Consider the following 72,089-nt stretch of genomic DNA (forward strand, 5'->3'; position numbering starts at 1 on the left):
CTCAAAGGATTTGGGCGCCGTCATAGGACAGTTAGCTAATGGCTCGCTAGAATGAAACCATGATGATGATTATCAACTGGTCCTTTGGGGCGACACCATAACAACAGTTATTAGCAAGCTTTATGGGGCGACATCGCCGTGATAGTATACAGGCTCTAAGAAGCAACACCTCAGAAAAGGTTTAAAGGCTCTCCAAGTTAGTAAAAATGGGGTAGTCCTCCAAGACATTAAACACGGAGTAGTCCACTGGGACAGTAAACATTGGTTCATACTGTGTAAGACCATAGTTGGGCTATAGTGGTAGATTAAGTTCGCCAAAATGTTGAGCTAGGAAAAATAATAGGGCAAGAAGAGGGAAGTCACTTTAAGACTCGTGCAGTGACTAGCATATTGGGATGAACCAACGCTCTTTAGAACGCAAATAAGTGGGCAAGTAAGAGAATCCACCAAACTATTACAAAAGGGGAAATTGGTCTATGTGTCCATAACAGGGCTGAAGTAATAGATGAGATACCCTCTTCGAGGTATATCGAAGCCATCATCTTTAGTTCCCCAATGGTTAGCAGGAGATATAACATTGGATATGATACATGGGTCTATGAAGTAAACTCTTTGCTAAACGGTCTAAGCAGTAAGGCCACCAATGATTATCGAAAAGGATGTCTATAACAGTCCGATTTTGGGCCTAGTCAGAATAGTGGTTTTGAGACCACAAATCTGACGTAAGAAAATTTATTTTTATTATAACTTCATGGTCTACGATTTCACAAAATAATTTTGTGAAAACTTCGTTTGAAATTTTGACGTTTGGGCACTCAATTTAGTCAAAAGGACTAAATCGTAAAAAGTGAAAAAGTTGAGTTCTACATGCTAGAGGTGTCCAATTGTTATGAAATTTTAAATTGGAGGTTCTTATATGGTAATTAGACCATTGGTTAATTTTTTTGGACAAAAATGGACATGAAATAGGTGAAATAGAATATTTTTAAGTTAGGAGCATTTTGGTCATTTAGTAATTAAAATGAATTAAAAACAAAATTAAAAGCCAATTTTTGTCCATCTTAAAGCTATGGCCGAAACTTGTATAGAGAAACCATGGCTAGGGTTTTTCAAGCTTCCAAGCTTGATTGTAAGTCTGTTCTAGCCCCGTTTTTAATGGTTTTTACGTTTTTGCAATCCCCTTAACAAGATCTATCTATTTCTACCATTTATTTGAGCTAAGGGTTGATGTTTAAAAATTTACCCATGTGCTACATGTTTGTATTTTGATGTTCAAGGGAGGAATATGAATATTTTTTGTGTGTTAAACGACTTTTACTAAGTAGTTTTCGGTGAAAACACTAAAAAAGACTAATTTGTAAAAGTTATAAATTTATCATAAAAGTGTGATTTAGTGGAAATTGTGGGCTGCTATAGCTATGAAAATGATTCAGCTAGGCTTAAAGTGCAAAGAAATTGAATGAAAATCATTTTACGAGCCTAGGGGCAAAAGTGTAAATATGTGGAACTTTAGGGGAAAAAACGTAATTTTTACATAATATGATTTTTGGATCTCATTGACTAGTGTGACTAATAAATAGACTAAATATGATATTATAGATCAAAGAAAATGAGGTTCAGACCCATAACAGGGGAAAATAAGAAATTGATGCTTAGGTCCCTTTTTGCCATTTTGGTGTCGAGGTAAGTTTCTATGAAAATAATGCAACATGTTATTATTATATGTTTAATGCTTAAATATTGCATGAAATGTATATGTATATGTATTTGTCTTTATGAAATTGATTCATGATGTCTCAATGACGACTCGACAAAAGTTGGTGTCTCAAAAAATCCCGGTTAAACCCTAGGAATAGCTAAGATATGGATATCACAACATGTGAGTATTGTGATCCCGTATAAGACCATATATAGGATATGGCATCAGCATCGAGATGAGATCCCGTACAAGACCATATCTGGGATATGGCATCGGCATCGATAAGAGATCACGTATAAGACCACGTCTGGGACATGGCATCGGCATCAGTATGAGATCCCATGTAAGACCATATCTGGGATATGGCATTGGCATCGATATGAGGTCCCGTATAAGACCATATTTGGGACATGGCATTGACATCGTTATGAGACTTCGTGTAAGACCACAGTTGGGCTATTGGCATCGATGTGTGATCCCATGTAAGACCACGTCTGGGACATGGCTTTGGCATCCTATTCTGTGTATGATGATTTAGAGTATCCTTTAGTATTCCAAGTGGTTCAACGGGTAATTCAAAGATAATATCAAAGTTGTGATAATGTATGATTACATTACGAAGTGGTACAGGTATGTATGCAAAACTCATTGGAAATGATTTCGGTTTATGATGCACCTTTGGTAAGGATGCAAATAAGTAAGTCATGCTTATGAGATTGAAATTGTGATGACCTTGTGATTATGGGTCTAGGCTTGTGATGTATAAAAAAAATATTTTTACCATGATAGTGGAAATGATTTGTAAAGGTGTTATAAACTTAGTATCATCACTTTACACTAACACAGTTTTGGACAGCAGTAGCAGTCCGAATTTGAAAATCCACCAAAAATTGTAGAAATTGAGTTGGAGGTTCAATAAAATATGAAATTAAAGCTTATTGAGTCTAGTTTCACATAGAGGAAACAGAGTAAGCAAAAAGAAATTCATATTGTGAGATATTTAAATTTTTTTGAGGTAGGGTCAGAGTGATTTTGGTCTCCCCTGTATTAAATTTGGAAGATCATTAAAAATTGTATGAAAAGGATCATGGGTCAGAATTCATATGAATAAATCCTTAATGAGTCTATTTTCAATAGAAATAGATAGGAACATTATCCGAATCCCGTACAGTGAGATAATTAATTTTTAATAAAGAAAAGGTCGAAGCTATCAAACAGCAAAATAGGGGTAACTTTGAAGAATAAAATGTACTTATTGGCTAATCCGTAAATTCTGAAATTCTATGGTAGAAAGATATATGAGTCTAGTTTCAAATTCTTTTAACAGATCTTAATTTAGATTTATGTAACTCAAGTTATCAATAATTTAGTAACTATGACCGCATAGACAACTTGGTTGGAATATGAATAAATAGTAGAATTAAGTGAAATTATGATTGTTTTACCTTGAGATCATGATGTGAGAATTGGTAGAAGTATGTTAAATAGATTTCTTATTATTTTCATATGGACTTACTAAGCTATATAGCTTACCCCCTCCTTTTCATTTCTTTAGTGTTGCCAGGTTAGCTCAGGGTTGGAGATCGTTGGAGGTAGCATCACACTATCAAATTATCAATTTTGGGGTATCGATAAACCTTAAATGTTTTCAAGTAAGTGGCATGTATAGAGACTTAGTCCTTTGTGTTATGTGTTTAATGGTTTGGCCAAATGTATTGGCTTATAATGATTTAAGTGTATATAGCCATGAGATGTGGCTTATATTGGTTATGGGTTTGTAAACCTATTTATCCATGTACAATGTACTAACACCTTGAAATGTGATCATGTGCTTATATGTACCGAGATCTTGTGAGATGTGGTTATACTTGTTTGCTATAATTAAGTTGAAGTTAATTAGTTTGATGATAACCGTGGTATAAAAGTATAAGTGGTATTATAATAGACAAGGCCAAATGAGTATGAGAAACACAAGTATGATGACATGAAAATATCATGTTGTAACTTAATTGAGGATGTTTAATATTTAATTGGATACCATGTTCTATGCCTTTGATGTTGTATAAGTGTGTGAGGGATTAAGGTTGACCAAGGCTTGGAAAATAGCCTAAGTGTTGGCTACGGCCTAGCTCACGGGAGTGTCTTGGCCGTGTGACCTTAAAATATTGCTGATGTCGTAAACAGAGAGTTACATAGACCGAGGACATTGGTGTGTCTGAGCCACACGAACTTGTGTAACCACACGGCCTACCCACACGGACGTGTGACTCTCCAAAACTAGAAAATTTTCTAAGTGTTGTAAAAAGTTCGTAAGTTATCGGTTTAGTCCTGAACCACCCTCGATGTATGGTTTGGGCATCGTAAGCCTATATAAGAGACATTATGAATATGAATGAATGTTTTTAATTTGAGTGAAATTTTATTATGGCCCGATTTTACATAGTTGTGTACATTTAAGTCCGGTAATGCCTCGTACCCTATCCTAGCCTCAGACTCGAGTAAAGGGTGTTACATTTAGTGGTATCAGAGCTATGGTTTAGTCAATTCTCAGACTAACCTAGCATAATGTGAGAGTCTATCTGTACATGCCGAATAATCTATGATAGCGTGATGTCTTCTGACGCGGATGAGATCTATCTCGCTTTGACAGAGATACTCTCCAACCAAGCTACATCCGACCATGTTGATATTGATACTAAAGTATCTGAGTAAAGTACATTTATGATGAATTGAGACTTATAAAGGTATGAATAAACGTTTATGATGTGTAAGCGATGATGTACGAGATGAAAGTTTATGTTATGACCAGCTCATCCATGTTTGTTTGGCATTCATATGATTCCATGTGCCTAACTTGTTTGATTACGTGAATATAATAAGTAAAGTTACTCAAAAATTGACGAAATGTGTGTTTATGTACACTTGTTTGAATAAATGCAACTGATAAGTTTGTGTAAGATAAATACGTATGTTAAATTTCCTAAGGTGAATTATATGATTAGGATGATGTTATGTTAATGATGAATGCAAAGTCATATGTGTGTATTTATGAGAGTCAAGTTAAAGGCTTTACGACCTCACCCCCTTACCAGTGTTGCTTTGTAACAGCCCAGTTTAGACCCTAGTCGGAATAGTGGTTTCGAAACCACAAATCTGAGTCAAAAAAATATTTTAATATTATTTTTCGTGCTTATAATATGTGAATTGACATGTGTGAAAGTTTCATGTGAAAATTTTATCATTTGTGTGTTTAATTTGATAAAAGGACCTAATCACAGAAAATGCAAAAGTTGCATGCTATTTTGTTAAAGGTGTTAAATTGGCTTTGGCTTTTAAAATAAGAGTCCTTGCATGGAAATTATACCATTTGAATGGTGAGTGGACATTAATGGACAACTATTATATGTTTATTATATGTTTTAATAAAGACTATTTTAGTAAATGAATTAATAAACATTATATGAATAAAACAAAATGAATTTTAAGTGTTCATCTTTCTTCTTGCCAAAATTACAAAGAAAAAGAAGAGAAAATAAGAGTTCTAGGGTTCGACACTCACATTGGTTAATTAAAGTATGTAATTTTATCAGTTTTTGATAATTTTTACATTTTTGTGATCGATGTTAAGTGTTCTAGCTAGACCATGCTTAAATTTGTGAAATTGCTGATGATTTGATGAGATGCCATTGATGAATTCATGAATTTTGTAATGTTAAATGGTGAATTATGAAAGCTTAGTGCTTGATATACATGTTTTGTAAAGTGATTTTGAGTAAAAGTGCATGTTAGGGATTAAATTGAGAAAGTGTAAATTGAGGGGTTGAAATATGAGATAAATGATAAATATGGGCTGATAGGGATCATAAGAAAATCCGACTAAGGCATGGTTTTGATGAATTTTGTATATTTGATGTTTTGTGTAATAAGGACTAAAATGTCAAAATGTGTAATTTTAGGGGCTAAAGTGCAAAAATGCCCAAAGATGTGTATATGTATTAAATTGAATGTGTTGGTGATTAAATGAGTTAATTTTGAATACATATAGATCAAGAAAGGAGAAATTCAGACCTAGATCGAGGCAAAAATAAAGTCCTCAATTGATCGACTAATATCATCGTTTTTACGCTCGAAGTAAGTCGTGTATAATACATTTTGTTTGTATAATGTTTGTTGTGATGAAATAAATAGAAATGAGATTGATAAGTTGGAGTATGTGAAATGTGAATCGAATTTGAGGCACTAAGTGTGCGAGAAATGAAATAGCTACTGCTATTAAATATGGCACTGAGTGTACGAGAATATAATAGCCATGGCTGAATAAATGGCACTATGTGTGCGATATCGATATAAGTTTGGTTTAATGAAATGGCACTAGTGTGCGATAATATTATAGCTTTGGATAAATAATTGGCACTAAGTGTGCGAGTTTAAAGAACATCTAAAGATGATTGAATGACATTATGCGTCGAGCATTGAAGTGATAAATGTGATAGGTAAGAATATGATGGTACAGGTATGTATGGAACCTATGTGGTTGATGATATTGTGGTATGATAGTAAGATATAACTTTGAATAATTATGAGTAATGTGCTGAGTAATATTAGGTGTTAGTTAAGAGATTGAATTAGTGGATTGATGAGCTAAATGTATTATATCATGAACTTACTAAGCTTTAAGTGTGAAATATTCTTTGTTTTACAGTGTTATAAATCTAGCTCGGATCTTAGGATCATCAGCGACTCACTCATACTATCAGACATCTATTTTTGGTGCCATTTTGAGAGTTTTATATACGATATATGGCATGTATAGGCTAAAAGTATTTAGTATGTTTTGTGATGTGAATATCTAGCCATGGGGTTTGACTTGTAAATGATGGTATGTATGGCCTTTTAAGTTGGCCTAAATGATTTGTTTTATAGGTAAGTCATATGATGTATATAATGTACATGTGATGGTTTGAGTATGGAATGTTGATTTGGCAAGTTTTGTGGTATGAAGTAGGTGATAAAATGATGAGTTTATGTAATTGAAACTTATGTAAGTTGTGATGATTTTGGTACATTGATTAGGTATGTTTTGGTTGTGAAATTGAGTAGTAAATTGGATGGTATTTGAATGACATGAAATATATATAAATTGGATGATTTGGTTGCCTACGAATGTATGAAAACAATGCTAAAATGTTGTGGTTTTGGAATGCTTGAGATAGGTGGGAAATGTGGCTTAAACCAAGCCTAATTTCACCCCACACGGTTGAGCACATGGGCGTTTGTCTCGACATTGTAATTTAGCTATTCAAGTCAGTCTCGAGCACAACCTAGACACACGGGCACGTCTGGTTGCCGTGGGAGTCACACAACCTTGGTACATGGGTGCGTGTGGCCATTTCGAAGGGTACCAGGCTAGACACATGGGCGTGTGGTCGGCCGTGTGACCTAAGTCAGTTTCGACCACGGCTAAGGCACACGGGAGTGTCTTGTGGCTGTGTGGTGAAGTCAGTACGTATGCCCTGTTTTGCTACGGTCTTGACACACGGGTGTGTCCTCACACGGCTTGTTCACACGGGCGTGTGATCTTTATAACTTAGAAAAATTTTTAAGTTTTGAAAAAAAATTGGTATGTGCTCGGTTTAGTCCCAAATCCTTTCTAAAGTATGTTTAAGGTCTCGTTAACCTAAGTAAGGAACTTATTGTTGATATTTGATTATGATTTGAGAATGAAGTATATGAATTGTTTGTAAAATATTTTGATTTGTCCGGTAATGCCTTTAACCCTAATCCAGCGACAGATACGGGTTAGGGGTGTTACATGCTCTATGACAAAAATTCATGAGAATTATATTGAATAAGTTCACAAGTATGAAACTAAAGAGTTTAGTGGTGAAATAATTGGTAATGCATATAGAGATTATAATAGTTTGGAAAGTGAATACAGTTTTGGAAGAAATATCGGAATGTTTTAAATATTCTACAGATCATGTAAGGTCATGGATAACGAAAAAAATTTGCCTTGGCTATTTGATTCAATTGGGTATGAAGTCTAAAGGTATGTTGCTGAAATTCCTCCCGAATTGGTTTTCGTTAATGAATGGAATACTATGGGGTTCATGATAATAGAATTAGTCAGAGAAATGAAAATTGAGTTGTAAAGATGTTTGTGTGTAATAGTTGTGATTGAGTAAATTATGATGACTTTTCTGGGTGTTCCATATATTCAATTATCCTCAGGAGTTTATATGATCATTTTCTTTTTGATGAAAATCTTATTTTATGAGTATGTTGACTAACTCTAGTGTCAAATGAAAGCACTGTGAATCTGTTTGAATTACAATCGACATTTTCTTATCTCTTTGGGATTTTATTCTATTATGTCAGGGAAAAGACGATGGTAAAAAATTATGTTAGGTTATTCTTCTATTTCTACTGGATGATGCTTTGTCTTATGTGTATATACGGAAATTATATTATCTCTGTTACAAAGGAAGTCCAGAGCTGATAAATAGTGTTTTTCTTCTGATTTTCTCTGAGGGATCATCCTGATCTTTATAATTATTTCCTTATGCATTATGTTCTCGAAATTTCTGTTATGATAGCATATTTGGGTTTTATTATTATCTTTATTGTGTAAATTATCGGACATGGCTCATCTTTAAAGTATGTTCTTTAGTTTGTGATGACTATGTTTATTATGATTATATTTATGGATTTGACAATAGGAATGGGGTGATTCTGGTGTCTGGATTTCTCTGATTTTTGTGAAAGGAATTGACTTTTGCAAAGGTATAAATAATGAAAGCACAAGCTCAAAATTATATGATGGATCTCTTCCCTCAGGTAAGCCTGACTAAAGTTAATGAGTTAAATCGGATATTCTGTTTCCTTGAGTTAATATGGTTGCAAGACCTTCGATTAACATGTTAAGACAAAATTGAAAGACTATGTGCATAAGTTGCTTTATCAGCATGAAGAAAAGAGTATTTTGATATGTTATTATTCGACAGTTGAAATCAACTTAGTTGTTTTTGTCAAAGTGAACTAGTCAATGGAAATATGAATTAAGTTACGTGTATTTAAAGTATCTTCGAGTACGGTAATAAATTTTGTGTATTCACGAGTATGTAAACGGGTAGTCTGAATAAAGAAATGGTATTCTAGAAAGTATGATACAGAGATATGTCTATTGGATTATCCTAATCGAGTAATATTATCATGATTAAAGTTGTTCTGCTTGATAAATTTATAGTATGTAAAAATTTGAATGGTCTGTTGCATGTTGCCAAAGCTGAAACAGTTGAAGGTATTATTAACCGAAGCTCTAGTTCCAAGTTTAGTTTGAATTAAGTAATGAATTTATGAATTTCAGTGATGCATTATCGAACAGATTGGTATGTGTTTTATTACTAGAATGTAAAGTAATGGTTTCGTTTTTCAGACGGTTAATGTCACATTAAAAAGAACAGTTTGACTAGTGATTTAGAGACGATCACTATTATGTTGGTATTGAGAATTTGATGACATTGTTTGTTCGACGAAGATTGTCACATGTTCCCAGATCTCAAGAGTTTAATGTATCTAATGGCATAGAAAGATCTAAGTTTAAGACAGTGGAAATGATTTGAGATATCGAAAGATTTTGAGTAGTTATCGATTAATCATGGAGAAAGCAGTTATAGTTACAGATACCTGGATGGAAAATCTTTGTTTAATTTTTGTGAGTACAGGTTACTTGATTGATCTTATTTGATGATGGTCTAATTATAACTATATTACCTGCTAAAGCAAGGTTTTCTTTGCGAGACTGAGAAGCTCAGAAAATATGACAGCGTGGGGTAATCTAAATGAGTTCAGAATGAGATCACTTCTAATGTCAGATTTCAAGTCAGACCTGATTCCTGTTATTATTATTGTCCTGAGAATGAAAGTTATGAACAGATGAACCCGGAGCTTGTATAGAAGTTTTTATACAAGACTCAGTAGTAACACGTTTGTTTATTCCAAAAGTAATAAGATGTGCAGCTATGTAAAGTGGATGCATTAGTGATTGCGTACGTTACATGATATTTTGGATCTGTATTTAGATGCCGATTTGCTAACAGATAAAAGTCGATAACCAAGTATACTCAGGACTAATAGTCAGTGATGGTACGAGAGTGATTAAGAATTAGAATTGCTATAGACTTCGTATCAAGATTATTTTATCTCTAAAAAGGAAGATATTATCTGGATTGTAGTTGATATGATTTGTGATTCTGAGAAATTTGTGAAAGTAATTCATAAGAGTTGAAAGCAACTTCTTCTGGTAAGATTTTCGGGAACGAAAATCCCTAAAGGGGGAAGAGTTGTAATCGCCTCATTTTGGGCCTAGTCGGAATAGAGGTTTAGATACTATAAATTTTATGTAAGAAAATTTATTCTTATTATATTTTTATGGTCTACGATTTCACAAAATGATTTTGAGAAAATTTCGTTTAAAAATTTTGACGTTTGGGCACTCAATTTAGTCAAAAGGACTAAACCGTAAAAAGTACAAAAGCTGAGTTCTACATGCTATAGGTGTCCAATTGTTATGAAATTTTAAATTGGAGGTCCATATATGGTAATTAGACCATTGGTTAATTTTTTGGACAAAAACGGACATGAAATAGGTGAAATAGAAATTTTTTAAACTAGGGGCATTTTGGTTATTTAGTAATTAAAATGAATTAAAAACAAAATTAAAAGCCAATTTTTGTCCATCTTCAAGCTATGGCCGAAACTTGCATGGATAAAACATGGCTAGGGTTTTTCAAGCTTCCAAGCTCGATTGTAAGTCCATTCTAGCCCCGTTTTTAATGATTTTTACGTTTTTGCAATCCCCGTAACAAGATCTATCTATTTCTACCATTTATTTGAGCTAGGGTTGATGTTTAAAAATCTACCTATGTGCTACATGTGTGTATTTTGATGTTTAATGGAGGAATATGAATGTTTTTTGCATGTTAAACAACTTTTACTAAGTAGTTTTCGGTGAAAACGCTAAAAAAGACTAATTTATAAAAGTTATAAATTTGTCATAAAAGTGTGATTTAGTGGAAATTGTAGGCTGATATAGTTATGAAAATGATTTGGCTAGGCTTAAAGTGCAAAGAAATCGAATGAAAATCATTTTACTAGCCTAGGGGCAAAAGTGTAAATATATGGAACTTTAGGGGAAAAAATGTAATTTTTTCATAGTATGATTTTTGGATCACATTGACTAATGTGACTAATAAATAGACTAGATGTGATATTATAGATCAAAGAAAACGAGGTTCAGACCTAGAACGGGAGAAAAACGAGAAATTAACGGTTAGGTCCCTTTTTGCCATTTTGGTGTCGAGGTAAGTTTGTATGAAAATAATGCACCTGTTATTATTATTATATGTTTAATGCTTAAATATTGCATGAAATGTATATGTATTTGAATTTATCTTTATGAAATTGATTCATGATGTCTCAATGACGACTCGACAAAAGTTGGTGTTTCAGAAATCCCAGTTGAACCTTAAGAATATCTAAGACACAGATATCATGACATATGAGTATCAAGATCCCGTATAAGACCATATCTGGGATATGGCATTAGCATCAATATGAGATCCCGTGTAAGACCATATATAGGATATGACATCGGTATCAATAAGAGATCCCATATAAGACCACATTTGGGACATGGCATCGACATCAGTATGAGATCCCATGTAAGACCATATCTGGGATATGGCATTGGCATCGATATGAGGTCCCGTATAAGACCATGTTTGGGACATGGCATCGGCACCGTTATGAAACTTCGTGTAAGACTGTAGCTGCGCTATTGGCATCGATGTGTGATCCCATGTAAGACCATGTTTGGGACATGGCTTTGGCATCCTATTATGTGTATGTTGATTTTGAGTATCCTTTAGTATTCCAAGTGGTTCGACGGGTAATTCAAAGATAATATCAAAGTTGTGATAATGTATGATTACGTTACGAAGTGGTACAGGTATGTACACAAAACTCATGAGAAATGATTTTGGTTTATGATGCACCTTTGGTAAGGATGCAAATAAGTAAGTCATGCTTATGATATTAAAATTTTGATGACCTTGTGATTATGGGTCTAGGCTTGTGATGTATAAAAAAATGTATTTTTACCATGATGGTGGAAATGATTTGTAAAGGTGTTATAAACTTAGTATCATAACTTTACACTAAAACAGTTTTGGATAGCAGCAGCAGTCCGACTTTGAAAATCTGCCAAAAATTGTAGAAATTGAGTTGAAGGTTAAATAAAATATGATATTAACGCTTATTGAGTCTAGTTTCACATAGAGGAAACAGTGTAAGCAAAAGATTTTTATATTATGAGATATTTGAATTTTTGTGAGACAGGGTCAGAGTGATTATGGGCTCCCCTATCTTAACTGTGGAAAATCATTAAAAATTGTATGAAAATGATTATGGGATAGAATTCATATTACTAAATCTTTAATGAGTCTATTTTCATGAGAAATAGAGGGGACTTTATCTGAATCCCGTACTGTGAGATAATTAATTTTTAGTAAAGAAAGGTAACTTTGAAGAATAAAATGTACTTAGTGGCTAATCCATAAATTCTGAAATTTTATGGTAGAAATTGTGACAGTCCTAAATTGACCCTAGTCGAAAAGTGGTTTCGGGACCGCTAAACCGAGTCACCGAAGTATTTGAGTATAATATTTATTGTCTAAAATATGTGAATATGAGTGTGTGAAAGTTTTAAGCTTCGATTTAGTTAATTGCATGTGAATTTAGTTAATAGGACTTATGTGTGACACTTTTGAAATGTGATAGGTTAATCTATAAGGACCTATTAATGCATGTTATAAAAAATGAGGGGTTTGCATGTCAAATTTCCATTTATAATAGGTAGTGGCCGGCCATGGTATGGGTCATGGATGAAAATATGTATTTTCTATTAGCATTATTAGTTTACAAAATAAAATAAGGAATTAAGAATAATAAAACATGTGGTAATGGAGGAGAAACCAAAGTTGTCATCTTTGCTCCTCATTGCCGTGACTAGAAGAGAAAAAGCTTGGAAAAAAATTCAGCTATGGTGGTTAGCTAAATCAAGGTAAGTTCAAGGATGGTTCTTAGATTTCTAGCATTTTTTTTTTGAGTTAGTCATTAAGCTCTTTGCTTAACCCATGACCAAATTTGAAATGGTATGGTGTCTTGAGCATTCGGCCATGGTAGGAAGTAGAAGAGAAATATGGTTGTTGTTCATGTTATTTGGATGAGAAATGGTAGTTAGGTGAAGTAGAGTCTAACAAATGAGCACATATGTGCATTAGTTGCTAAATGGAGAAAAATCGGCTAACAAGTGTGTACTAAGGTCGAATATGATTTTGAATATTATTGAGTAATGTATGTGTTTTGAATTGATGGAATGGAGAGGATGCTTTAATTGTGTTATGAACAATTATATGTTAAATTAAGGTTTGTTAAGCTAGCTATTAAGGTGAAGTGCAAATGTTAGTATTTGATTACTAGTGTATATAGGTGTATTAGCCGAGTTTTGAACTTGAAACAAAATGGTATTTAGTCAATACAAGTAACCATATTTGTAGAATGTATTAAGTATATAATCGGCCACATGAGTAAATGAGTACTTGATGTTATATTATAATTATTAAGCTACAAAACATTGTACATGTTCGGCCAAGGTAAATTATTTGAGTAAAGCATATCTTGATGGTACATTTCGGCTAGTATAAAATGTATCAAAGCTATATGTATAATGGTCTAATGTGACTTACCAAATATACAAATTTGAAAATGAAATGATGAGAGACTTAAGTGGGCAATTAATTCAAGTGAATTGGTTCTAAAATGTACATGGATGCCGTATGACTATGTTTGATTTGGGAAGTAAATTGTTTGATTTAGCTCAAGAGTTTAGAGGATCAAAGTCGGATGGGGGAAAGGAAAAAGTGATCGAATAGCCGTTGAAATCGTTCGACAACATCCGAGGTAAGTTCTTAAGTAATTAAGTTTGATTCCTTTGTAAATTTTAAGCTTTAAAACGGGGTGAATATGAATTATGTATATACGTTAAGGTCAATGACTTTTCTAAATGACGGCATATATGATATTATGTTTTAAATATGTGAATGAGAACTTTACAGAGTAAATTGTATAAATCTGCTACAGACAGTAGTAGTAGCGTGTTTTGGAAAAATTACCATAAATTGTGGGAGTTGAGATAAAGGCTGAATAAATTATGTAATTAAAGCTTGATGCGTCTAGTTTCGTATACAAGAAATCGTGTAAGTAAAGGGGTTGCCGATAATGAGATTTTCAAAGTTGTGTGAGACAGAGTCAGAATGGCTCCGAAATCCCCTGTTCAGTATTCGGAAATCATTATAAATCGTATAAAATTGATTATAAGATAAAATTTTACGCTTAGACTCCTTAATGAGTCTAATTTCAAACAACATAAACGAAAACACATTTTGAATTCTGTACAATGAGAAATTAAATTCTTAGTGAAGAGTAGTCAGAGTAGTCAAGCAGTAAAATAGGGGAAACTTTGAGAAAAATCTGGTATTGATTGGCCAAACCAAAAATTCTGAAAATTTTTTGGATAGAGGATATACGAGTCTATTTTCATGGAAAATTTGTGGCACATAATTTGGAATTTCGTAACCCCAGTTACAAATAATTTAACGACTGTTGCTCAGGAAAAAAGCTTGTAGAGAATTTGTGGTTATGTTGTAAACATGGATAAAACTTGTTTTAGTTGCTCATAAGCTATTGATTAAACCCATACGTGAATTCTAAATTGTGATATTATAAAATGATATATGAGTGTTAGATGGATCTTTGATATTAAAATTTGTGAAATTGTAAGTTTATAAGTATTCGAATATGAAATGATAGTATGGCTTGAAATTGAATTATTCATTGGAAAATGATAGATGTAGATTCAGCCAAGACAAAGTGAAAGTATATGTGGTATGTGAAGTATATTTGGATAATTGTGATGTGAATACATGAAAATTTATATTTTGATTTAGGATTTTATGTGATGGATGTGAATGTGTATATATGAGCTAAGGCCGAATGGCAAATGTGATGAATGTGAACATGCATTTGTGTGCTAAGGCCGAATGGCAAATGTGATGAATGTGAACATGCATTTGTGTGCTAAGGCCGAATGGCCAATGTGATGAGTGTAAACATGCATTTGTGTGATAAGACCGAATGGCCAATGTGATGAATGTGAACATGTATATATGTGATAAGGCCGAATGGCCAATGTGATGAATGTGAACATGCATATGTGTGATAAGGCCGAATGGCCAATGTGATGAACGTGAAAGTGTATATATGTGGGGAAGCCGAATGGTTAATGCGAAATGTGTATGAGATGGATATGTGGTAAAGCCAAATGGCTAATGTGAGAAATGTATGAGATGTGTATATATATTGTGGCCAAATGACAAACGGCGGAAGGTGTGTTTTATTAGATATTTGATGAGGTAAATGAATTACAAATATGATAGTCAATGTGAATGTTGTAACATGTGAATAAATATGTATGAAACTCTATGATGTAAACCCGGGATTAAAGACCAGATGACCATATGTGGTGACTATGTCTGGGTTAAGACCCGCTGACTTCGTGTGGAGACTTCATCTGAGCTAAAGGTCTCGCCGATAATCCAAGTAGAGTTTAAAGCTATAAGACTTCGCAATAAGAATTGCTTATAAATATATTCAATGCAAAAGGTTAAACAGGTATGTACTCCAAGTTTATATGTGAGCTTGATTTAAACTAAATCATAAGGCAGTTATGTGATGCATACGTGAGCAATCTATGAGACTATTCTTATGATTATGTGACATCGGATCAGTGTGAGAGGTTATGTGAAGTTATACAATATATCTATGTCACATGAGCTCACTTTTATGTGAAAGTTTATCTGCCTATTGTATATGATTAGATGTGCATATTCGGTAAAGGGATAGTATGCCCGAAGGAAGAGTGAAATAAAAATACGAATAACTATGTTATAATTTGATTATTATCTGTTGACACTGCTTAAAACTTACTAAGCATTGTAATGCTTACTCTGTTTACTTTGTTTCCTCTGTTTTATAGATCTCATTTGGAAGCTACAGGCTCGGGGATCGTCAGCAACTAGTCACATTATTACTATCCACTGCTTGTTACTGTTATGTTTTGAATTATTTTATGGCATGTACAGAATAGACTAGTGGCGGAAGAATATTTTGGTTAATGTATATAAGCCATGCGAAAATGGCATCTTTTGAATGTTTACTTAGAGAAATTTAAATTTTATCCCTGGCTGTGCTTAGTACTTATTTAAATGAATGATCTTTATTTCAAGAAAAAGTTCAAAATTTTACGGTTCTGACATGAGTTACAAGTCCGGTAATGCCCTTTACCTATTCCGGCGACGGTTACGGGATAGGGGTGTTACAGAAATATATATTACTCTAGTTTTAAATTCTTTTAATGGATCTTAATTTAGAATTCTGTAGCTCAAGTTATCAATAATTTAGTGACTATGACTCACGTAGACAACTTGGCTGGAATATGAATAAATAGTGGAATTAAGTGCAATTATGATTGTTTTACCTTGAGATCATGATGTGAGAATTGGTAGACGCATGTTAATAGATTGCTTATTATTTTCATACGGACTTACTAAGCTATATAGCTTACCCCCTCCTTTTCATTTCTTTAGTGTTGACAGGTTAGCTCGGGGTTGAAGATCGTTGGAGGCAGCATGACACTATTAAGTTATCAATTTTGGGAATGTTTTTAAGTGAGTGGCATCTATAGAGACTTAGTCCTTTGTGTTATGTGTTTAATGGTTTGGCCAAATGTATTGTCTTATAATGATTCAAGTGTATATAGCCATGAGATGTGGCTTATATTGGTTATGGATTTGTAAACCTATTTATCCATGTGCAATGTGCTAACACCTTGAAATGTGATCATGTGCTTATATGTACCGAGATCTTGTGTGATGTGTTTATACTTGTTTTCTATAATTACGTTGAAGTTAATTAGTATGATGATAACCGTGGTGTAGAAATATAAGTGGTATTATAATAGGCAAGGCCAAATGAGTATGAGAAACACAAGTATGATGACATGCAAATGTTATTTTTGTAATAATTGAGGATGTTTAATATTTAATTGGATACCATGTTCTATGCATTTGATGTTGTATAAGTGTGTGAGGGATTAAGGTTGACCAAGCCTTGGTAAATAGCCTAAGTGTTGGCCACACGGATAGAGACACCGCTGTGTGTTTCAGCCGTGTGGTAGACACGACCTAGCACACTGGCGTGTGTCTTAGCCGTGGACCTTAAAATATTGCTGACGTCATAAACAGAGAGTTACATGAGCTACAAACACGGGCGTGTCCGAGCCACAAGGGCGTGGGTGACCACACGGCCTACCCACACGGGCGTGTGACTCTCCAAAACTAGAAAATTTTCTAAGTGTTGTAAAAAGTTCGTCTGTTTAGTCCAGAACCAACCTCAATGTATGTTTTGGGCCTCGTAAGCCCATATAAGGGACATTATGAATATGAATGAATGTTTTTAATTTGAACGAAACTTTTTATGGCCCGGTGTATGTTTAAGTCCGATAATCCCTCGTACCCTGTCCCTGCCTCGAACTCGGGTAAGGGGTGTTACAATGTCTGTTTGAGATCTTGTAACACGAGGAAAAATGCAAGGACTAATGAGCAAGGAAGGCGGAAGGGTATTATTATTTTAAGTAGGGGTTTGTCAGGACTATATAGCATTAGAAAGACCATGTGGTTCTATCGAGAGTGTAACCAGTCAAGGGATATAAAGTCAGAAAATAGTCTGCTAGGAACCATCAATTAAATTGGAATACCTTTATGAGGGAACTAATGTGAATTAGTGCTTGAAGGTTGCATGGCGTGTGGAAGCCCGCGAGAAAATAGATGTTTGTTTAGTCAACCAAGCATCATAATTAAGTTCTACAAGGGAGGATACTAGGAAGAGACCTTAAGCAAGGAAGGGGATCAACATTGGCTACAAAAAAGGCAAGCAATCATCAGAATGGCACAGCCAACCCATACAGGCTTCAATGTGACCTAAAGGGATCAAGGTAAAGATCTGCAGTTATGGTGAATAGAGGTAATAGTGAAAAGGTCTATCATGATTAACATAAGGAGTGTTTGGAACAACGGTGAACATGGTCAAGACCCATGAGAGAGTATTTTTAGATGGACCTTGGCTGTAATTAGATCTATGGTTATGTTCACCAAAGATTGGCTAAGAGAAAAAAAGCAAGGCATGAGCTTCACCAATGAAATTTGCGAATTTTCCTACAAAATTCAGGGAATTTTAACTCTGTGCAAAGGATCTCATCTTCTTGTAATTTAAGCAATCATCTCTGAATAATTATGTACGAATCTCACTAAGTTCTTCCGAACTTATAAAGATTTATCGCTTGTATGCAGGATAGACAATAACTCGGAGAATAGAGTGGAGGAACCAAGTCATACACCACTAGATTCTAGTAACGGGTGCGATAGTTGTTCATGTATATAGAGGGGCACCCTTAGAGGCTATGCCTCAAGGTTTAAGTTGACTCCATTGGTAGTTTAGTCTTACTTAAAGTTTGTAATTTTTTATTGGTATTAAAGTTGTAAGAACGTACCATTGGCACGGTATGAGATTTATTAATGATTAGTTTTTTAAATTTCAGTTGTTAAAATTATAAAATTGAATCTAAATCAGAGTTTCCATTCAGTTATTTGAGTTATTGTTTCATTCAATTTATTTCTTAAAACTATAATATTCTTTTTAGAGCAAAAAAGAAGGTATAATTAAAATTTTCAATTAGATAGCATAATTATATAAAATTTAGCTTACAAAGAGACTCAAGCATTTCAAAACCAAATAAATCTAGTTATTTTCATTGTGAATAAATATATTTATTCAACTCGCATTAAGAAAAATGTAAATTGGTGTCATTTAACTAATGATGTTAATACTACGTGAAAACAGAACAAAATTCAAATTTTTATGTGTACAAGTACATTAGATTATCATATTTGATTAGCTTTTGAGATTTATCCTAAAATAAGAAAACATTTCTACCTATTAAATACTAAATAGGTTAAGTTCTATTACTGGTCCATGTGTTTTGTGAAAGTTGTGGATTTAGTATTGCACTTTAATTTGATTAATTTTCGTCCTTGTACTTTTCGAAGTGGTCAACTTTAGTCCTCATACTTTTCGAATTTTAAAATTTTAGTCTTGACGCAAACATTAAAAAATAGATATGTTTGTTTAAATTCAATTACTTGTCCTATACTATGCGTACAATTGTAGATTTGGTCCATATTCCCCAATTCAGTCATTCTAAGTCCTTATACTTTTTTTATTTTGAAATTTCAACCTTAGACGCAATTGGTAATCATTAATTTGTTAATTGATTTTTTAATGAATAATATATGGAAATAACAAACTCACATGACATTATATATATAATAATATATTTATTGCATCAAATTTTGAAAATAATTGAACTTAATTGAACGCATTTAACAATTATCGTTTGCTCAGAACAGAAATTTTAAAAATTAAAAAAAAATACAAGGACTAAAAATGACCAAATTATAGTATTTGACCAAATTCACAACTTTCGTGAAGTACCAGGACTAATAGCAACATTTAAGCAATTAAATAATTAAAAATCATTTTTATTCATTCAAAGCTTCAAAATATTGAGCATTTATCACAAGAGAAGAATAAGAAAGATTTTGTTATTGTTTTAAATTGGTACGAATGAAGACTTAATGGGACTATAAATTTAGTTAATAAACTATGACAATTGAAGTAATAGTGAAAATCATTCCTAAAAAGATTTGGAAATTGGTCGCTAATAAAGTTGAAGCAGCGCTAGGAGCTGGGGCAATACCGTCTGGCACTGTGATCTTAAGCTTCATCCCACCATCACAATGGCCGTTGACGCCGCAAATGTACCATTTATTGCCGGTGGTTGCCAACTTAATTGTATCATTTCCAGTGAATGAGCCCAAGCTATTGTTGGATGGAACAGTGCAACTTTTGAAATCATCTCCCTTCACTTTTACACATTGTGAACTGTAGCGTTGTACTTAAAAACTGCAACGAAAATAAGTAAAAGTGAGTGTTTGATCCATAAGTATATTTATAGCCCAAGAAGAATTACAAAAGAAACAAAAGGCTTTGGATGGTAAAGTTTACCAAGAGTGTCCCCAACAAAGAACTGCTTGCCTTTAGCCCAGTCTTCGTAATCAATTCCTAATTTCCACCCATCATCATGACCAACTACGAAATTCGTAGCAAGTGAGATTGCCGGAGTCATCAAAACAACTATTGCAAAAATAACTAACGAACGATGAATAGCCATTTGATTTAATAAAAAATTAATTTGTTGCTCTAATTTTTTTTATTTTCGAAGCATGGAAGGCCTGTCAAAACCCAAGGGTGGAAGTAAGTATTTATAGTGTTAAAATTAATTTTTGGGCTCAAAAGCGTAAACATCCAAGTTAAGAACAATATATACCCATCTATTTGTCTTTTGAAAGATAGCTAAGCCTTTGTATCCAAGGACGGTACTGTCGAAGTAGTATTAAATTTCATTGGATCATCTGAGGATTTGGAGATGATTATGATATCATTACAACCAACTAATAATCAATATGGTTTTCATGATTAATTATTTGCTTATTCCAAATTATAAATTAAATTTGAAGGTTAAAATATGCTCCAAGTTTCTATACACTTCGTTACCGCCGTTAAAATGTAAGTACAAATCACGGTTAAAACAATATTTAAGCAACGGAAAATCAAACAAAATGTCAAATGTAGACAATGTAACTCTACTTGTCGAGCGCGTTAATCAGCCGACGATGACGTCATATCTAGCAGTATGAAAACACAAAACTTGAAAAACACAAAATCGCTAAAGCCTTCTAAACACTCGAAAACTTCACTAGATGGAATTGTTTTTAGAAAATATTTTTGGTGATCAAGGACCTCAGGCTTGGAAGGTATTTATAGTGGTAGTTCCCAATTAAAAACCACCCATCACATACTCCACTAACACACAAAGTGAAAGTAGTGGGCAAAATGTGGGAATGAAAACGTGGGGGTTATTCCCATGAACCACGTTTAACATTCTCCCACTTGGTTTGTATTGCCCATGAATATTTAAAGTCAAAACATAATGCATGAATCATGGCGATATTTTCTCTTAGAATTTGAGTAGTATCTTCCACGTATCACAATGCATCATGCCTCAACGCTTTAGCCCAAATTTCTTAATGAATAAACCCAATGTTGATTTCAGGTCTAAACTTTAGTGGCATTTCTCGAAACAATCAAATTAATGTGCGCAAAAAATATGAGAAACATCAAACTTAATAGAGTTTCATTATAATTGTTCTTATAACAAAAATTTACAAGGTGGGAACAAGTCCCATAGTGACAATATGATCCTTAAATTTGTATGGTGGCATGTTTTTAGTCAAAGGATCAGCTAACATCTGCTCAGTGTTAATGTGCTCAATGACAACTTTCTTTTCTTTAACACGTTCCCTTATGGCTAAATACTTAATGTCGATATTTTTACTTTGAATTCCACTTTTTTTGTTTTTAGCCATGACGACAACAGTTAAATTGTCGTAATATATCATCAATGGCCTAGAAATAGAATCGACAAGTTTAAGTCCCTATATGAAACTCTTCAACCATACTCCATGTAACACCCCTTACCCTTATTCGATGCCAGAACAGGGTTAGAGGCATTATCAGATTTAAACGTAAATAAAAATACAAAACCGAGCCATAAAATTTCATCCAAATTTAAAACTTTTCAATCACATGCAAATTGTCCCTTATAAGGGCCCATGAGGCCCAAAACATGTGTTGGGAGTGGTTCGGGACTAAACCAAAAACTTTCGGAACCTTTTCGACACTTCAAAAATTTTCCTGTTTTGGAGAGTCACACGCCTCTGTGGCTTGGGACACGCCCGTGACCTCATCTCGTATAACTCTCTGTTTATGACATCATTATACAATTAGGGTCACTTAGCCAAGTCACATGCCCGTGTGACGAATTAGATTCCAAAAATTAAGTGCAGACTTCACACTGCCTAGGCACATGCCCATTACCTAAGGACATGTCCTCCACACGGCTGAGACACACAGCCTTGTCTTTTCCCGTGTGTTTACTACTAGATATTTTGTTTTGCATTAATTAGGGTGCAGGGAACACATGGCCAGACCACACGCCCATGGGGTGGACCGTGTTCACACACGACCTAGACACATGCCCGTGTGTCTAATCGTGTGGACAATTTCTAGGCTATTTTCCAAGCCATTTGCCACCCTTGAACTCTCACCTACCTACACTAGCTCCATGGCATGCAACATGGGCACCTTTAGTTACTCAAGCATTCACATACATGGTTAATTTATAACTTAGTAGTATCAAAAGATCACATACTTAAACCATTAGGTTTTCATATGACATTCCACGCCAATTTCATATCTATTCATCACTATACCACATTTATTGTCATGCTCATTAATCATATTTCATACATTAAATATACATGCCATCCATCACACTCATTAGCATAATCAACCACAGGCCTGATTACACGTACCTTTAGCATGTAACCCACATCTCATCACACATCCATCAAACAACCACAACAAGCATAAACACATTTGCATGCATGCACAAATGATTAGGGTTACAACCCAAATAAATATAGGCCACCTCTCATGGCCATATACAAAATGAATCATAACATCATCATGAGCCAACATATTTGGCTAATCAATATGACACATAACAAAAAGACCTAGTCCCTATACATGCCATCTTCAAAATGTTGAAACTAACTATACCCAATAATCAATTGATAGTGTGATCGAAAACTCCGACGTCCTGTGATCCCTAAGCTAGCTTGGCGACACTACAAGGAAAAGAAAGGAAATATGGGGTAAGCTTTAAAGCTTAGTAAGTTTGCATGCAATAGTAAGCAACATAAATCATACAATTAACATAAGGCAAAGTTTCATAAATGTTATCAAGTCTCATAAGCATAACTTTCTAATATGCATTCTTACCACATGTTCATAACCTACCAAAATCTTTAAACATGAGTTTATGTACATAGCTGTACCAACTTGCACATAATACTTACTTTCTCGTCTTTGACGTGTTCATTAAGATTTCTCGCGGAACTTCTCTTTGAATTACCCATTGAACACTTGGAGTACTATCGGATACATCGAAATCTCGCACTTAAGTGCCCCATATGTAGCCAACGCTACCTTATATCACATATCACATGTTGCTCACTTTTGAGCTACTCACAGGTCTGCTCTCACAAGCTGACGGTCAGGATGTAGCTATACGGGCTACTCACACAAGCTTTCAGGTATTCGTAACACATGCCGGACTACTAGCCACCGGTAGAACATACAAGACCAATACCCGGAACGCCAAAACATATGTAACATATATCATGAACTCAGACCACAACTCATGAGCTCAAATCACATAGTTCCTAGTAACATGTCACTTGTATCCTAAACTATTCCCAAGGTTCAAACGGGATTCTTCGATACCACATTTCTGTTGAGCTTGCCCGTAATTTTGATTTCAATATCCATAGCACCAATCACATACTCATGGAATAATCAAAGCATAATTCATAATAAAATTTAAGCATTAACACATGATACAACATCACATTAATTATATATATACTTACCATACATGCAATATTAAAGCATTTAAAGTATGGTATATGTTGCATAATTTGCAAATGAACTTACCTCGGTACAAAATGATAGAAATGAGCCTAATCCTCGTAAACTTTATTTTTCCCGCGATCAAGACCCAAATCACGTTTTTCTTGATCTATAATGCCAAATTTAACTTGTTCAATACACACATTGTTGTTCAAATTGACCCATAAAACAAACTTTGATAAAATTAACTTTTTACCCCTAACTTTTTTACTTATTTACACTTTAGTCCCTAGGCTCATAAAATGAAATGCATGCATTTTCTTGGTTACCCAAGCCTAGCTTAACCTATACCATGCTCATATTGGCCCACATTTTTCTTTATGTAACATTTATACTACTCATTTTTACACCTTTTACAAACAAGTTCTTTTTAGGTGTTTTCACTAAAAATCACTTAGTAAAAGATGTTCATCACACACCAAACTTTCATAATCTTCCATCAAACATCAAAATACATGCATGTCACACATAGGTAAGTTTTTTAACATGAACCCTAGTTTAAAATAATGGTAGAAATAGCTAGATCATGCTTCAAGGATCTCAAAAATATAAAGAGCATTAAAAACGAGGCTAGGGAGCACTTACAATCAAGCTTGAAATGCTCAAAACCCTAGCTATAGAGAGTATGAAATTTTCTGCACCCCTTAGAGAAGATGGACACCATTTTGAATTTATTTTCCCATTTTATTCTTTTATTAACCAAATAACAAAAAATGCCCTTGAGGCATTTCTTTCCAATTTTTCTTATTCATGTCCATTTTTGTCCAAAATTTTATAACTTGGTCAAATTGCTATTTAAGGACCTCTAATTAATGATCCAATGCAATTTCATGCTTGAAGCTTCTAGAACACAAGTTTTACAACTTATTCAATTTAGTCTCTAAAGTCAAATTGGACACGTTTGGCATAGAATTTCTTCATGAAAATTTCACACAAACATGCAATCATATCATGGACCATCAAATAATCATAAAATAATTATTTTTATTTTAGATTTGTGGTCTCGAAACCACTATTTTGACTAGACCCTAATTCAAGATGTTACACTCCATGTAAGCTAGCCTCAAAACATGAAACGAACTCAGCCTCCATAGTGGAAGTAGTAGTTAAGGACTGCTTGACGCTCCTCTAAGATATAGCTCTGCTAGTGAATATAAATATGTAACCTTATGTTGGTTTACGTGAATCAACATAGCCAACAAAGTCTAAATTAGAGTAGCCAATCACCTCCAAATTGTCTGATCATTTGTATGTAAGCATGTAGTCTTTTGTCCCTTTAAGATATCTTAAAACTTTCTTTACAGCTCTCCAATGGTCAATACCTGGATTACTCTGATATCTTCCCAACATTCTGACTGCAAATATAATGTCAGATCTTGTGCAGACTTGAGCATACATCAAGCTTCTAACAAAAGAAGCATATGGAATGTTTTTCATTTTCTCCCTCTCAAATTCATTCTCTGGGCATTGGTTCAATTTGAACTTATCACCCTTCACGAGGGGAGCAACACTTAGTGAACAATCTTTCATCCAAAATATTTCTAAAACTTTGTTGATATAGGTTTCTTGAAATAGACCTAAGATATCACAATGTCTATCACAATAAATTTTAGTGCCAATGACATAAGACGCATCACCCATATCTTTCATATCCAAATTTTTAGAAAGAAATTGTTTCACCTCATGTAGCATACCCATGTCATTTGTTGCAAGTAAAATGTCATCCACATATAAAATAAGGAAAAAAAATTTTACTCCCACTGACCTTTTGGTATATGCATTGATCCATGACATTCTCGAAAAAGCCAAACGAAGAGACAATTCATGGAACTTTAAATACCACTGCCGGGAGGCTTGTTTAAATCCATATATGGATGTCTTTAGCTTGCATACGAAGTGTTCACCATCACTAGAGGAGAATCCTTCGAGTTGTTTTATGTATACCTCTTTCTTTAGGTCACCATTAAGAAAAACAGTTTTCACATCCATTTGTTGCAACTCAAAGTCAAAATGAACTACTACTGGTAACACAATATGCAAGGAATTTTTCTTATATACAGGACTAAAAGTCTTAGTATAATCGATTCCTTCTCGTTAAGTGAATCTTTTGCAACGAGTCTAGCTTTATATCTTTCTATGTTGCCCATTGAGTCTCTTTTTGTTTTGAAGTCGCATTTACATCCAATGGCTTTTACGCTTACAGGCAACGAAAAAAGATTCCAAACATCATTACTTTTTATGGAATTCATCTCTTCTTTCATAGCATTGTACCAAAATTCTAACTCTTTGCATCTCATGGATTGTGAAAATGACTTAGGATCATTTTTAGCTCTAATATTATAGTCATATCTTGTAGATACACAATATAGTTACTAAAAACTGTCGATTTCCTTTCTCTAATAGATCTCATCAATGTTGAACCAACAGTTTCCTGTGGATCACACTACTCAACTGATTGTTATATAATTTCTAGATTTTCTTGAACAACTTGATCTACGGGAGTTTTTTCAATAGTTTATGAATTTTCATTAATTGGTTGTTCAACACCCAATTGAGCTTGAGGAGTGTTTTGTATGATAACAAATCTATCACCTGAGGTGGAAGGTTGACCTACAAAAATCATTTCCTGAGATAGGTCACTCCCACTAATTGAGCCATCTAAATTTTTTTTTGTATTTCTTGATTCCACAATTCTAGTGTTATGTGATGACAATAGAATTTGTATCCTTTGGACCTTTCGGCATATCCAATGAAATACCCATTAATGGTCCTTAGGTCTAGTTTCTTTTCTTGTAGGTTATAAACTCTTACTTCAGAAGGGCATCCTTATACGTGTATATGTCGTAAACTCGATTTCTAACCTTTAAACATCTCAAAAGGTGTCTTTACGACAGTCTTGGTTGGAACTTGATTTAATATATACACTACCGTTTTGAGAGCTTCAACCTATAAGAACTTAGGCAGCTTAGAGCTACTAAGCATACTTCGGACCATGTCCATTAAAGTTTATTTTCTTCTATCCACAACACTATTCTAATCAGGTGAGCCTCGCATGGTGTATTGGGCAACTATACCTTTACCTTAAAGAAACTTCATAAATGGACTAGGTGTTTGTCCATCCTCAGTTTATCTACCATAATACTCACCACCTCTATCGATTCTCACAATCTTAATTTGCTTATCGCATTGTTTCTATACTTTAGCCTTGAAAAATTTAAAGGCTTCTAATGCTCCACTTTTTTTATGAAGCATTGATAACTCTTGAAAAGAGTTATATTTCATTCATTTAGACCTAGGTAATTGCTTGCACTTGGGTACATTTAATGGCATTTTAGGACATTTTATTAGAATTTTTATCATTTGCATTAAGAGCTTGGATTGTTTTACATGTTAGATACTTTTAATTGCGTGTGGAAGGGATGTACTTGGTGGTTTGTTAGGTGCAGGATATGGAGAAAGAAATAAATGGGTGAATGTTTGAAGAGGAAAAAGGTTGGACAGTTTTCCACCTTGTATGCCGTGGTAAGTTTAGGAAGATAACCGAGTCAACATTCAGCACATACCAATTTTAACCCAAGTCTACTTGTACCAAAAAATCTGCAAAAAGGAAAGGAGAAGATATCATGGGCTATTGGAGTTACCCTAACAAGAAATGCTTATAAAAATTCGAAAGAGGAAGCCCTAAGTGTGGAGATCCAGAGGCAACAACAAGAGGTTAGTGGTTGAGTAAAGATGGGAAAAGAAAGTTAAAGGCAGTCTTTTTCAGCCACCACAGGACATTGTGCTGCTGGATTGTGGATTGGTTTGGTGACAACCATATTCCTAAGTTCTTCAATTATTTCTTATTATGTTCTCCCATAAATTGACTTAATTAAAATGATATTGGGTGTTCTTTTGAACTTGAATTTCAATGTCCAATCCATGAATTAAATCTCATAGAGTTGGATTACATGATGAAACTTTTATTTTCTTTAATGGTTGAAGCATATATTTGATTTAATCTACTGTTTCATTCAATTACTTCTATTTCCTAACTGTATGCATACATTCTCTAGACATAGATGAGTGTGTAGTATGCCCATAAACTGAATCTAATTCTAAAAATGTTGGATTAGTTAGACTGAAATTGAATGATACAAATGGGTATTTGACCGAATACCTACAGCAGACTTTAGATATAGAGTAGTGTTTGTATAGAATGAAGAAAAAACATGCAGGGTGTCATGCTAGGGCCTATAGACATAGGCCAGGTAACTTGAAATCTTGCTCTCAAAAGAAGTAGGTCACTTTAGGTCTCTTCTAAGTAGTAGGTTTTGTACGGTTTAGTTCGTATTAAAATTAAATGTTCTATTAATTATGAATTAAAATGTTGAAAATTCTAATTTAATTCAATTAAATAAATTGATGTAAGTCAAGAAAATAATTGATTTGAACATTGTTATTCGATATTATTGAACCAATGAACGTAGGATAAGAGACAATTAGTATGCCAATAAGTTTTTAATGCGCATAATACGGATTTGATTGTGTTGAGAGAATGATTATTGATTCACTACTATTCACTGAATATGCTGAAGTCCAACATATGTTGTGGACTTTTGAGTTATATTATAGTGATTCTGGTATGTTACTGGGATGGATGTAAAGCCTTTGGGCATGGTACTTGGTACCCAAGTGTGTTTTGGAAGGATGTTAGCCTACTGGCTAGGCACTTGGTGCCCAAGTGTGTTCTTGGTTGGTTAATCTCACTCAAGCATTCTAGTGTGTTTTGGATGGTTAACCATGTATCCAGACCCTTCATATCCTTCATCAGGAAAAATTTTAAATGGTTATATGATTTCTTGATAGATTAAACTGAGTTGTTATAGAATGGTTTAGTATTTTTAAATAGATAATTCATTAAGAGTATGGCTGTTAAGACTTACTTGTTGAATGGTTGTGACTAATAGGATCCTAGTTTGATAAAGGTTAATGTGTGAATTATTGATGCATCGTTGAAAGCACCAAAAATAACCTATCCCTATGAAATAATGAAAAGAATAGTATAAGGGAAGTAGGGTCAAATCCTTAGGGACTGGACTTGCACAACTTCTTGTTCCTCGAGATCCCAGGCACAGTCGTGTAACACCCCTCACCTGTATTCAACGCCGACATAGGGTTATGGAGTATTACCAGACTTACAACACATTTAAACATACATTTTACAAACATTTAGTTAATTCATTCACAACCAAACATTTTGTCCCTAATATGAGCCTACGAGGCCTTAAACATGCACTGGGAGTGGTTCAGGACTAAACTGTTAAATTTGGAAACTTTAAGAACACTTAGAAAATTTTCTCAAAAATAGGGGATACACACCCGTGTGGCCCGACCATTTGTCTCACACGGCCAACGGACACGCCTGTGTCACAGGCCGTGTGGACATTCGAAATAGGAGTACATGGCCGTGTCTCAGCCCGTGTCTAACCCCATGTAAATCTTTGACTTGGGTCACACGGCCAATGCACTCACCCCTGTGGCTAGCCCTTGTGCCCTAAAAATGGTCGTACATGCCCGTGTTCCAGGCTGTGTGCTAGGCCGTACCAATCCTATAGGGTATACTGACTTATACCATAAGGCCAAGTCACAAGCCCGTGTGTGGTGCCATGTGGAGCATACTGACTTGATTTTATTTTGAACACCAAAGGTCACACGGCTGTGTAACATGACTGTGTGTCACACATGGCTAAGACACACGCCCGTGTCTCTGCCCGTATGGACAAAAATAGGCTATTTACCAAGCCAGTTTGCCACCTAACTTGTGCACACCTACACCAAAATCAAACGGCACAAAACATAGCATATAGTAGGCATTCAATCAACCTCACTCAAGCATAGTTCGTACCATTTCCAACACGAACCACTACAAAACATAAATATCACAATATGTTATCAAAATTCATACCAAACTTTACTTTCGTAATACATCAATAATAACCAATCTTAACCATACATTATTTAGCCTAATCTCACAAGTAAACCATTTTTCAATATCAACCATTTAATATTTACCATATCTATATGCACAAGCTTCAGAATATAAGCCATACACATATCCATTATAAACTTACAATACAAACCATATATGCACATATATATACATAGTCAAAACAACCAAATTAAGCCAACTCTCATAGCTATATTTACAAACCAAAACATATACATTTACAAGTCATTTCAAATTACCAAAATCACCCATATTCAAAATGACTCAAAATACCTATACATGCCATATACTCAAGAAATAAACTTAAAAGTACCAAATTGATAGCTTGATAATGTGATGTAGTCTCCGACAATCCTCAAATTCGAGCTAGCTTAGAAATCACTATAAAACACGAAAAAATAAACAATGTAAGCTATAAAGCTTAGTAAGCTCGTATAAAATAAACTCAATTCAATCTCAAGATTATAACTCAACAATTTCAATATATCAACATTTAGCATATATTAACTAACAAGCCTTTCATATACACAATAATGATATTAATCACATTCTTTATAAGTTTCTTCACACCAAAGCTTATACATGTCATGTACGTACCTGTAACATCTCATATCATTCTCATACTCAATCACTTTTTTCCTTTACCCGTTGAACCATTCAGAATAGAAGTCGAATACTCAAGGGTCTCACACACTAAGTACCTATACAATGGCTCGAACCCAAATCAAGATAACTTATATCTGAAGTACTGATATCATGGCTAGAAGCTAAATCAGCCAATATTCATGGCCTAAAGCCAAATCGGTATAACTCGCACCCGAAGTGCTATAATGGCCCGAAGCCAACTCAATGTATCCTCTAATGAGATGTCACTAGTATCCTAAACTATTCTTAAGGTTTAACCAGGATTTCAAATGTCGAATCATTGTCAAATCACTATCGATCATATTCATAGATTCGTATTCACAAATTATGCAATATCAAAGCATATGAAATAAAATTGTATCAAAACTTATACGAATTTACCTCGGGTTCAAAAATAATGAAATTGGTCGATTAATCGAGTACTGTCTTTTCCCCGATCTAATTCCAGATTCTGCTTTTCTTGATCTATATAATATCAAATTCAGCTCATCTAATTATCCCGTTATTCAATTTAGTCCAAAACACACTTTAAAGAGTATTTACATTTTTGCCCTAATATTTCAACATTTTTAGAATTTAGTCCTTATTTCACAAAAACAGAAATTCATGCAATTTAATCACAACCCATGCTAGCCGAATTGCTATTATACCCCTAGTATCCATATTTTTCATTTATTTCACATTTTAACCACTAAATTTACACATTCCACAATTTAGCCCCTAATTTGCATTTTCACTAAAAATCACTTAACAAAACTTTTATATTTATTGACAAGCATTCATAATCTATCATTAAACATCAAAACACACCAACATTCATCAATGGAAACATTTAAAATCTTTAACAATTTTGCAAAATAGTCCCTGGGCTAGCTAGACCTAGTTGCAAAGATCTCAAAAACGTAGAAATCATTAAAAACGAGATAAAATCACTTACCAAATCAAGCTTCAAAGTGACCGAACCTTTAAGCTATTTTCATGGCTTTTCTAAGCCCTAATTGTTTTCTAGAAAGATGATAATGAATTAAAAATTGTTTTGTTTTATTTATTATAACATTATTAACTAATTTCAAATTTAACCTTAATTATAAAACATTATACTCACTTAATGCATGACCATAGTAGTCCACTCACAATTAAAATGGTCTAATTCCCACTTAAGGACCTTAACTTTAAGGTTCTATAGCTATTATACACCTTTAGATAATAGAACACAACTTTTACACTTTACGCGATTTAGTCCTTTTTATCAAATTGACTAAACAAATGATAAAATTTCTTAATGAAATTTTCATTAGAACATATTATTATGTTGTAGACATTAAAATAATAATAAAATAAATATTTTGACTTCAAAATTGAGGTCCCAAATCCTATTTTACTAAAAACAGGCTGTTACAACTCTCCCCCATTAGGTATTTTTGTCCCGAAAATCTTACCAGTGAATAGGTCAGGGTACTGTTTTCTCATAACTTCCTTGCATTTCCACATAGCCTCTTCAACTCCGTGACACTGCCACAAGACTTTCACTAAAGCTACTCGTTTAATCCTCAACTCTTTAACTTCCCGAGTTAAAATTCTGATTGATTCTTCGTTGTACATTATATCGGATTGAATTTCAATCTCTGCCGGAGAAATTACATGTGAAGGATCTGATCTATACCAACGCAACATCGATACATGAAACACATTGTGTATCTTTTCTAATTGTGACGGTAAAGCTAGTCGATATGCCACTGGACCTATTCTTTCAATGATCTCATACGGCCCGATGAAACGCGGACTTAATTTACCTTTAAGACCAAAACGAAGGATTTTCTTCCACGGATATACTTTCAAAAATACTTTATCACTGATCTAAAATTCAATGTCTTTTCGTTTTAAATCCGCGTACAATTTTCGTCGATCTGAAGCTACTTTCAAACAGTCGCGAATTACTTTCACTTTCTCTTCGGTTTCTCTAACCAAATCAACCCTGTAAATCTGTCTCTCGGTCAACTCGGTCCAATATAATGGAGTTCGACACTTACGACCATACAATGCTTCATACGGTGCCATTTTTATGCTTGATAGAAAACTGTTATTATACGTGAATTCAACCAATGGCAAATATCTCTCTCAGTTGCTTCCGAACTCTAAAACACAACAGCGAAGCATATCTTCGAGAATTTAAATTACTCTTTCAGACTGACCATCGGTTTGCGGATGAAATCTAGTACTAAAATTCAATCTCGTACCCAGAGTTACTTGATATTTCTTCCAAACCGTGGTGTAAACCTCGGATCTCTATCTGAAATAATCGAAACTGGCACCCTGTGCAATCTAACGATCTCAGAAACGTACAACTCAGCTATTTTTTCAAGCAAATAATCAATACTACCGAAGTGAAATGTGCAGACTTTGCCAGTCGATCTACGACAACCCAAATAACTTATTTTTCGGAGACAGGGGTAATCCCGATACGAAATCTATAGTAACTCTATCCCATTTCCATTTTGGTATCATCACAGGCTGTAGTAGTCCCAAAGGCACTTGATGTTCATCTTTGACTTGTTGACAAATCAAATACTTCGATACAAACTCAGAAATGTCTCATTCCATACCCGACCACCAATACAGTTGTTTCAAATCATTAAACAACCACTGTGTACTTCGTGCAAAATTTTCTGAATGAGTTCAGAATTCTTTGGTACACAAATTCTATTTCGAAACATTAAACAATCATCTACTCCGATCTGATAATCTGAATCACTAGTCAACTCACATTGCATTCTTTTAGCTTGCAACTCGATATCACACTTTTGAGCTTCACAAATTTGCTGAAGAAAAACGGGTTTAGCTTTCAACTCGGCTAATATCAAACCATCATAAGACAAAGTCAGTCTTGTATTCATCGCTCTCAAAGCAAATAGAGATTTTCTACTCAAAGCATATGCGACCACATTTGCTTTTTCCGGATGATAATCGATTAGTAACTTATAATCTTTTCCATCTCCGTTATCGTAAATTCAAATCTTTCTGAGTTATAATCTACTTTAAGTTTTTTTTATAGGTAAAGATATGCATTTTTCACCGTACAAATGATGTCGCCAAATTTTCAATGCAAAAACAATAGCAGCCAACTTTACATCGTGCGCCAGATAGTTCTTTTCATGCAACTTCAACTGCCTCGAGGCATAAGCTATCACTTTTCCCTCTTGCATCAACGCGCAACTCAAACCGTTCAATGATGCGTCACTTTAAATCACAAATTATTTACCAGACTCAGGTTGAACCAAAACTGGTGCCTCAGCTAACAAGGCTTTCAATTGATCAAAACTCTATTGACACTTCTCGGACCACTCAAACTTCACATCTTTCTGTAAGAATCTAGTCATCGGTGTAGAAATCTTCGCGAATCCTTTTACAAAACGTCAATAATAACCAGATGCATTCCTTGGTGGTTTCCAATCAACAACTACTGAAATTTTGCTTGGATCAACTCTAATACCTTCTGGTGAAACAATATGTCCCAAAAATCTGACTTCTCTGAGCCAAAACTTACATTTACTGAGTTTAGCATATAGTTGCTTATCTCTCAAGGTTTGTAACACAATTCTCAAGTGTTCAGCATGCTCAGACTCGCCTCGTGAATAGATCATAATGTCATCAATGAACACAACAACGAATCTGTCTAAATACAGTCTAAATATTCAGTTCATCAAATCCATAAAGACTGCAGGAGCATTAGCCAGTCCAAAAAGCATAACAAGAAAATCATAATGTCTATACCTCGTTCTAAACGCAATTCTCGGCACCTCTGAGTCTTTAACTAGCAACTGATAATAGTCGAATCTCAAATCTATCTTCCAGAACACTGTTGCCCCTTTCAACTGATCAAATGAATCATCTATTCTCGGCAACAAATACTTGTTCTTTATTGCAACCTTGCTAAGCTGTCGATAGTCAATACACATTCTCATTGATCCATCTTTCTTCTTTACGAACAATACTGATGCACCCTAGGGAAAAAAACTCGGTCATGTGAAACCTCTATCTGTCAACTCTTGCAATTAAGATTTCAACTCCTTTAATTCTGTTAGAGCCATTCTACAAGGAGCTATGGATATCAGCGATGTTCCCAGTACCAGTTCAATAGCAAACTCAACCTCTTTGACTTGTGGCAACCCAGGCAATTCTTCTTGAAACACATCCGAAAATTCACATACTATTGGTACTGTTTCAATTTTTTATTCAGACACTTTTGTATCCAGTATATAAACAAAATAAGCTTCACAACCTTTTCTCACACATCTCTGAGCTGACATAGATGAAATCACTATAGGTAATCTAGTTGACTCATCTCATTCAATTCGAAGGATTTCACCATCCTGACATTTCAGTTCAATAATCTTTCATTTACAATTTACAACAGCATCATGCAGAGTCAACCAATCTATACCCAGAATTACGTCGAATTCATCAAATGGAAATAGCATTAAATCAGCCAAAAAATAGTAACCCCGAGTAATTAAAGGATAATTCTTGCAAACTTTATCAACTAGAACATACTTGCCTAAGGGGTTCGATACTTTAATCACAAACTCAGTAGACTCAACGGGAAAATTCTTACTAAACACTAAATTCATACAGATATACAAATGAGTTGATCCATGATCTATCAAAGCAACACATCAATGCCATAAAGAGAAAATGTACCAGTGATAACAGCTAGTGATGGCATATCTTTGTGAGCACAAATAGCGTAAGCTCTAGTTGGCACTCTAGCCTCAGATCTGACAGCTAACTCTCTAGTCACATCTTTGCCACTAGACACATTCCCCGTATTTCTCAGTGGTCTCCCTCTCGTAGTTGCATTGCTCGATCTTGCATTCTGAAATTTACCTTTCTCAGATAACTCTGGACAATCTCAAATAAAATGATCTAGTGAGCCACATTTGAAATAAGCTTTATTACTCTTATTCCAGCGTTCTCCAAAATGTTGTCTCCCACACTGTTGACACTCAGGTTTATTGTTTCTCACACTGCCAACACTCGAGATGGAAGTTTCTTGGGCTTTAGGACCCAAATGTTGATTTTCACGACATCTGCTCGAATACCCAATTGAAGCATTTGGACAATTGAGCGAATCTTTAAATTTCTTTGACGAAGACTGATATGGCTTATTTCACCGATCTTTTTCTTGAGTCTCTAGCCTCTGAATCTAGTTTTCTCTTTTCTTTGCTAAAATCCTCGACCTTGCAAGCTCTATCAACTAGGACAACAAATTTTTTCAATTTTAGAATTCCAACTAGAAGTTTAATGTCCTCGTTCAACCCGTTAACGAATCGCTTGCATATAATTTCTTCAGTGGAAACATACTCTCGAGCATACTTACTCAGCCGTACAAATTCTCTTTCATACTCTGTCATGGTCATGTGGCCTTGTTACAGTTCTAAAAACTCTTTGTACTTTTGATCGAGAAATCGTTGGCTTATATATTTCTTCCGGAATTCAATCTGAAAGAATTCCCAGGTGTCTCTCTCTCTCTCTCGGTATTACAGACACCAAAGTATTCCACCATTGATACAATGTATCTTTCAATAATGAAATGGCACACTTTAAACTCTCAGCTGGAGTACTCGACAACTCATCACATACTCGAATAGTGTTTTCAAGCCAAAATTTAGCTCTCTCAGGATCATCATCAATGGTAGCTCTAAACTCCTCAGTCCCGTACTTACAAATTTTATTAACTAGAGGATTATTTAGTCATTGAAATTCCACATCTTGAGGGGCTACAAGAATCGGTTGAGGATTAGATAGGGCTGGAGGTTGTTAAGCAGTCGGATTATTCCGGACATATTGAGTGAACCACTCATTCATCATTTGATAGAAGGCTTCTTTAGCCTCTCCTTCTTAACTACCCGATACGGACTTACATTCAGATGGCGCTGTCTCTTGAGCGGGAGCTGGCGCATTACTTTCAACATCATCAGCTACAACTTGATTAGGATCCATTTGCTATACGAAAACACAGTTTAAAATGTCAGAAGTCATCACACTATCACTGTTTATATATGGCATGTATAGTTAGACTCTCACATACGCTACGTTAGTCCTAGAATCGACTAAATTATAGCTTTGATACCAATAAATGTAACACTAAAAATAACCTATCCCTATGAAATAATGAAAAGAATAGTATAAGGGAAGTAGGGTCAAATCTTCAGAAACTGGACTTGTACAATTTCTTATTCCTCGAGCTCCCGGGCACAATCTTGCCAAAGAAAAACAACGTACCTAAAAAAATAAAAAAATAATTAAAAATATGGATGAATTGAGATTGTGTAAATTTTAATCGTAATTGTAAAAATAAACAGAGTCGAGAAAATAGATTCTTGGATTGAGAGATTCCAATCTCTAGTTGTCTCGAGCCTCCTTGGGTTCAATCCTCGGCTTTTAGGTGATCCTTCTCATGACAAAATAAACTAATTATAGTGGAAGAGGACACCTACGACCACTAGCTCCTCTTAGATTTTAGATTTACGATTTAGAGGAACCTAACTCTAGGCAACTGTCACTTTTGTTAGACCGTCTTACACTAGATCATCACTTCTTAATGGCGAATGCCATGCCATTTTGTCACTTGGGCTCGACAACCACTGACGCAATAAGCTAACGAGCCGGCTGTGCAACTTCCCAAAACATACAAAGCGGTCGCCTTTGCACAAGATGAAAAGATTACTTTTGAAGGGGCATGGACGAAAGCGTCAGTCCAGTAGTGTAGAGAATTGATGAATTCTCTTTGAGAAGGCTAAGTGCAGATCCTAAGCCTGCTGAACCCTTTTTGGGGAATCTCGACAACCTTTGGCCAGAAAAGTTTAGTGGCTCATGCTTTCTGGAAAAAGGAAATAATTTTAATCAAATGGAATTTTATTGAATAAATAAAAGGAACAAAAACTAGAGCTTTTGGGAGAGAGAGCTTTTATAGAAAAAATATAAGAGCAATTTGTGTCAGTCCATCCCCTATTTATAGTACTTAGAAAACCTAGTTTGTTCCTATTGAAATTGTAAAAGATAAATAAAGATAAAAGCTGAAATTAAATCTACATAATAATCTTAACAATAATCCTAATATAATTCAAATTTAAATAGAGCATTGTGTTTATAAAATCTCTTCTTTGAACTCCTGCCCCCAAGTCTTCCGCACTTTGTATTTTTGGCACCATTTTTTTCTTATTTCGCATGCTGGCCCATTTTGGCTTCAAATTCACTCTTTTTGCCCCCAAATTTCCTTTTGCCTTCAATTTAATCCCTATTAGATAAAAGACTATAAATAGCTCAAATTAGTAGGATCATACTCAAAATAAATATGTAATTAATACATAAAAATATGTCATTCCAGAGTATTATCAATTATATATACTTTTACAGTAAGTTTATCATTTTAATCATGCAACTTACTGAGCTTTAGTAAAGCTTACTCGTTTATTTCTTCTGTTTCTTTGTAGATTACGTTTTGTGGAAATCGAACGATCGAATCAACTCGAAGAATCATACTATCCAGATATCTTTTAGTAGTTTTTGAATGTTTAACTTTCGGTTATATGGCATGTAATAGGTGATTGTAAATTTTGTGGTTGCTTGTCACTTGTGGATTTTTCTTATACTCAAATTGATGATGTCCTAATTAGATTTTGGATCATATGTATATATATGTAATACCCCTAACCTGTATCCGTCGTCGGACTAGGGTTAAAAGATATTACCGAAAGTATCCGAACATTTTATGATCAATTCGCAAACATCATCCACACAACATAGCATCATAGTCAACGAGACGTTAACCATGCTTTAGGAAGGGGTCGGGACTAAACCAAGCACATAAAAAATTTTCTGAAATTTAACAAATTTTTTAAAGTTACAGAGGTCACATGCTCGTGTGGGCAGGTTGTGTGCCTCACACGGCATTTGACATGCCCATGTGTCTAGGCCGTGGCGAAACAGGGCATACATACTAACTTATCCACACGGCCACAAGACATGCCCCTGTGCCAGGCCGTGTGACAATTAAAGAGGTTACTGACTTGGCCACACGACAGACCACACGCCCATGTGCCAGTCCATATGCCACACACACAGCTAATAGACACGTCTGTGTCAAAACTATAATGTATACTGCCTTAATTTGAAAGGGTACCCCACGGGACACACGGCTGTGTAACATAATCGTGTGTCACACACAGCTGAGACACATGCCTGTGTCTCTGTCCGTGTGGAAAAAAATAGGTCATTTGCAAAGCCAGTTTTCCACCCTTAAATCAAGCACACAAAACAACCAATTTGGGACCATCTCCATACACTTATAGTTAACCAAAATATACCAATTCACATTCATAACATATCATCTATCATCAACCATTAAGACTACTCAATTTCACATTCAAAACCTACCAATTTGACCATTTTCACTAAGCCATATATGAACACATTATGGACATCCAATTTTATCTCATACCATAACCAAAATAGGTTCTTCATCTCAAGCCATATCACATGGCAAGATTCACTAAACAAAACATAACATATATCATAACATCACTAGCATATACATGCCATACATTAATATTTACAACATAGCATCATATACGATGCTGATGTCCCAGACAAGGTCTTACATGAAATCATATATGATGCCGATGTGCCAGACATGGTCTTACACGTAAATCTCAAGTCGATGCAAACGTCCCAGACGTCGTCTTACACAATATCACACCTCAGAATCCTATGTCATGAAATATGTATCCCTATCTATTCCTACGGTTCGTACAGAGCCTTCGAATGTCGTAACTTTGTCGATACTTTCTCGAATTCAATTATTCAGCTCTCATAGCAATTCAATACATTTCCACAACAATCAAACATATATTATTTAATTGAAATACATATGAACTTACCTCGAAAATGAGAACGACTAAACGAGTCAATTATTCTACAGCCTTCGACATTACCCAATCTAATTCTGATTTCTTTCGTTCTTGATCTATATAAATTCAGATTTCACTAATTTAATCATACACATTTATTCATTTCAATCCACAAACACGTAATTAGGGAATTATACACTTTAACCCCTGAAATTTCACATTTTGACATTTTAGTCCCGATTTCATAAAATCACAAAATACACATAATTTCACATTTCTCGTGCTTAGACGAATTTTAATATAGTCTCTAGTAGCCCATAACTTTCACTTATTTCACATTTTAACCCTCTAATTTCTTATTTTCACAAATTAGCCCTTAATAATCAAATTCATCAAAAAATCCCAATACAAAACATATTAACCCAACTCATATCTTTCATTTTTCATCAATTAACAACACAACACTCATGGATTCATCCATGGCATATCTCAAAATTATCAACACTTTCTAAAATTAAGACATGGGCTAGCTAAAACACGAAGCAACGATCACAAAAACGTGAAAATCATCAAAAATTGAGAGTTCAATACATACATTAATCAAGCCAATTAGGTGCCGAATGCTTCAACTTTCTAAACCCTATTCTTTTTTCTCTTATTTCAGTTGATGGATGAAGAAAAATGATGAATTTAATTTGTTTGTTTTATTTAACAAACATTAACACTTCAATTATTATTTTACCCTTGGCTTAATAACTTATAATTCATCCATTTTAAGGTCATTTATGACAAAACCCACTATCCATGGTCCAATTACATAATAAGGACCTCACATTTCACAAAGCATAGCATTTAAGCACTTTTAAATATTAGCACACAGCTTTCGCATTTTATGCGATTCGGTCCTTTTTCCAAATCGAGCACACAAACGAAAAAATTACTACACGAAACTTTCACATATATCAATTCACATACTATAAGCACGAAAGATAATATCATAATATTTTTCTGACTCAAATTTGTGGTCCCAAAACCACTGTTCCGACTAGAGTTTAAACCGGGCTGTTATAACTCTCCTCCCTTAGGGATTTTCGTCCTCAAAAATCTAACCAGCGAATAGGTTCGAATATTGCTCTCTTATAACATCCGCTAGTAGCCACGTAGCCTCTTCGACACCGTGCCGATGCTATAACACTTTTACTAACGAAATTTTCTTATTTCTCAATTCTTTAACCTCGCGAGCCAAGATACGGATTGTTTCTTCCTTGTAGGTCGTATTGAACTGAATCTCTATCTCTGATGGAGAAATTACATACGAGGGATCAGATCAGTATCGTTGAAGCATTGATACTTGAAACACATTATGAATCTTTTCTAGCTCAGGTGGTAAAAATAATCTATATGCAATCGGCCCAATAATCTCGATAATCTCATACAGCCTGATAAACCTCGGACTCAATTTGCCTTTTCTGCGGAATCGGAGTATTTTCTTCCATGGGATACTTTCAAAAACACTTGATCCCCTATCTAAAATTAAATATCTTTTCATTTCAAGTCTACGTACCATTTTTGAAAATTAGGCATTGCTTTCAAACTTTCATGAATCACTTTCACTTTATGTTCAGTCTCTTTAATCAAACCAGCCCTGTATATCTTATTCTCACTGAGTTCAGTCCAATACAAAGGTGTTCGACATTTCCGACCATATAAAGCTTTGTAGGGTGTCATTTTTATACTCAATTGAAGACTATTATTATACATGAATTCAATCAATTGCAGGTATCGTTCCCACGTACTTTCAATCTCAAGAATGTAACATCTCAACATATACTTGAGTATTTGAATAATCCATTCGGATTGTCCATCCGTTTATGGATGAAAAACAGTACTAAAGTGTAGCTTTGTACCCAGATCATCTTGCAATTTTTTCCAAAATCGCAATGTAAATCTCGAATCTCTATCCAAAACAATAGAAATAGGTACTCCATGCAATCTTACAACCTCGAAGATATATAACTCAACAAGCTTATCGAGCGAATAATCTGTGTGTACCAGAATGAAATGGGCAGATTTAGTCAATCTATCAACTACTAACCAGACTACATCTTTCTTACTCGATGAAAAGGCAAACCCAAAACAAAATCTATCGTAATTCTTGTAACACCCCGAACCCGAGTCCGACACCGGAGTCGAACACGAGGTGTTAACAAACTTTGAAAAATTTCCAGACACTGCCCAATCTGTGTACTAGTCGATTTAAAAATCATATCTTGAGCTACACAACTCGAAAATCAGTTTCGTGATTTTTCCCTGAAACTAGACCCATATGCCCATCTACATATTTTTTTCTAGAATTTTTGATCGGGCCAATTAGTACATTTTATTAGTTAAAGTCTCCCATGTTACAGGAATCGACTACCCTGACCTTTGCGCATTACAACTTGGATATCTCCTTGTACAGGGCTCTAATACTGATGCTGTTTGTTTCTATAGAAACTAGACTCAGAGAGGAATCTATACATATATGTTATGACTCCTAATTATCTCTGGTTAATTTATAATCAATTTCCAAAGTCGGAACAAGGAACCCAGAACCCGTTCTGACCCTGTCTCACGAGAACCTTAATATCTCTTAACATACTGTCTGTATGATTGTTTCGTTACTTTCCTATGAAAGTAGATTCTTCAAGGTTTGTTTACATAATTTATTCACTATTTAATTCCATTCCTACTATTTTTAGTGATTTTCCAAATCTACGTCACTGATGCTGTCAGCATCTACCTTTAAGGTAGGCTTTACCTATTTCATGGTTCAACTAGCCCTTTTTGCATACATAGCACAATTTATGAAAGTGATTAACCATCCCCGTGGCCAATCCTTGTCAAGTATATCCACACTAAATGATTATAACATTATACTTGAACACATATAAGCCATTTTCACATGGCTATCCAAAACTTATACATCACATAAAGTACTCGAAAAACAACAATGGGTCGTCCTAAACATGCCATATCAAAATTCAACCAAAAGAGTACCCAAAAGAGCCTTTGATAGTGTGGGCGACTTCGACTTCAAGATCCCGAGTCCGATAGCTGGAGAACCAAAAATCTATAAAACAGAGGAGCAATGGAACGAAGTAAGCAATTTATGCTTAGTAAGTTTTGAGCAAGGAATTCCAGCATAACGAAAGAATAGCACACATTTAGCTAAACGGAATATTTCATAATACACAATTTTCCGACATCAAACTTACTTCACAACGTTAACCCTTATGTACATACACAAAAGACCAACTTAGCCGAAGGCCGGTAGCTCGTTCATCAACTGAGCGAATATTTATTTGTAAGGGCTCGATTAAATTCAACACATACGTAACATATCCCGATATTGGGATGTTTTTTTCGAGTATTAGCTGAAATTTTACAGCAAGCTCATTCATTACCAAAAATCACGTACCTTCGGAATTTAACCGGATATAGCTCCTCGTTCAAGTGCCTTCGGGACATAGCCCGGTTATAGTAACTCATACAATGCCTTCGGGACTTAACCCGGATTTTAAAGCTCGCACGAATGCCTTCGGGACTTAACCCGGAATTAGTATCTCGCACAAAGGCCTTCGGGACTTAACCCGGAATTAATAACTCGCACAAATGCCTTCGGATCTTAGTCCGGATATAGTCACTTAGCACAAAGCCTTCGGGACTTAGCCCGGACAGGATTCAATTAATCATGCACATCTAACAATAATTCATGGCACATTCGTATTTCATTTTCATTTGCAAAACTCAAACACAAGGCACATATCATCCTTGCACATTCGGCTCAATAGCCACACATAGAGCATGATTTTCATTTGCTTAAAACATGATTTAATCACATCGTAATTTAAGCTCTCTTACTCAAGAACTTACCTCGGGTGTTGTCGAACGATTCCGCTAACTATTCGACCACTTTTTCCTTCCCTTTATCGGATCTATTTCCCCTTTGCTCTTGAGCTTAATTAAACAAATAAATTGATTTCATCATTTAGGCATCGAAAAGATGAACACAAGGCACTTAGCCCATATTTATACATTAGACATTAAAGTCACATACATGTGAAATCATGCATCAACACAACATATTAGCTAATTTTTACCCCTTGGCCGAATATGCATGTCTATTTTTGGGGTCGATTTCAACACTTAATACACACATATACACACTAGTAAAGCATCCTCCCCCTTTCCATCAATTTAACACATGCATTGCTCATTAACATGCAAAGTTACATTCGGCCTTAGCACACAACTTGCTAGCCGATTCTTCTCCATTTAGCAACCAATGCACATATGTGCTCACACAAAAATGCTAAAAAGGAGGTTCAAGAATCATCAAGTCATCATCACATGCATCATTAACAAGCTTCATATTTAGCATGCAATGGCATTAACACAACCTCTACCTAGGTCGAATCTTAACTCATCCTCATGTCTCATCACCACCACATCAAACATCAACCAAGAATGATGCATCCATGGTCAAGTGTCATTTCCATCACATAGCAAGATTTAGACCATGGGCTAGGTAGAACTCAAGCTAACAACTAAAACATGCATGCATCTCATGGAACATCATCAAACATACCTTAGCCTAGCTACATGCATGGCCGAACCTCTTCACCTTTCTTCTTCCTTCCTCCTTAAAATTATTGGCCAAGGATGAACCAAAGGATGAGAAATTTTTTTTCTTTGTTTTTCTTTCTAGTTTCGGCAAGTATGAAGATGAGAAAAGGATGAACAAAAATTCTCTCCTTTCTTTTCTTTAGCTCACGGCAATGGGGGACAAACAACTACACACACATTTTTTTTTTGTATTCACCATACTCCTTTTCATTATTTTATGCCCATGCCCCTTATTTTATTTGTTTTATCCCAACATTTTATGACACAAATTAACATATTTTATTTGTGCCATACTTATGCCATAATTTCCATAAAAAAAATTGCACAATTGCTCATCATGCCCATCATGGCCGGCCACCTTGTTTTAAGGTGGGAAATTTGACATGCAAATCCACCTATTTCATACTATAAGTTATTTGGCCACTACAAATTAGCCTATAGCATTTGCAAAAATTTTCACATGAGTCACATTTCAAAATTTCACTCACAATTGGCAAAATCAAAGCATGAAATTTTCACACATGCACTTTCACATGAAATAAACATAGGATATAACATCTAATTATTATTGTGACTCGGTTTAGCGGTCCCGAAACCACTTCCCGACTAGGGTCAATTTTGGGCTGTCACAAGTCTATCCCATTTCCATTCGAGAATCATAATCGTCTGAAGTAACTCAAACGGTACTTGATGTTTAGCTTTGACTTGTTGACAGATTAAACATTTCAAAACAAACTCAGAGATATCAGCTTCATACCATGCCACCAATAAAGTTGTTTCAAATCATTATACATTTTCGTACTTCCCGAAAGAACAGATAGGCGACTACGATGTGCTTCGTTCAAAATCATCTGAATCAACTTTGGATTTCTAGGAATAAAAATTCTATCTCAAAATCTCAAACAATCATTATCATCAACTCTAAATTCTGAATCAAAATTCAATTCACACTGAGATCGTTTTACTATCATCTCATTTTCAACTCTCTGGGCATCACGAATCTATTGTAAAAATAGCAATCTTGCTTTCAATTCAGCTAAAATCGAACCATCATCAGACAGAACTAAATGAGCATTCATCACATGTAAATCAAACAATGATTTTTGGCTCAAAGCATCAACAACCACATTTGCTTTTCCTGGATGATAATCAATTATAAGCTCATAATCTTTTAACAGTTCTAACCACCTTTTCTGACGCAAATTCAAATCTTTCTGAGTCATCAGATATTTTAGACTCTTATGATCTGAATAAGCATGACATTTCTCACCGAATAGATAGTGACACCAAATCTTCAAAGTGAATACAATTGCAGCTAACTCAATGTCGTGTGTCAGAGAATTCTTTTCATGTGGCTTTAATTGTCTCGAAGCATAGGCTATAAATTTTCCTTCTTGCATCAAAACACAACCCAGGCCGTTCAAGGAAGCATCACAATAAATTACAAATTCTTTGCTCAATGTTTGTTGTCCTAATACCGGAGCTTCAGTCAATAGGGCTTTTAACTGATCAAAGCTTTTCTGACACTTTTCGAACCATTAAAACTTGAAATCTTTCTGTAACAATCTCATCAATGGAGTAGCAATCATTGAAAACCTTTTACAAATCATTGGTAACAACCGACAAGTCCCAAAAAACTACAGACTTCAGACACATTTCTCGGAGGCTTCCAATCTAAGATAGCTAAAATTTTGCTAGGATCAATTTGTATACCAGATGCTGACACAATATGCCCCAGAAAACCAACTTCGCGTAACCAGAATTCACATTTACTGAACTTAGCAAATAGCTGCTTATCACGCAGAGTCTGTAACACTATTTTCAAATGCTTTGCATGTTCATTTTCATTACGTGAATAAATCAATATATCATCAATGAATACAACAACAAATCAATCTCAAAATGGTCTGGAAATTCTATTGATTAATTCCATAAAGATTACAGGAGCATTCGTTAATCTGAAAGGCAGTACTAAAAACTCATAATGTTCGTACCGTGTTTTGAATGCAGTTTTCAGAATGTCTGAATCTTTTACTCACAACTAATAGTAACCTGATCTAAAATCTATCTTTGAAAACACAGTAGCTCCTTTCAACTGATCAAACAAATCATCAATTCTGGGCAAAGGATACTTGTGCTTAATAGTCACTTTGTTAAGCTGTCTGTAATCTATAGACATTCTCATCGTACCATCTTTCTTTTTCACAAATAATACGGGAGCACTCCAGGGTGAAAAACTCGGTCGTGCAAAACCTCTATCGGTCAACTCTTGCAACTGAGACTTTAATTCTTTTAATTCTGTCAAATCCATTCTGTACAGACTATTGAAATAGGAGTCATTCTTGGTACTAACTCAATGCCAAACTCAACTTTTCAAATCGGTGGTAATCCTAGTAATTCTTCAGGAAACACATCTAAATATTCACACACAATAGGTACGGATTCAATCTTCTTTTCTATTACTTTCATATCAATCACATGAGCGAAATAAGCTTCACAACCCTTTTTTCACATAACTCTAAGCTTTCATCAACGAAATCATAGCCGGTAATCCATTCAAATCACTAGACTCAATCCGGATTATCTCATCATTCTGACATCTCAAATCAATAGTCTTTCATTTGCAGTTGACAATAGCATCATGCAATGTTAGCCAATCCATGCCCAGAATTATGTCAAACTCATAAAGGGTAATAACATCAAATCAGCCGGAAAAAAGAAATCTTTTATCATCAATGGACATTTCTTACACACTTTTTCAACCAAGAACGCTTGCCTATGGGGTTCGATACTCTAATTACAAATTCAATAAACTCTATAGGCAAAGTCTTACTGGATACTAAGTTCATGCATATATACGAATGTGTCGATCCTGGATCTATCAATGCAATCACAGAAGTATTATAAAGAGTAAATGTACCAATAATAACATCTGGAGACAAAGATTCCTTATGAGCTCGAATGGCATAGGCTCTGGCAGGTGCTCTAAACTCAGATCTGACAATTGTATCTTTAGTTGCTCTTTGACTTCCACTAACATTTACCGTGTTTCTGGGTGGTCTACTCCTAGCTGTATTGCCACTCAGACTCAGATCTTGCACAATCTCTTGCTCAATAGACTCGAGACAATCACGGATAAAATGATCTAAAGATTCACATTTGAAACAAGCCCGATCGTTTAGTCTACAATTGTCGAGATGTCTTTTACCACAATGTCTACACTCAGGTCGATCAGATTTGACATTTTCAACATTAGCAATCAAAGTAGTTGGAGCTCTAAAGCTCGAATGCGATCTTGCATGATCTCTACTCGAATGACCCATAGTAGCCTTTGAACGGCTATAATCATCTTGAAACGTCTTTGATGCAGACTGAAATAACTTACTCGATGATCTTTTTCGTACCTCTCTAGCTTTCAAGCCTACTTTTCTTTTCCCTTTACTCAATTCTTCAACTTTACACGCTCTTTCAATAAGCACCACCATTTCTTTTATCTCTGGAATCCTGACTAACAAACATATGTCTTAATTTAACCCATCTTCAAACTATATACACATTATTGCTTCGGTCGAGACACATTCTCGTGCATACTAGCTCAATCTCAAAAATTCTCGCTCATATTCTATAACAGACATAAGGTCCTATTTCAGCTCAAGAAACTCTTTGCGTTTCTGATCTATGAATCACTAACTGATGTATTTCTTTCAGAATTCAGTTTGGAAGAAATCCCAAGTGACTCATTTTCTCGGAACCTTAGATATTAACGTTTTTCACCAATGATACGTCGTATCTCTCAGAAGTGAAATAGCATATTTAAGACATTCATCAGGAGTACATGACATTTCATCAAATACTAGGATTGATTCTCGAACCAGAATTCAGCTCTTTCAGCATCATCATTAGCAGTAGCACGAAACTCTTCGCCCCTATATTTTCCAATTTTATCAACAGATGGCTTATTTAAACGGATTAGGTCTACAACTTGGGGAGTTACTGGAACTTGCAGGGCTGGAGGTTGTTGAGTAGTCGAATTCATTCAAACGAAATCTATAAACCACTCATTCATCATTTGGAAGAAGGCTTGCTTAGCCTCTCTCTTGTTGCTACTAGTAACAGGTCTAGAATTCAACGACGCTGTCCCTTGAGAGGGAGCAGGCGTGTTACTCTCAACATCATCAGCTACTGCTCTTTCAGGATCCATTTACTATATGAAAACACATTTTCATTATCACGAATCATCACATGATCACAGTTCATACATATATGGCATGTATATCTAGACTTACATAAGCTACGTTAGTCCTCGAATCGACTAAACCGTAGCTCTGATACCAACCAAATGTAATACCCTTAACCTGTATCCATCATCGAACTAGGGTTAAAAGATATTACCGAAAGTATCGAAACATTTTATGATCAATTCGTAAACATTATCCACAAAACATAGCATCATAGTCAAACATCATCACAAAGTCCCCTTCTTAGGTCAACGAGTCCTTAACCATGCTTTAGGAAGAGGTCGAGACTAAACAAAGCACATACAAAATTTTCTAAAATTTAACAAATTTTTCAAGGTTACAGAGGTCACATGCCCGTGTGGGCAGGCCGTGTGCCTCACACGGCATTAGACACACCCGTGTGTCTAGGTCGTGGTGAAATAGGGCATACATACTGACTTATCCACACAGCCACAAGACAGCCCATTTGTCAGGTCGTATGACAATTAGAGAGGTTACTAACTTGGCTACATGGCTGACCACACGCCCATGTACTAGCCCGTGTGCCACTCAAACAACCAGTAGACATGGCCATGAGTCTAGGCCATTTCAAAACTGTAAGGTATACTGCCTTAATTTGAAATGGTACCCCAGGGGACACACGGCCGTGTAACATAACCGTGTGTTACACACGACTAAGAGACACACCTGTTTCTCTCCCCGTGTACACAAAAATAGGCCATTTGCAAAGCCAATTTTCCACCCTTAAATCAAGCACACAAAACAACCAATTTGAGACCATTTCCATATACTTATAGCCAACCAAAATATACCAATTCACATTCATAACATATAATCTATCATCAACCATTAAGACTACTCAATTTCACATTCAAAACTTACCAATTTGACCATTTTCACTAAGCCATATATGAACACATTATGGACATCCAATTTTATCTCATATCATAACCAAAATAAGTTCTTCATCTCAAGCCATATCACATGGCAAGATTTACTAAACAAAACATAACATAAATCATAACATCACTAGCCTATACATTCTATACATTAATATTTACAACTTCAATAGTACCAAAATATCATTCGATAGTGTGACGACGATCTTTGACGATCCCTGAGCTCACGGTAGCTTGATAATCTATAAAAAAAATAAAAAACACACAAAGTAAGCTTTTAACAGCTTAGTAAGCAATATACAAATAATGATAACACATGAGATAAACTTTAACCAATTTATCCATAGAAAGATCATGCAAATCACAATTTCACCTCATAAATGACATCTAGTTCACTTGTTTATAGTTCACTTGCATATAATCAAATTTCATTCTCTTATAATTCACATGTTCTCATTTATAACATACTCATCTTTCATTCTCGAAAAACATGTACATTTCATACGTACCTGAATCGAATACTCATTCACATATTAATTCCTTTCTTGATAATACTCGTTGAAGCGTTTGGAATCAATAAGGATACTCAGATAGCTCAAAAAGCTCGTACAATGCCAACATCCCAGACGTGGTCTTACATGTAATCAAATATCAATGACACTATCCCAAATAGGGTCTTACACGAAATCATATACGATACAGATGTCTCAGACATGGTCTTACACGTAAATCTCAAGTCGATGCCAACGTCCCAGATATGGTCTTACACAATATCACACCTTAGAATCCTATGTCATGACATATGTATCCTATACTATTCCTATGGTTGGTACGGTGCCTTTGGATGTAGTAACTTTGTCAATACTTTCTCGAATTCAATTATTCAGATCTCATGGCAATTCAATACATTTCCATAAAAATCAAAGATATTATTTAATTGAAATATATATGAACTTACCTCGAAAATGAGAACGGCTAAACGAGTCAATTATTCTATAACCTTCGACTTTCCTCGATCTAATTCTAATTTTTTTTCATTATTGATCTATATAAATTCATATTTCACTAATTTAATCACACATTTATTCATTTCAATCCACAAACACATAATTAGGGAATTTGTAACAGCCTGATTTAGACCCTAATTAGAACAGTGGTTTCAGGACCACGAATACTAGTCAAAAAAATATTTTAAAATTATTTTCTGTGTTTATTATCTGTGAATTAGCATGTCTGAAATTTTTGTGCTTTAACTTTGTTGTTTGAGTGTCTGATTAAATAAAAGGACTTCATCGCGTAAAATAAAAATTTGGTGGTTTATTGTGAAAGGGCCAAATAGTGGTTGTTCTTTTAATATGGAGGCTTTATGTTGCAATTAAACCATTTACATAATGGGTGGATGGCAATAGCCAAGCTTTATAATGGTTTTATATTATATTATTAAGGTTATATAAGTAATTTAATTAATAAACATATATTAGTTAAAATAAAGCCATCATATTCATTTTTCTCACTTTGTTCATCAACCAAATACTAAAGAAAATAAAAATAAATAAAGAAGCTTAGGTTCAGCACTTTGAAAGCTTAATTCAAGGTAAGTTCTAGCTCGATTTTTTATAATTTTTACGTTTTTGAGATCGTTGCTTCGAGTACTACAAAACCCATGCTTAAATTTTTTATTTTGGTGAATATTTTGAGTTATACCATTTTTAAGAGCTTGTGATTTTTGTTGTTTGATGGTGAACTATGAAAGATATATTTTAGATTAACATGTTTTGTATTGGAGTTTTTGATTATTTTGAGTAATTATGACTAAATTGAAAAAATAATAATTTGAGGGACTAAAATGTGAAATAAATGAAAGATATGGATTTGTATGAGTATGGGTAAAATTCAGTCCAACATGGGTATATTGAAATTTTGTATATTTTGTGTTTTGTGCAATAGGGACTAAATTGTAAAAAATGTAAATGTCAGGGGTTAAATGGTAATTTTCCCTTTTATGTGTTTTTGGACTAAATTGAATGAAAATATGTTTGAATGAGCTTAATTTTAATATGTTTAGATCAAGAACCAAATAAATCAGATTTGGATCAGGGGAAAACGAAAGTTGTCGACTAGCTGTCCCGTTCTATTTTACATAGTCCGAGGTAAGTTCATAAGCAAATAGACATACTTAATTAGAATTATATGCAAATTATACTTGCTGAAATGAAACATGCGATTTTATTTATGCAATAGCTGAATGTGAATAAGGTTGATTACTATGTTTCTGAATTCGTTTCGACCGAGTTACGACGTCCAAAAGCCCCGTATGAACCATAGGAATAGTTAGGATACATATTTCATGACATAGGATTCTGATTTATGTGTGCGAGTAAGACCATGGCATCAAAATGTGACCCTGATATATGTGTGCGAGTAAGACCCTGTCTGGGACAGTGGAATTGGTATGTGATTACATGTAAGACCACGTCTGGGACGTTAGCATTGTACGATATACGTGTGATTATCCGAGTGTCCTATCCAATTCTGAATGGTTCATCGGTAAAGATAGGTTGTGTTCGAATGTGTAAAATGAGCTAAATGGCTAGGTATGAATTAGCTTGTTATTACTTAAAATAAGGTAAGTGTATTCGGCCTTGAGATTTCTATTGGAATGAGCCTTAAAATTTTGCATGCATGATTTTATGTATTCGGTTACATAATTAATACATGTATATGAAATTATATTGTAACTTATGAGTTTGTGTATTTGTGTGTATGTGAACTAGGTTGATAATGATTATTTGACTTTGGAAATTAAATGGTAATATGTTAACTTGGTGATATGAGCATTCGGCCAAGGTGACTTTTATGAATAAATATTTATATTTATAATGTGAACTTTGTATGTTGGGATTGAAATGTGTTAAGATGATATACTTTGGCCTAGTTTAATTAAGTTGATGATATTATTAAGTTACTCATTTGTTTATGACTTACTAAGCTATAAAAGCTTACTCTGTGTGTATCTGTGTTTCTATTTTATAGATTTTAGATCAAGTTACGAGCTTGGGGATCGTCAGCAAAGTTCCTCACACTATCCACTATTTTGGTACCTTTATAAGTTAAACTCGAATTATGGCATCTATAGGCTGGAATGTGTTTGAAATGTTGGATTTTGGTTTGTATAATTTGAGCCATGCGAAAATGGCTTAATTTCCAAATTGATTCTGGTCATGTTTTAATTATGGTTTGAGCTCACATTTAGTTATAATGCTATATGCTATGCATGAATGGTTTATGTGATATTGTTATTTGTTTTGGAAATAGTCTGGTAATGTTTGGTGAATTTGGAAGTGGTTGATGTAATGATCATGGTGTATATATATTTTCATAGCATGTTTAATTGAATCGGCTAAGGTTTTGTATAGGTAAAACATATATGAAATTGGTTATTATGATGATATAGGTGTTAATATTTGAAATGGGTATTAAATGTTATATGGCTGAGTTCGAATTTGGTAAGGGTTTATTATGATGAATTTAGTTTGTCTTGTGAATGGTTTATTAAATCGGCTTAATGTTGGAATGAAATAATTATGTTAAAATATATATATGTATAATCGAATGAGTATTGGTCAATTTGTTTTGGTTTGTAATGGAAATGTAGATGTTTATATTATATTTGAATGATTGATAAAACAGGTATGGTTGATGAAGTTAAATAATGAATGTTTATTAGGTATGTTTTGTTAGTTAATAAATAATTAAAATGAGACAAATTTTATATTGGTACTCAAAAATTGCAAACGGTAAATTTTTAGCTTAAGTTGAATTGTGTAATTAGTATGATTTTAATGATTAAATTTGGTAGCCGAAAGTGGTAAGAAAATTATTTGGACATATATATATTGAAATTTTGTTATGAAATTAGCATATTGATTGAGATATGTTTAATTTGAATACACGATAGTTGAACATATTATTAAGCTTGTGTATTAAGTGATGTTATCATGTTTAAATTAGGTCTTAACACTTTATGGCATTGGACATAAGTATGTTATGTGAACTGAGTCGGTTATATTTCATTATTAAAGTAAGAGAATGGTAAAAATTTTATGTGGTTAAATACGTATAAGATTTTATCGTTTAATGAAACATATTTGAACTTTTGTGATGATAATGCCACATATGCTAATGAACAAAATGACATGTGATATGTTTTTTTTCGTGTATGTTTAATATTTATTTAGTTGTATGCTTTATATATATATGAATATGTTTTGTGTTAATATGAATATGTTCAGAACTGTGCTTTTGTTTAGTAATGTCTCGTTACCCCATTCCGGTGACGGATACGGGTTAGGGGTGTTACATTTTATTAGTATCAGAGCTACAGTTTAGCCAGTTCTAGGACTAACGTAGAGCGTGTGAGTCTAGCTATACATGCCATATTATATACTACGATAGTGTGATGACTTTTGACATTTGAAAATGTGTTTTCGTATAGTAAACGGATCCCGACAGAGCTGTAGCTGATGATGTCTAAAGTGTAGCACCTGCTCCCGCACAAGGGACAGCACCAATTGATTCTCGACCGATTTTGAGTAACCAGGAAGGAGATGCTAGACAAGCCTTTTACCAAATGATGAATGACTGGTTTACTCAGTATATCTGGACTAACCCGGCTACACAACAACCTCCACCCCTGACTAATCCATCTTTGATACCTGTTGTACCTCAAGTAAGTGATACGCTGAGATTATATAAGTCACCTGTCGATAAAATTAGAAAACACGAGGCTGAAGAGTTTAAAGCTACTGATGATGATGATGCTGAGCAGGCTAAGTTCTGGCTTGATAATACTATCCGTGTGTTTGATGAGCTATCCTGTACCCCGGATGAGTGTCTGAAATGTGTCATATCTTTGCTTCGAGACACATCATATAACTAGTGGAATACCCTAGTACCGGTGGTTCCGAAAGAGCGGGTTACCTGGGAGTTCTTTCAGACTGAGTTCCGTAAGAAATATATCAGCCAGAGATTTATTGATCAGAAGCGTAAAGAATTTCTAGAGCTAAAATAGTGTCAAATGACCGTGATAGAGTATGAGTGAAAATTTGTGAGACTTAGTCAGTATGCCTGAGAGTGTGTTTCTACCGAAGCCATAATGTGTAAAAGATTTGAAGACGGGCTAAACGAAGACATTAAACTTTTAGTTGGCATACTGGAGATAAAAGAGTTTGTAGTACTAGTTGAGTGAGCATGTAAAGCTGAAGAGCTCGAAAAAGAGAAAAGAAAAGCTGATTTTGAAGCTAGAGATGCACATAAAAGAACATCTGGTAAGTCATTCCAGTCAGCACCAAAGAAGTTCTGAGATGATTTCAGCCATTCCAAAGCCACTTCGGCTTATTCTAGACGGGATCAGAGTAGACCACATATGAGCTCGAGAGCTACCTCAGTAGCTAGTATGGGTAACATCAGATCAAATCAACCCGAGTGTAAACATTGCGGCAAACAACATCCCGGTAGTTGTAGGTTACATGATCGAGCTTGTTTTAAATGTAGATCGACGGATCATTATATTCATGATTGTCTAATGTTAGCTGAAGAAAATCTAATGCAGAATACGAGATCGGGTAATACTGCAGCTCAAGGTAGACCACCCAGAAATGCAGGTAATGTGAGTGGCAGTCAGAGAGGGAATAAAGATACAGCAGTCAGATCTAAGGCTCGTGCACCTGCCAAATCCTATGCTATTCGTACACGAGAGGGGGCTTCATCCCCAGATGTCATTACTGGTACATTCACTCTCTATGATACTAATGTAATTGCATTGATTCATCCTGGTTCAACTTATTCTTATGTGTGTGAGACATCAGTATTCAGTAAGACTTTACCTATTGAATCTACTGAGTTTGTGATTAGAGTGTCAAACCCCTTGGGCCGGTGTGTTATAGTTGACAAAGTGTGTAAGAATTGTCCCTTGATGGTTCGAGATTTGTGCTTTTCGGCTGATTTGATGTTGTTGTCATTTGCTGAGTTTGACATAATTTTGGGTATAGACGGGTTGACTTTGCATGATGCTATTGTAAACTACAAAAGAAAGACTATTGATTTATAGTGCCAGAATGATGAGATTTTTCGGATTGAATCTAATGATCTGAATGGGTTACCAGCAGTGATTTCTTCGATGTTAGCTCAGAAATATGTGAGAAAATGCTACGAAGTTTACTTTGCATATGTGTTTAATAGTAAACTGGCCGAAAGAAACATTGAATTAGTACATGTTGTGTGCGAGTATCCAGATGTGTTTCTTGAAGAATTACCAGGGTTGCCACCTATTCGGGAGGTAGAGTTTGGTATTGAGTTAATACCTGGGACGACTTCAATATCCATAGCTCCGTACAGAATGGCACCTACAGAATTAAAAGAATTGAAAGCTCAGTTACAAGAGTTAGCAGATAGAGGTTTAACACGATCGAGTTTCTCTCCCTGGGGTGCACCTGTGTTATTTGTGAAAAAGAAAGATGGAACTATGAGAATGTGCATCGATTATAGACAGCTCAATAAGGTGACTATAAAGAATAAGTATCCGTTGCCACGGATTTATGATCTGTTTGATCAATTGAAAGGGGCTACAGTATTTTCAAAGATAGATTTGAGATCAGGCTAGTATCAGTTGCGAGTTAAAGATTTCAATGTGCCAAAGACTGATTTTCGAACGAGGTACAAACACTATGAGTTTTTGGTTATACCTTTCGGACTTACTAATACACCTATTGTTTTTATGGATTTGATGAATCGAACCTTCAGACAGTACTTGGATCGGTTTGTGATTGTGTTCATAGATGACATTTTGATCTACTCCTGTGATGAAACCAAACATGCCGAACATTTGAGACTTGTGTTGTAGACTCTGCAAGATAAACAGTTGTATGCGAAGTTCAGTAAATGTGAGTTCTGGTTAAGCGAATTCAGCTTTCTGGGCCATGTTGTATTGGCATCGGGTATTCGGGTTGATCCAAGTAAAATTTTAGCTATACTCGATTGGAAACCTTCTAAGAATGTTTCTAAAGTCTGAAGCTTTTTGGAACTTGTTGGTTATTTTAGATGGTTCGTGAAATGCTTCTCTATGATTGCAGCCCTGATGACAAAGCTATTACAGAAAGATGTTAAGTTTGAATGATCAGAAAAGTGGCAGAAAAGCTTTTATCAGTTGAAAGCCCATTTGACCGAAGCTTCAGTGCTAGTTCAGCCAGAATCGGGTAAAGAATTTGTTATCTATAGTGATGCATCTTTAAATGATTTGGGTTGTGTTTTGATGCAGAAAGGCAGAGTTATAGCTTATGCCTCGAGATAGTTAAAGCCTCGTGAAAAGAACTATCCGACACACGACCTAGAATTGGCAGCTATAGTGTTTGCATTGAAAATTTGGCACCACTATTTGTTCTGCTAGAAATGTCATGTTTATTCTGATCAAAAAAGCTTGAAATAATTGATGACTCAGAAAGATCTGAATTTGAGACAACGTCGATGGTTAAAATTTCTAAAAGACTACGAACTTGTGATTGACTATAAACCGGGAAAGGCTAATGTTGTTGCTGATGCTTTAAGCCAAAATCACTATTTGTTTTGCGTGTAATGAATGCACATATGGCTATATCTGATGATGGTTCGGTAATAGCTGAATTGAAAGCAAGACCGTTATTTGTTCAACAAATTTGTTATGCCAAAAGGTTGATAATGAGTTGGAAGAAAAACGAGCTCAATGTGATTCAAATACTAATTCAGAGTTTCGAGTTGATGCTAATGACTGTTTGAGAATTAGAAACTGAATATGTATTCCAAAGAATTCAAAATTGATTTAGATGATTCTGAATGAAGCTCACGGCAGTCAGTTATATGTTCACCCAGGTAGTTCGAAGATGTATAATGATTTAAAACAGCTCTATTAGTGGCATGGTATGAAACGAGATATTTCTAACTTTGTTTCGAAATGATTAATTTTTCAACAAGTAAAAGCCGAACATCAGGTACCTTCTGGATTGCTTCAGCCGATTATGATACCTGAGTGGAAATAGGACAGAGTTACAATGGATTTTGTATCCAGTTTACTGTTGACACCGAGCAAGAAAGATGCAATCTGAGTTATTGTAAATAGATTGACTAAGTCGGCTCATTTTATTCCGATTCGTACAGATTACTCACTTGATAAGCTAGTTGAATTGTATGTTTCTCAGATTGTGAGATTACAAGGTTTGCCTATTTCTATTGTTTCGGCTAGAGATCTGAGGTTTACATCGCGATTTTGGAAAAAATTGCAAGATGCATTAGGTACGAAATTGCATGTCAGCACTGCTTTCCATCCGCAAATAGATGGTCATTCTGAGCGAATCATTTAGATACTTGAGGATATGTTGAGATGTTGCATTCTCGAGTTTGAAGGTATATGGGAATGATACCTACCTCTAATTTAATTTACGTATAATAACAGTTTTCAATCGAGTATCAAAATGGCACCTTAAGAGGCTTTGTACGGTCGTAAATGTCGTACACCATTGTATTGGACTGAGCTCAGTGAAAATAAGATACATGGGGTTGATTTGATCAAAGAAACTGAACAGAAAATAAAGTGATCCGTGAAAGTCTGAAAGCAGCATCAGATCATCAGAAATTATATGTTGACTTGAAACGTAAAGATATAGATTTTCAGATCGGATTAGTCTTCTTGAAGGTTTCACCATGAAAGAAAATATCCAGGTTCAATCGTGAAGGCAAATTGAGTCCAAGATTTATTTGGCCGAATGAGATTATAGAGCGTATTGGGCCAGTCGCTTATAGACTGTCATTGCCACCTGAGCTAGAAAAGATCCATAATGTATTTGATGTTTCAATGCTTCATAGATATCGATCTAATCCCTCACATGTGATTAGTCCGACTAAGGTTGAGATTAAGCCTGATATGACATACGACGAAGAACCGATTCGTATTCTAGATCGCGAGATTAAAGAGTTACGAAATAAGAAAATTTCATTAGTTAAAATATTGTGGCATAAATACAGAGTTAAGAAACCAATGTGGGAGCCAGAAAATGCAATGAGAGACTGTTATCTGACCCTATTCACCGGTAAGATTTTTGGGGACGAAAATACCTAAGGGGGAGAGTTGTAACAGCCTAATTTAGACCCTAATTGGAACGGTGGTTTCGGGACCACGAATCTGAGCTAGAAAAATATTTTAAAATTATTTTCTGTGTTTATTATCTGTGAATTAGCATGTCTAAAATTTTCATGATTTAATTTTGTCGTTTGAGTGTCCGATTAAATAAAAGGACTCAATCGCGTAAAATAAAAATTTGGTGGTTAGTTGTGAAAGGGTCGAATAGTGGTTGTTCTTTTAATATGGAGGCTTTATGTTGCAATTAAACCATTTACATAATGGGTGGATGGCAATAGCCAAGCTTTATAATGGTTTTATATTATATTATTAAGGTTATATAAGTAATTTAATTAATAAACATATATTAGTTAAAATAAAGCCATCATATTCATTTTTCTCACTTTGTTCATCAACCGAATACTAAAGAAAATAAAAAGAAATAAAGAAGCTTAGGGTTCGGCACTTTGAAAGCATAATTCAAGGTAAGTTCTGGCTCGATTTTTGATAATTTTTACTTTTTTGAGATCGTTGCTTCGAGTACTACAAAACCCATGCTTAATTTTTTTTTTTGTTTTGGTGAATATTTTGAGTTATGCCATTGTTGAGAGCTTGTGATTTTTGTTGTTTGATGGTGAATTATGAAAGATATGTATTAGATTAACATGTTTTGTATTGGAGTTTTTGATTATTTTGAGTAATTAGGACTAAATTGCAAAAATAATAATTTAAGGCACTAAAATGTGAAATAACTGAAAGATATGGATTTGTATGAGTATGGGTAAAATTCTGTCCGACAAGAGTATATTGAAATTTTGGATATTTTGTGTTTTGTGCAATACGGACTAAATTGTAAAAAATATAAATGTCAGGGATAAAATGGTAATTTTCCCATTTATGTGTTTTTGGACTAAATTGAATGAAAATATGTTTGAATGAGCTTAATTTGAATATGTTTAGATCAAGAACCAAAGAAATCGGATTTGGATCGGGGGAAAACAAAAGTTGTCGACTAGCTGTCTCGTTCCGTTTTACTTAGTCCGAGGTAAGTTCATAAGCAAATAGACGTACTTAATTAGAATTATATGTAAATTATACTTGCTGAAATGAAACATGTGATTTTATTTATGCAATAGTTGAATGTGAATAAGCTTGATTACTATGTTTCTGAATTCGTTCCGATCGAGTTAGGACGTCCGAAAGCCCCGTATGAACCATAGAAAAAGTTAGGATACATATGTCATGACATAGGATTCTGATTTATGCGTGCGAGTAAGACCATGGCATCGATATGTGACTCCGATATATGTGTGCGAGTAAGACCCTGTCTGGGACAATGGCATCGATATGTGATTGACGTTGGCATTGTACGATATACGTGTGACTATCCGAGTGTCCTATCCAATTCCGAATGGTTCATGTAACGCCCCAATTTTTGAGTTTTCTATGTTGTTGTGATTTTTAAAATTTTTTGTGTGTTCTGGTTGGTTAAAATATATATTTTAGTAGGTTAGTGGGCATTTGGAAGGCCCAAACTTAAGTTAAATCCGTGGTAGTCTTCGGAATTTTAATTTTATGAACAAGTGATGCAATTGGCATTTGGGCTTTTAAGAGTAAAGGGGTAAAAGATGACATAAAAAGGAGTGTGGTGTAGTGGCAAGGTGGCACCACTTAGGGGACAAGGATGTGACGCCATAGAGGAAGCAAGGGGTCCAAGGTTCAAGTCTTGGCTCTTGCAATATATTTTGGTTTTTCTTTTCAATAAATCTGGAAGCAAGTAGGTGCGCTCTAAAGTTTAATGTGTTGGATTTATGACACAAATGAGTTGATGGCCTAGTGGTGGTAGCGTGAGTTGGCATGTGAGAGGACTTTGGTTCGAATCCCTTGGCACGCAAAGGTTGATTATTTTGCTATGTTGGGACGGTAAGAGTTGGTGTTGGTTTTAAACTCTGGTGATGTAGGGATCCCACATCGGGAAGCTAACATAAGAGTAGATGGAGAGCTTGCTTTAAATAGAGCAAACCAAGAGGAGAGTAGGCATACCCTTCTTGGCTGATCCCTTTCACTTTGTGACGTGTTCGTTTGGGTTGGGCGTCAGCTAAGAGTGTTTGGAGCGTGCATTAACTGCAGTCTCCTAACAGGTGTGTATCTCTCACAACTCTAGCTGTAGGATGGCTACTTCGGGCCGCAATGGGCCGAAAGGGGCCATATGGGCCCAATAGGCCTACGGGCCCAATTGGATAAGTTGTTTGATTGTGTAGTAAATATTAGACTAGGCTAGGTGAATCTCATATCCGTGGCTAAATTTGGGCTAAAAGGGCCACACGAGCGTGTGGGCCTATTTGGGCCGAGAATGGCCTTTAGGCCCATTCGTATTGTTATCCCTATTTAGAATACTTTAGTTTACCAAATTACCAAAATACCCTCGATTAGCAAAATTACCAAAATACCCTCGATTAGCAAAATTACCAAAATACCCTCGATTAGTAAAATTACCAAAATACCCCTAGTTTGTAAACTTACCAAAATACCCCTAGTTTGTAAAATTACCGAAATACCCCTGATTTGTAAAATTACCGAAATACCTCCGATTTGCAAAATTATTGAAATACCCCGATTTGTAAAATTACTAAAATACCTTCGACTTGTAAAATTACCAAAGTACCCCCGATTTACAAAATTATCGAAACACCCCTATAGGGTAAAATTATCGAAATACCCTTATAGGGTAGAATTATCAAAATACCCCTATAGGGTAGAATTATTTAAATACCCCGTAGGGTAGAATTACCGAAATACCCCTGTAGGATAGAATTATCGAAATACCCTTGTAGGGTAGAAATACCGAAATACCCCTATAGGGTAAAATTCCCGAGATACCCTTGTGGGGTAAAATTACCATTTTGCCCCTAGGGTGTTAAATGACTATTTTACCCCTCGTTCGTAAATGACTAACTTGTGTGATGATTGGGTTAGTTGACGTGGATTTATGTTAGTTATCGTCAATTCGTAAGTCTAATGTGTTAGTGATCGATTGTAGGATTATCGCGTGGGAGATATCGTCATCAATCGTCATCAACCAGGTATGTAAACGATACCCTCCCTTAGACTGAATCGGTAAAAGCTAAAATACCAAAACGTTGGTATTTTGTGAACTCGCGAGCGTGCGAGCGCTCGTGAAACAGTTGTTAATGAATATGGTGCATTTGGATGATTAGAGTGCAGAGTGTGCATTTTCGTACACAACGATATTTTTAGGCTTAATGGGCCGAAAACAGGCCAATGGGCCAATAGGCCCACTTTGGTAAAAAGACGAAGTAAGTACTTCTGATTACTTGGTAAACATTAGAATGAGCATGAAATCTTAGCAATAGGTAATAATTACTGAAATACCCTTATGCATGCAAAATTATGATTTTACCTCTAGGGTTATTTTTTTCTGAAAAGCATGATGTTCTGTTTCTGTATACGTATGCCATGACATATTATTTCTGTTGCATGGGACATGGGTTTATATTGATGGAGGAAGCGTTCTAGAAGCCTCGCTGCAATCTGGTGGCCTCGCCACATATATCTGTTCTGGTGACTTCGTTACAATATCTGGCAGCCTCGCTGCAATCTGGTGGCTTCGCCACATATATATATAGATGTTCTGGGGGCCTAGCCACAATATCTGTATCTGGTGACTTTGTCATAATATCTGGCAACCTCGCTGCAATTTTTGTGGTGTGTAGCGGTTGGGTGGGTCGAGTAGTCTCCCCACATGGTGTAAGGCTGGTACGGGGGTGTTATGGATGGCTCTGGGTTGGCATTTCTGCATTCATGATATATTTGTTCTGTATCTACTATGGGCCTATGGGTTTCATTCTGATTTTTGTACTGGGCCAAGGCCTAGATAAGTCTAACTCTGAGGTTTGATCTATTTTGGGCTATGATTGGGTTATGTTACACACTAAGTTTACTGAACTCACCCTTTATTTTCATCTCTGCAAGAAATCCCCAACCATAGTGGACTTAGAGGTGTAAGGGATTCGGAGTGGCCACATCATCTGCAAAGTTGGTTTTTCTAAGTTAGTTTATTTTTATTATTTTATATTCTGATTTAATTTTGGGTTTTAAGTTGTAATAAGGCCGCTATTTAAATTTCTTTTTCCGCTATGGTTTTATTTTCTGATTATATTTATACTATGTCGAAACTGTTAGTGTTAGGCTGCATGGGTTTTCAAAATTAATGAAATTTTTCCAAGACTCATCAAGCACAACAAATGGATAGCCTAAAGATTGATAAACCGGCATTTCATTCAAACGCTATTTTTACAAAGACCACACCAATCACTTAAACCAACGAATGCATACTAAGTCGTAAGTCATGTGACACGTCAGATCTGGCAATAACGTCTGGGCTGGGTTTGGGGTGTTACATTTAGTGGTATTAGAACCAAGTTGCAACAACTCGGTATGGAACGGGTCTAAAAACAAGAGTTTATAAAGAAACACTGAATAAAGTTTTTCGAAAAGCTTTTTTTTTGGAACTTGATTATAAATTGTTTTCGAGAATGTTTCCAATATTTTCTCTTTACAAATAGATGATTTTAAAAATTAAAATTGATTTTCTAAAATTAGGTTTTTTAGAAGGTGGCACATCGAATCTCCGGCCCAAGTCTGTAAGTTTTCTAAGCCTTTCTGATTGTTTCTGAAATATTTGTTATATGCTTGTACAAAACCTTATCATGGTACTTTAGTTAGGGTAACACTGGAACTATAGAAACTCTAATAAGTAGACTGAGACTGTAGCTAGGCTACCGCAAAAGGAAACAAACTCAAACTCTGAATTACTGCTATTCATAAGACATCTGTAATAAACACTGAAATATTAAACTGATTCATAAAATTCTTAATCAGATAATACGAAATGAGTACACGAGCAGCTCATGGAAGAGGCCGTGGACGTGGCCGAGGTAAACCTCAGGCTGAATCTTCATCTTCAGGACATGTGCCGGTAGCAGATACACTGGTACCACCAGCAACAGAGGTAGAGTCTCATGATGGAGGTGCCGGGGATGATGCTCTGTCCTAGGCAATGCTCCGAGTTTTGGAAAGGGTTGCTGGGACAAGTACCCACTCCGAGAATCGATGATTTATTCGACCAACTTAGAGGAGCTTCAGTATTTTCCAAGATTGACCTTCGATCTGGGTATCATCAGTTGAGGGTTAAGGAGGTGGATGTTCACAAGACGGTATTCAAAACCCGTTATGGTCACTGTGAGTTCTTGGTTATGCCATTTGACGAACGCACCTACGGCATTTATAGATCTGATGAATCGAGTGTTCCAGCCATACTTGGATCGATTCATAGTCGTCTTTATCGACGATATTCTGGTTTATTCTGAAACTGAGGAGAAGCATGATGAGCACCTTCGTGTTGAGCTGCAAGTGCTTAGGGAGAAGAAGCTTTATGTGAAATTCAGTAAGTGTGAGTTCTGGTTGAGAGAGGTAACTCTCTTGGGGCATGTTGTCTCTGCTGGAGGGATCAAGGTGGACCCTCGAAAGATTGAAGCGATTCTAGAATGGAAGCCACCAAGGTCAGTATCGGAAATACGAAGTTTTTTGGGTTTAGCTAGGTACTATAGAAGGTTTGTGGAAAGATTTTCTGTGATGGCAGTGCCTTTAACAAAGCTTATAATGAAGGGAGTATTGTTTGTTTGGACTGAGAAACAACAGGAATCTTTTGAGAAGCTGAAGAAAGTTCTGACCGAGGCACCTGTACTAATTCAGCCGGAGTCTGGAAAAGATTTTATCGTATGCAGTGATGCATCACATGTAGGGTTGGGCTGTATGCTGATACAAGAGGGTAAAGTGGTTGCTTATGCATCGTGACAGCTTAAACCACATTAAGTTAACTATCCTATTCATGATCTGGAGTTGGCAGTGGTAATTTTTGTGCTTAAGATTTGGAGACATTACCTGTACGGAGAAAGGTGTATTATAGACACAGATCATAAGAGTCTTAAGTACTTGCTGACTCAGAAGGAGCTGAACCTTAGGCAGTAGAGATGGATAGAGTTGCTTAAGGATTATGACTAAGCGATTGAGTATCACTCAGGCAAAGCTAATGTGGTGGCTGATGCCCTAAGTCGTAGAACTGTATCTGATCTGAGAGCCATGTTTACTCGTTTGAGTCTGTATGACGACGGTAGTCTATTAGTAGAACTGCAAGTTAGGCCGACCTAGGTGGATGAGATTAAAAAAAAATAGTCGAGGGATGAGTCCTTGGTTTCTCTATTCTGGCAGGTTAAGAATGGGGATACTTCTGAGTTCGGACTGATCAGTGAGGGAGTTCTGTGTTACCAAGGTAGAGTTTGTATTCCGAAGGACGCTGACTTGAGGCAAGCAATTCTGAAAGAAGCTCGTGGAGGTCTGTGTGCATAGCATCCTGGAGGGAGTAAAATGTATCACGACTTAAAGGAGTTGTATTGGTGGCCTGGATTGAAGCGAAAGGTAACGGAAGTTGTGGGAAAATGTCTGACTTGTCAGCAAGTGAAAGCTGAACATCAATTACCTTCCGGACTTTTGCAGCCAGTGAAAGTACCACTTTGGAACTGGGAGAGGGTAACCATGGATTTTGTGAGTGGGTTACCCTTGACACCGTCGAAGAAGGACCCGATTTGGGTAATTGTGTATAGGTTGACCAAATCTGCTCATTTCATACCTGTCTGCACTGATTATTCACTTCAGAAGTTAGCCAAATTGTATGTGACGGAAATAGTGCGACTTCACGGAGTGCCAGTGTCGATTATTTCTGATCAAGATCCTAGATTCACATCTCAGTTTTGGAAAAAGTTGCATGAGGCGTTGGATACGCGGTTGAACTTTAGTACAGCCTTTTATCCTCAGACTGATGGTTAGTCGGAAAGGGTTATTCAGATTCTGGAAGACATGTTGAGGAGATGCGTTATCGACTTTCGAGGCAGTTGGGAGGATTACTTACCGTTGGCAGAGTTTGCATACAACAACAGTTATCAGAAAAGTATTCGAATGGCTCCTTATGAGGTATTGTATGGGCAAAGATGTCGTACACCTAGTTGTTGGACCAAGTAGGGTGAACGACAGGTTCTTGGACCTGAGTTGGTGGCAGATACTGAGGATAAGGTCAAGTTGATTAGAGACCGGTTGAAGGAAGCATCTGATAGACAGAAGTCATATGCAGATTTAAAGCGCAAGGAAATTGAGTACTCTGTGGGTGATATGGTCTTCTTGAAGGTTTCATCTTGGAAGAAAATATTAAAGTTTGGGAGGAAAGGCAAGTTAAGTCCGCGGTTCATTAGGCCTTCTCGGATTCTTAAGCGATTGGGTACAGTGGCTTATCAGTTGGAGCTACCTCCAGAATTGGATAGGATTCATGATGTCTTTCATGTCTCCATGTTAAGGCGGTATCGTTCTGACCCTACTCATGTTGTGCCGGTTGTAGAGATCGAGGTCCAAAAAGACTTGACTTTTGAGGAAGAGCCTGTGCAGAATTTGGATTGAGATGTTAAGATTTTGAGGAGGAAATCAGTTCCGCTAGTAAAGGTATTGTGGCGTAATCATGGCAGAGAGGAAGCTACTTGGGAGCCAGAAGTGGCGATGCGTCAACAATATCCTCATCTGTTTGATTCAGGTAAAATTTTGAGGACGAAATTTCTTTAAGGAGGGTAGAGCTGTAATGCCCCAGTTTTCGAGTTTTCTGTGTTGCTGTGATTTTTAAAATTTTTTGTGTGTTCTGGTTGGTTAAAATATATATTTTAGTAGGTTAGTGGGCCTTTGGAAGGCCCAAACTTAGGTTAAATCCGTGGTAGTCTTCGGAATTTTAATTTTATGAACAGGTGATGCAATTGGCGTTTGGGCTTTTAAGAGTAAAGGGGTAAAAGATGACACAAAAAGGAGTGTGGTGTAGTGGCAAGGTGGCGCCACTTAGGGGACAAGGATGTGACGCCATAGAGGAAGCAAGGGGTCCAAGGTTCAAGTCTTGGCTCTTGCAATATATTTTGGTTTTTCTTCTCAATAAATCTGGAAGCAAGTAGGTGCGCTTTAAAGTTTAATGTGTTGGATTTATGGCACAAATAAGTTGATGGCCTAGTGGTGGTGGCGTGAGTTGGCATGTGAGAGGACTTTGGTTCAAATCCCATGGCACGCAAAGGTTGATTATTTTGCTATGTTGGGACGGCAAGAGTTGGTGTTGTTTTTAAACTCTGGTGATGGAGGGATCCCACATCAGGAAGCTAACATAAGAGTAGATGGAGAGCTGGCTTTAAATAGAGCAAACCAAGAGGAGAGTAGGCATATCCTTCTTGACTGATCCCTTTCACTTTGTGACGTGTTCGTTTGGGTTGGGCGTCAGCTAAGAGTGTTTGGAGCGTGCATTAACTGCAGTCTCCTAACAGGTGTGTATCTCTCACTACTCTAGCTGTAGGATGGCTACTTCGGGCCACAATGGGCTGAAAGGGGCCATATGGGCCCAATGGGCCTACGGGCCCAATTGGATAAGTTGTTTGATTGTGTAGTAAATATTGGACTAGGCTAGGTGAATCTCATATCCGTGGCTAGATTTGGGATAAAAGGGCCACACGAGCGTGTTGACCCATTTGGGTCGAGAATGGGCTTTAGGCCCATTCGTATTGTTATCCCTGTTTAGAATACTTTAGTTTACCAAATTACCAAAATACCCTCGATTAGCAAAATTTCCAAAATACCCTCGATTAGCAAAATTACCAAAATACCCTCGATTAGTAAAATTACCAAAATACCCCTAGTTTGTAAAATTACCAAAATACCCCTGGTTTGTAAAATTACCGAAATACCCTCGATTTGTAAAATTACCGAAATACCTCCGATTTGCAAAATTACTGAAATACCCCAATTTGTAAAATTACTAAAATACCTTCAACTTGTAAAATTACCAAAGTACCCCCGATTTACAAAATTACCGTTTTACCCTCGATTTACACTAATTACCGAAACGTTATTTTTGGGCTTAATGGGCCGAAAACCGACCAATGGGCTAACAGGCCCACTTTGGTAAAAAGACGAGGTAAGTACTTTTGATTACTTGGTAAACGTTAGAATGAGCATGAAACCTTAGCAATAGGTAATAATTACTGAAATACCCTTATGCATGCAAAATTACGATTTTACCCCTAGGGTTTTTTTTTAAAAGCATGATGTTCTGTTTCTGTATACGTATGCCATGACATATTATTTCTGTTTCATGGGACATGGGTTTATATTGATGGAGGAAGCGTTCTGGCAGCCTCACTGCAATCTGGTGGCCTCACTACATATATCTGTTCTAGTGACTTAGTCACAATATCTGGCAGCCTCGTTGCAATCTGGTGGCTTCGCCACATATATATATATCTGTTCTGGTGGCCTAGCCACAATATCTGTATCTGGTGACTTCGTCATAATATCTGGCAGCCTCGCTGTAATTTCTGTGGTGTGTAGCGGTTGGGTGGGTCGAGTAGTCTCCCCACATGGTGTAAGGCTGGTACTGGGGTGTTATGGATGGATATGGGTTGGGATTTCTGCATTCATGATATATTTGTTCTGTATCTGCTATGGGCCTATGGGTTTCATTCTGATTTCTGTACTGGGCCAAGGCCCAGATAAGTCTGACTTTGAGGTTTGATTTATTTTGGGCTATGGTTGGGTTATGTTACACACTGAGTTTACCGAACTCACCCTTTATTTTCATCTCTGCAAGAAATCCCCAACCATAGTGGGCTTGGAGCTGTGAGGGATTCGGAGTGGCCACATCATCTGCAAAGTTGGTTTTTCTAAATTAGTTTATTTTTATTATTTTATATTCTGATTTAATTTTTGGTTTTAAGTTGTAATAAGGCCGCTATTTAAATTTCTTTTTCTGCTATGGTTTTAATTCTGATTATATTTATACTATGTCGAAACTGCTAGTGTTAGGCTGCATGGGTTTTCAAAATTAATGAACTTTTTCCAAGACTCAACAAGCACAACAAATGGATAGCCTAAGGATTGATAAATCGGCTTTTCATTCAACCGCGGTTTTTACAAAGACCACCCCAATCACTTAAACCAACGAATGCATACTAAGTCGTAAGTCCATGTGACACGTCAGATCTGGCAATAACGTCTGGGTCGGATTTGGGGTGTTACAGTTCATCGGGTAAAGATAGGTTGTGTTCGAATGTGTAAAACAAGTTAAATGGCCAGGTATGAATTAGGTTGTTATTACTTAAAATAAGATAAGTGTATTCGACCTTGATATTTCTATTGGAATGAGCCTTAAAATTTTGCATGCATGATTATATGTATTCGGTTACATAATTAATACATGTATATGAAATTATATTGTGACTTATGAGTTTGTGTATTTGTGTGTATGTGAACTAGGTTGATAATGATTATTTGGCTTTGGAAATTAAAGGGTAATATGTTAACTTGGTGATATGAGCATTCGGTCAAGTTGACTTTTATGAATGAATATTTATATTTATAATGTGAACTTTGTATGTTGGGATTTAAATGGGTTAAGATGATATACTTTGGCCTAGTTTAATTAAGTTGATGATATTATTAAGTTGCTCATTTGTTTATGACTTACTAATTTATAAAAGCTTACTCTGTGTGTATGTGTGTTTCTGTTTTATAGATTTTGGATCAAGTTACGAGCTCGGGGATCATCAGTAATGTTCATCACACTATCCACTATTTTGGTACCTTTATAAGTTAAACTCGAATTATGGCATCTATGGGCTGGAATGTGTTTGAAATGTTGGATTTTGGTTTGTATAATTTGAGCTATGCGAAAATGGCTTAATTTCCATGTTTCGGTCATGTTTTAATTATGGTTTGAGCTCACATTTGGTTATAATGCTATATGCTATGCATGAATGGTTTGTGTGATATATGTTATATGTTTTGGAAAGAGTTTGGTAATGGTTGGTGAATTTGGAAGTGGTTGATGTAATGATCATGGTGTATATATATTTCATAGCATCCTTAATTGAATCGGCTAAGGTTTTGTATAGGTAAAACATATATGAAATTGGTTGTTATGATGATATAGGTGTTAATATGTGAAATGGGTATTAAATGTTATATGGCTGAGTTTGAATTTGGTAAGGGTTTATTATGATAAATTTAGTTTGTCTTGTGAATGGTTTATTAAGTCGGTTTAATGTTGGAATGAAATAATTAGGTTATATATATATGTATAATCGAATGAGTATTGGTCAATTTGTTTTTGTTTGTAATGGAAATGTAAATGTTTATATTATATTTGAATGATTGATAAAACAAGTATGGTTGATGAAGTTAAATAATGAATGTTTATTAGGTATGTTCTATTAGTTAATAAATAGTTAAATAGAGACAAATTTTATATTAGTACTCAAAAATTGCAAACGGTAAATTTTTAACTTAAGTTGAATGGTGTAATTAGTATGATTTTAATGATTAAATTTGGTAGCCGAAAGTGGTAAGAAAATTATTTGGACACATATATATATTGAAATTTTGTTATGAAATTAGCATATTGATTGAGATATGTTTAATTTGAATACATGATAGTTGAACATATTATTTAGCTTGTGTATTAAGTGATGTTATCATGTTTAAATTAGTTCTTAACACTTTATGGCATTGGACATAAGTATGTTATGTGAACTGAGTCGGGTATATTTCATTATTAAAGTATGAGAATGGTAAAAATTTTATGTAGTTAAAAACGTATAAGATTTTATCATTTAATGAAACATATTTGAACTTTTGTGATAGTTGATAGTACCACATATGCTAATGAACAAATTGACATGTGATATGATTTTTTTTATTATTTATTTTTTTCTTGTGTATGTTTAATAATTATTTAGCTGTATGTTTTATATATATATATGAATATGTTTTGTGTTAATATGAATATGTTCATAACTGTGCTTTTTTTTAGTAATGTCTCGTTACCCCATTCCGGCGATGAACACGAGTTAGGGGTGTTACAGAATTTTACACTTTAGCCCCTGAAATTTCACATTTTGATATTTTAGTCCCTATTTAATAAAATCACAAAATAGACATAATTTCACATTTCTCATGCTTAGCCGAGTTTTCATATAGTCTCTAGCAGCCCATAACTTTCACTTATTTCACATTTTAACCCTTCAATTTCTCATTTTCACAAATTAGCCCATAATAATCAAATTCATCAAAAATCTCAATACAAAACATATTAACCCAACTCATATCTTTCATTTTTCATCAATTAAGAACACAAAACTCATTGATTCATCCATGGCATATCTCAAAATTATCAAAACTTTCTAAAATTAAGACATGGGCTAGCTAGAACACGAAGCAACGATCACAAAAACATAAAAATATCAAAAACCGAGCTCAATACATACATTAATCAAGCCAATTAGGTGCCAAATGCTTCAACTCTCTAAAACCTATTCTTTTTCCTCTTATTTCGGTTGATGGATGAAGAAAAATGATGAATTTAATTTGTTTATTTTATTTAATAAACATTAACACTTCAATTACTATTTTACTCTTGGCTTAATAACTCATAATTCATCTATTTTAAGGTCATTTATGACCAATCCCACTATCCATGGTCCAATTACTTAATAAGGACCTCACATTTCACAAAGCATAGAATTTAAGCACTTTTTAACTATTAGCACACAGCTTTCGCATTTTACGCGATTAGGTCCTTTTTCCAAATCGAGCACACAAATGGAAAAATTACTACACGAAACTTTCACATATATCAATTCACATACTATAAGCACGAGAAATAATATTATAGTATTTTTCTGACTCGAATTTGTGGTCCCAAAACCACTGTACTGACTAGGGTCTAAACTGGGCTATTACAACATATGTCTTGGCTTTTGGCTCGTAAAAGTCCATAAGTTTGAACTTTGGTTATTTTGTTCAATGCTACTTGTGAATGGCTAGATTATGTTAGAATTAGAATTCAATGAGTTGAATAGTAATGGTAGATTTGGCATGAGATAGTATAGGTATTTGAGAACTTCGATTGAAATATAATTTTGTATGAAATGTGAATTTGGCTTGGATATTGAATTGGGGTGTCAATGAGGGCATATTGGTTAGACTTTTAAGTCTTTAGATAGGTGAAATTATTGTCTCTTCTGTCATAGGTGATTATAGAATGAAATGACCTTTTAAAGATGAAATTTTACCATTTTAATCTTAAGTATCAATTTGCATCTGGTATTGATACTTGACCATATGAACAGTTTTCAAAACAAACAGAATGCTAAAATGGTATCGATTTTTATTTGAGTATTGATACTTTTTCATAAAATATCGATACCTTTATTTTGTAAAGAAAACAATATTCAATTTTTGGAATCAATTTTTAAAAAGGTATTGATGGAGTATCGATACCAATTGTAGATTTTCATTATTAACTTTAAAACATTAAAATATTGTAAATCCATCTTATTATATGCATGCATTTTATAATTAAGTACTTATAGAGTTTTAATTTTTAGTATATTTAATTATTTAGGAACTCATTTATAAATAATTGAGTTTTTATTTAGTAAAGTAGTTATTGGTTATTGAATTTAGCCGTAGAATCTCTTTATCGGGTTCAGTGATTAGGCCAGGTAAGAAGTGTTACATTTAGTGGTATCAAAACTACGATTTAGTCAATTCTCAGACTGAACATAGCATGTTAAAGTCTAGAAATTACATGCCATATAAACATGTAATATTGTGATATTGATTGATCCGATCTAACCCATGTTTCTCTTTTAGATTTGAACAATGTTGGTAGAATCTGGTCGTGCTAGCACTGATGAAGTGAATAGTAAAGCTCTGACTAATGAAAAAGAAGCAAGTCGTAGTTTACTGATTCCACAACTGTCTAAAAATGAAGTTACAAATGTTTTCTTCGGTTTAATTGGTCAATGGTTCACGGAATTCATTCAAATCAACCTTGTGGCTCAACAACCTCCACCCAC

The 72,089-nt window shown here is 35.1% G+C and overlaps 1 protein-coding gene across 1 annotated transcript; it reads right to left on the bottom strand.

The window, feature by feature from the left end:
* Positions 1–19,587: 19,587 nt before the first annotated feature.
* On the bottom strand, positions 19,588–20,165 carry LOC107956372 (blue copper protein). The gene is made up of 2 exons (XM_016892064.1): positions 19,965–20,165; positions 19,588–19,854 (listed from the first exon to the last, which is right to left on the bottom strand). The coding sequence occupies exons 1-2, from the start codon at positions 20,163–20,165 to the stop codon at positions 19,588–19,590; spliced, it is 468 nt and encodes a 155-aa protein (XP_016747553.1).
* Between the last annotated feature and the right edge of the window lie 51,924 nt (positions 20,166–72,089).

This window comes from Gossypium hirsutum, chromosome A11, assembly GCF_007990345.1.
Source record: "Gossypium hirsutum isolate 1008001.06 chromosome A11, Gossypium_hirsutum_v2.1, whole genome shotgun sequence".
NCBI lineage: Eukaryota > Viridiplantae > Streptophyta > Magnoliopsida > Malvales > Malvaceae > Gossypium > Gossypium hirsutum.

Coding starts and splice junctions, on each gene's coding strand:
- LOC107956372 (XM_016892064.1), bottom strand. CDS start 20,165: ATGGCTATTCATCGTTCGTTAGTTATTTTTGCAATAGTTGTTTTGATG. Junction 19,855..19,964: donor CAAAGCCTTTTGTTTCTTTT/GTAATTCTTCTT, acceptor GTAAAAGTGAAG/GGAGATGATTTCAAAAGTTG.